Source organism: Pithys albifrons, chromosome 1 (genome assembly GCF_047495875.1).
Source record: "Pithys albifrons albifrons isolate INPA30051 chromosome 1, PitAlb_v1, whole genome shotgun sequence".
Lineage (NCBI taxonomy): Eukaryota > Metazoa > Chordata > Aves > Passeriformes > Thamnophilidae > Pithys > Pithys albifrons.
In genome coordinates, this window is record NC_092458.1 from 6,608,872 (window position 1) to 6,661,104 (window position 52,233).

The following is a 52,233-nucleotide window of genomic DNA, read 5'->3' on the forward strand; positions in this document are numbered from 1 at the left end:
CTCAACTGTTACTGTGATAAACTGGTAAATAAAGGAAAGTAAAGTTATTATTAATTTTAGGAGGTGGTCAGATACTGAAAAGGACAGCATACCTTAGCATGCCTTGTCAGTACTCAGAGAGAGAATATGATTACAGATGAAGAGAACAAGAATATAGGGCAGGATATGGCAATTGGCACAAATAAGGAATTATGTCACTCTACCTTATTTTTAAAAACAGATTTAAGAACATTAACTATCAAACAATGAATTTATTTGCAGGATACATTTATCATACACAGAAAACAATACTTATTGTTTGGTTGATTAAATAGACAAAAAAAGCAAAACAAAACCACAATACATTATTCAGTGTTCCATATACTTGTTAGCTGACATTTTAGAAATGAAGCTTTCTTTTTTTTCCCCCCTTTTTTTAATAAAAACATGATCATGAACAATGCATAGTGGGAACAAAGGGTCTAGAAATCTAACATTCCACAGCTGTGAGTCAGTGTGAAAAAAAAGGCTATGTAGACGAAAAAAAACCTCAGTGAATTTCAAAACAATACGTATTCCATTGACAGGCTTCAGATAAGATCATCTGAGTATAAGAAATCTAAAAGCAAAGTTATGTAAGGAAAAGAGGAATTTAAAATATTAACAACTTGGAAGGAAACAGATTTTTCTAGTGATGGCTTTGAAATAGCCTCCAACCTTTCAAACTAGTATCAATGAAGGTCAATTACACCATCATGCTGCAAAAAACATGCCAAGATGACCATCTAGAGGTGAGAAATATCCAAGTCCGTTTTACAAAATGAGCTACAACTACCCATACTACTTATTCAACACATATGTATTGATGAAAAGACAAAACGTTAAAAAGTTTGATCATCAGACACTGAAGGATTCAGTGAAGGGCTAGAAAACGAAACTTCGTGCTCTGAAATGGTAATTACAAGTTCTTTTCAGGTTTCATGGCAATGTAAATGGAATGAATGGAATTGCAGTGTCATATCCTGCTCTTTGTTCCCGTCCTTTCACACTGGGTCAGCAGTGGGAAAGTTTCATAAAGCTGCCATAAACTGAAGTTCTTCACTGCCCTTAATCGCTGCCATCTGCTCTTCACATATTGGTAGTGGTGATGTCCAAGGAACAGGAGTCACAGAACTGCTGTTTTCTGCTCCCCAAATGCTGCATTAATACAGGGAATGTACCCCAGGTAACTCAGTCACCTTAAATAACTAATCTATATGAAGAGTTACATGAAATTCAGAATAAAGAGGGTATAACAGACTTGATAATATAGGATCTTACCTATGTTAAGATTTAAATTCCTTATTCACAAGAACAAAGCTAAGGCAAGACTAGTTGTGGAAATTGATGCAGGTGTACAGAATGCACATTTTACAAATAATTATATCTAAAGTTAAACTCACATCTTTTAAAAACAATTAAATACAGACTGGGCTACATAAACCTTTATAAGCCTTCTTCATCTGTCATAAATAATATCCAGATACAAATTCAGATCTTTCATATAGAAGACATACTAATTTATTTTAAAAAACATTTCCTACAGGTCAGCCTTTACCATCATGTAAAATGTATAGGAAACAACTAGGAAAACTGGGATTGTTGATGTGTTAAACTGAACAAAAATATATCCTTATTAAAAGAAAGCTGAAATACCCTGACTGCTATGGGAAGGTCTGTCCTGAAAACTTTATTTTTTCAGTATACTCTACACAGTCTTGCTCATCCCAGTTATCATTCAGAACAGCATAAACAGCAGCATTGAGAGTGATGGATTCCAAGGTTGACCTCTTTTAGTTGCCCTGAAAAATCTGTGTTTACCATGCTTGTAGCTGAGGCTTCACAGAAACTAAGAAACATAAACATCAACTGAACAAAATTCATGCAGCTGTTACATCCCCACCACTTATCTTCTGTTAATAAAGTTAAGATCAGTCATGGGAGAACAACATAGTTTCTACTTTAAAATCCAGAGAAAGCCAGAGAGAGAATTCATGGAGAGAAGGAAAAACAAAAGCCTACATTGCACAACATGGAGTACTGCTGTAAGTTATCCCTAAAAAAGCACTAATACATTATGCAGCTGTATATGTATCTGTTATACAAATTTTTGTATATATATGCATACATATCCACAAATGCAGAACCACCACTGAAAAAAGTAATTGGTTGTTTCATTCTAAATTAAATAAAAAGAGTTAACAAATTTTCCCCTGTGGCTCATAATTTGTGCTACCTAATCTGCAAGTTTGTCTATACTTTTTCTAGTGAAGTGTCCTTTCATTGAACTTGTACAGAAGCAAGCTGGTTTTAATTTCCTAAGTTAGCAAAGAGCATGTCACATCCCCCAGGCTAAAAAGTTTGCCATTTGCATGTCATATTTTGCATTATCAGAACATGCTATGTAAATACTTGCTGATACAAAATAATTCTCATAAAAAAACCAAAGCAGAACAATTATAAGAATTATGGAATTCTTCTGGCCATTTTCAAGTAAAAGCTACATATAACATTTCTGAATATTAGATATTACTTTTTCCATCTGATACAGATTTAAAATGCATAGTATATACATAAATAGTAGCAGCCAACCAATCTGCAAGAGGGCTGTTTTTATATCCCAGTCAATATGCCCTATAATTATTACATTGATGCATTTTGTATTAAAGATTCTGAGAGGCTAATTAGAAGTGGAAAAGTTTAATTTTAAGGAAAGGCTTCGTCTCTATTTATACAAAACCAGAAGAAACATCACAAATACTTCAGACTACAAATCCAACAAGCAGAAATCACTGTGTCCTTTTGTGCTTTCTCTTGCTGAATAAACAACCAAATCCCCAGGAAAAATCCTCCCAATAACTGTATATATGGCACATGCTTATCAGAATGTAATCCATATGTTAGGATTATAGAATTATGAAATGGATCCACTGAACAACTTTTTCTTCAGAGGTTCAGTTTAAGTATTACCATAGTCCACAGGTAATCTAAGACATGCTGGGTCACCATTCACGCCCAGTTTGCTTAGAGTCTTGATTCAAAGCACCTGTATGTACCTAAACCAACCCTTACTCAGTAGAATTCCAGCATGTGGAGAAATCAACTCATTAATGATTTTTGAAGACCTCTAGTACTCTCTCTTCCATGTACAATATCTAGGGTCTTTACAATACACCACTGTGCCTGATTTGCTAAAACCATGACCAGTGTTCTCCACTCTCTTCTTGATTATGAAGTCAGACACAGACTGAAGTTCTACTTAGTATAACTGTGACTTTCAGTGATTGTGTAAAGTAAACTGGATTTACTTTTGTTTGATAAACTTCATGGTTTGGTAGCACACTAAATAACCAGGAACAATGTGCCAGCCTCATTATAGCAGATGTAATTTGTGTATGTTAATTCAGAAACTTTGGGCTTTTTTAAATGTTGCCTACATCTCCACGGAGAGGCACTATGCCAGAGGATTGTCACAGGCTGTTGTAGTCATACACATGAAGTATAAAACTTGACAGGTTTCAAAAGTAAATACTCTGTCTTACTAAATTACATTAAAACTCCTGAGTGCAAATTAATTGTTTGCACTGTAGCTTGGATGAGACACAGAGGAAGGTGGCACAGAGCCACTGCAAAGAAGATCTCAGATCAGTAAGCAGCCACTTACTGTGAGAACACAGGCTTCTGGAACAGAGCCTCAGGGCCAGGCTTTGTGCAAGGACCAGACTGCTCATACCCTCCTGTCCACTGAGAGACAGCAGAGTGGGCCCTCAGAACTGCTACCCTGAAACCTCTGCATTTTTCCAGGAGTGATTACAAGTTAAGACTTTCAGGGAGTAGTTTGTTTTTTCCTTTCTTGCACTTTATGTGACTTTTAACAGTCCCCCCAATGGGACCAACTCACACTGGACTGACTGGTGGATTTCCTCTCTGTTACCAGGATCTGTGATGATATGCCTGGTCTGAAACTATTCAAAGTGAGAGGCATGGGCCTGCCACCCCACAGAGGTGAACTTCAAGAGGTCCACCAAGCCTGTGACAGCACTGGAGAGGTAAGTAAAGTAGCCAGCAACAAATAAACACACAGGATCTCTTATTACTGCTTACATCTTAATTGTGAAAGGAACTGTGCAAAAATACACATTGGTGGGCAAATGCAAGTATAAGTTATGAATACATGCAGGAGCAGTGGGAATTGGGCTCAGCTCCACTTGTAAAATTACCCAGGCTTTTACCTCTGGTGCCAAAAGAATCTATTTGACCTGATCATGAATGTTTCAGTACTCCCTGCAGGCCAGTATCCATGAGCTTAGATTCATAGAATCATAGAATCACAGAATCGATTGGGTTGGAAAAGACCTCCGAGATCATCAAGTCCAACCCTCGGTCCACTCCAGTCCATTTACCAGATCATGGCACTCAGTGCCACGTCCAATCTCAGTTTAAAAACCTCCAGGGATGGGGAATCCACCACCTCTCTGGGCAGCCCATTCCAATGCCTGAGCACTCTCTCTGTAAAGAAGTTTTTTCTGATCTCCAACTTAAATTTCCCCTGGCAGAGCTTGAGCCCATCGTGCCCCCTTGTCCTATTGCTGAGTGCCTGGGAGAAGAGACCAGCCCCCACCTGGCCAGAACTTCCCTTCAGGTAGTTCTAGACAGTGATGAGGTCACCTCTGAGCCTCCTCTTCTCCAGGCTAAACAACCCCAGCTCCCTCAGCCTCTCCTCGTAGGACCTATGCTCCAGTCCCTTCACCAGCCTTGTTGCTCTTCTCTGGACCCACTCCAGGTTCCACTTCAGTTCCTGATGGGAAGGTCATTTCTGTAAAGGATGTTTGGGCTGCAGCACCTCCTACAGGGAGCACTGTAGGAGGCAGAAGTTGCAGTGTGTTTTTCAAAAATTTCATATTTCAAATATTTAGGCTCCAAACTGGAGTATTTTTGTTTAAATATCAGCCTATATTGACAAGGCTCTGATTGAAGCCAATTTATATACTACGCAATATATCATAGGAGGACATGACAATATATAATCCTACTGGATACAAAGTACTACAGACTTAAAGAGCTTCAAAGTGTGTCAGACATACTTCAGTCAGCAAAACACTGACTGTTCTTCCACTGTTCATTTAAGAACGATATGAAATAATTTCAGAAAGAAAAGCAGAATGTTTAAATTATTCAGTTCACAATTATATTCTTCCTCTGAATAATTCTGATCCAAGACCAGCTTCAGCTAAATATCTTTGTTAGCTATCTTTGAAGAGAATGAATCCTGGCAAAGGAAAACAACCCTCCAAAATACAGAAAACCATCAGTGAGTTACTGTACATATTACATGCATAGCATCAGAAGATGGACACCATAAAAACAATAGGTTTCACTTTTAACTGTAAACAGGTAGAATACAGCATTTTTTCTGAGTAAAACAACACAAACATTACATATTACTTAGGAAAAAATTGTGCACAGCATACTTCAGCACTCAGAAACTAAATTTCAGTTATCTTGTAGCTGTTGCTTACAAATATTGCCTTTAAAAAAATTTCAGCTGTGTATGCTTATATACAACTGAATGTGTTAAGAAACACGGACATGTGGGCTTTGTTATCCTCCCACATGCTTCATTTTTAAGCTATTGGCACTTCTCATCTGCACCCCGAGGACAATATTCCTTCAGTCCTTTTGGCCAGCTGAAAAGGACAGCCACTAACCCCTATTGCCACTGTCTCCCCATTACCACATGGTTAAGAATTTGCTTATTAGCATTTCACCATTTTGAGATCAAACTTTATGGCTTCTTAGAATCTAGTCTAGTAGCATACCAGATTCAAAAAACCAAACCAAGACACTCTATATTATGCTGACTGACAAATGATCAGAGCCAACACAGATTTTCTGAAACAATTATTCAAATTATAAAATAATACTGAAATGTTTTTTCTCCCACTTTACAGTTGCTTGAGGCCAAATAATTCCCTTGTTTTGAGATCTAAATTAATGAAGTTTGACTTTTTCCTCTGAAACTTTACAATACAATTTTTCCACAAATGATACAGTGTTTAAAGAGTAAATAAAAAGATTCTTACTTCTATTAGATTTCTCATGACCACAGGCACCATGTTGTACAGTTTTAAACTAAAACAGCAGCCACCAGTGATTGTTTTTTCAGTGTCATTTTAAGGGAGTTATTTCAATCTCAGCACTGGACAAATTTTAAAAGGCAACAGATTCATTATTTGTGTGTACTTTGAGAACTGATGGAAGTGCACCCAATGTTCTACCGTGCTGTCACCATCCAAAGTCCCAGTGCAACATTGGCAGCCAAAAGTGCACTACCAGCAAGCAAAATTAAAAAGCCAACAAGTTCTCTGTTTTGTTTTTCTACAATCAGGGAGCTCAGTGTGGCTTCCAGGAATGAATTTAATATCCACTGACCATCCAAAGCAAAGCAGGGCACAGCATTTATAACTGCCAGTGCTCCTGATAGTGAGATCAGGTACCTGGTTGACTTTAGTTAAGGTTCATGAATAACATCCATGTAAAAAATAACATATATACAAAGCATAAATAATTAGATTATTTCTAGATTTCTAGTATGCAGAGAGAAACATATGAGGGTTATTTTTTTAGCGGGCATTCTGTTTCACAGAAATTATGTGAGTACAATGAGTTTTACACCATAATTTACCTGCTCAGAGAATTGCCTTTGTAGACTTTTATTTTTGAACCACTAGATTTGGATACTTAAACAACCTGTTTGGATACTTTTCACAACTTAAATGAAAGCAGGAGACAGTAAAATCACATTTGATGCTGCCCATCTTCTTCCCTTGCTTTGTGTGGTTTTGGAGGAAGGTTACAGCTCTGACACCATGCCTGAAGTAAGAATGTATTCTAGACCTATGACCCAACTATGAAATCATGACTGTTAATATTTTCCAAAACACTCCCTAATAAATGACTAGAATATAATTGGATATCTGGCCTATCTCTCCTACTTAACTGTTAGCCAGAAAAGTTTCTGTATTTCTGTATTTCTATACATGTGTGTGCATGTGAGAATGAGGCATGGGTAGATAATTTTTATTGCTGGTAAAGGCTTGCTAACTGCAATACCTACCTCCATCTTAAATGGCCAGACAAGAAGACATCTGACTCAGAAAGCAGCTGGGGCAGCGTGAACCTTGCTGTGTTCCCAGGAAAGGGGAGCTTATCTTTATTCTAGTTCTATGGACTACACTGAACTACAGTTTAATTGTTCTACAGACACATATAAACATTTCAGTTTCTAAGGCTAAGGGTTCTTAGATTAGCCATAATCAATCTATTAATCCTTATGTATGCAAATATATATAATCTTGTTCATTAATAAGCATGTGTTAACTGAATTACCGTTTTGTGAATATGCTGTTTTCTTTTCTATTAAAGAAAAAAATAAACAGAACAACTGTATCCTGTTACTTAGTTCAGTATGACACAAAAATGATAAAACTCTGACATACCAAAGTTAGCAAGAACATCTTATTTGTCCTACTGTAGATTCACACTTAAGACTTTCTCACCACAATTGCTAAGGCTCACCCTCATGAGTTAAAAAAAGCACTGACCAAAAATGTATTTTTAAGCACAAGAAAGTGAGAGATTTCTTACTGAGCTTGGCATATGGACAATAATCAATGCACAGATGGGATAAAGAAGTCAAAACTCTACAGAAATATTTCAGATCATCCTGTATGAAATGACAGCCAATTGAAATTTTGCTAGTTTGCTAAATTCTGAACAGTTCCCTTCTTGCCTTAAAAGAACAAACTTCAAAGGATACTTGCAAAATGTTTCTATCACCACAGGCAGATCGATGCTGAGAAAGTTCTGTCGCGGCACAAAACTGCTGAGACTTACTGAAATGAAAATATAAAGATACACAAAGCATGAAAAGTCATTCCAGGGTTATAGCATTACAGATTTTAGATTATAATTTTGCAGACACATCAGATGTGAAAGGACCTTCTTCAACGAGGAATAACCAATCTAAATACGGGTTTACTTGGATTTTTTGTTTTCACAAGAACACAGCCATTACATCTTTCTTAAACATGGCCACTATCATAGTAAAGTCATTCTACAAAATACAACGAGCATTTCAGTAAAACTAGATCTAAAATACATATTTTCAGCAGAAACTAGGCATCTATAGTCATAAAGACCCCGCTGTGTAATTTCAGTTCTTTTCAAAGAAAAGGGATTATAGTTACCAGACTTTTTCAACATGTGCAGTCCACATGCATACTGTGGGTGCACACATGCATTTTCTCTGAAGGCCACAAAATTCTTCTCTTGCATTACTTGCAGAAGCTCTCCCTGACCTGAGGCTGAGTTCCTGGTGTACAGGAGTGAGGCAGATGGGGAGCAGAATTCTGGAGTTCCTCTGAGAAAGCAAAGGCTATGAGGTGATGCACAGCTGCATTGCACAACACCAGTCAGGCCAGTAGCTAAGTAGCTATAGTAAAAAAAAAAAGCTGATCCACAAAAAAACCCAACCCAAAAATATTTTTCCTTGACATCTATTCTACACAGAAATTTACTCAACTAAATGCAAGATTTTATTAAAATACTCATTTAACCTTATTTTAAAAGTTACATTAGTTAACCAAGAAGATACTATAACCTTCTGCATACTGAGGATTGCCCTGAAGCAGATACAGGACTTTATACTTGGTCTTACTGAACCTCATGAGGTTCCCATGAGTTGTCCTTCTTGAAGTTGTCCAGGTCCCTCTAGCTGGCTTCCCATCCTTCAGGTGTGTCAACTGCACCGCTCAGCTTGGCATTATCTGAAAACTTGTTGAAGGTGTAATTGATCCTGCTGGGGGGGGCTGTGTCCCGGCACTTGGACAGAGCTGCCTCTGTCTGGGAGGGCAGCTCCCCACACAGCCCTGCCCCAGCTCTGTGGTCATTTCAGGGCCATGAGGTCACAGAGCCCCACAGTGCTGCCCTGGCCCAAAGAACCAACTGCTCAGCCCTCTTCCCTGACTGCAGCAGCAGTGACAGCAACAGCAGTAGCAGTGCGGTGTGAGCAGGACCATGGTCCTTGTTCACCACCTCTTCCTCATCCTCCTGACAGCCTTGCATGCCAGGGCTGTCCAGGCTGCTCCAGGACAAGTGCAGGAAGTAGGTAAGCTGGCAGCACCAGTGCAGCCTTTCATGGGCCAGTGGGGTCTTCTCACTGAGAAGCATGGGTGATGGGTTCTTCCTCCCATGCTTTAGTGAGGGTTTCCTCTGTGCGAGTGCTCTCACAGAGAGCCCCAAGGGTCCATCTGCTTCTCCAAGGTGTTGCACATCGCCTTAAAGAGTGTTGCGCTGCTGGCTTAGAGGTGCCCAGACCCTCCCCTGCAGCTTTGGCAATCCACTGACATCTGGCTCCCCCAATGCTAACTGACCCCCTTCCAGTGCTTCTGTTCCTGAAGGCAGAAGATCCCAACATGCAATGGGTACATTTCTCTCTGCTTGTTTCTAGCTGATTCTCTAAAAGAGTCTCTGGCAGCTTGGCAGAAAGATGGTTTGGAGCCCTTGGGTCAGCCTGCAGGTAAATTCTCAATGTCCCTTTCTTTGAAAGAATAATGATCAACAATGTGTCAAGAGTTCACTAATGAGCAATTTTCCTTAAGATCTCCATGCTGGGGGCTTGCTGAAATCTTTGCCAGTTCGAATCCTCAAGCAAAAGCGTGAGCCCACAGGTAAGTTAGTTAGACAAAGTAGCATTTACTTTTTAGTCTTCCTTCCAAGTGAAATGCAAGTTGCTCCTTCCATGGCCAATGCCAGCGTCCAGTGGTCAGCCCTGAGTTCCCAGAGACCAAAGGTGCAACAGTAGCCCAGAGAGGAGTTTCTCATGAGTTTTGACTCCCACACTGGGCAGCAAACCTAAAGGGAATCTCCCCATCCTCCTGCCCCTGTGCCTGAGCTATGCTGAGGCTTTACCTGTCTCTGCTTTTTGGCAGTGCTGCCAAAGCCTGGAGAAAAACACAATGGAAATGCCAACAAACCTCCTCAAATGGACTCAAAGCACTCAGGTACTGAGCAATTCTGCTGGGGTCCCTAAGTGCAAGACACATCCTGAAACCTGGGAGCAGTTGTGACAGGTGCCCATACAGGAGGAAAGGCAGATGGGGATCCGTGCTGCAGGGATGGGTTTTGTCCATGTCCCTTGAAAGAATGACTGATCAAGCAGTGGTGCTCCTCTCTGTGCTCTCCTCCTTACCATCTGAGTTTAGTTCAGAGGGACTCCCAAAGGGTGAGAGTGTGTCTTCAGGCACCACCACAGGGGCGGGGAGGGGGGGGACCAGAATGTCCTGGTGGTATCAACCATGCTGGAAGATTACCAGTGGTGCAGAGGATGGGTTAACGTTTTGAATTGCTCCTGCAGACGTGGCTGGAGAGATGCCCACACATGTTTCCAAACCCAAGGACATCGAAAGTATTTTCTGTCAAGGAGCAGGCTGTATGATAGGCATAGTGATTGTCCTGGTTGCCGTGCCAGTTGGGATACTGTTGTGTACTGTTGCAATCTGCTGGTGGTGTGAGCGAAAACGGTGAGTCATCGATTCCCCCATGCCCCCTGGTTTCTTCAAAGACTGTTCATAGCCAGGAAGCATTTTTAGCCAGGCTGCTGTGCAGCAGTGTGTTAGTGGTTGCCCAAAAAACTCTGCTGAGGTTTCTGCTGCTGTCAGCCGCTTTAACTGGCCTTTTAACTCCTGGGTCTTCTCCTGGGGAGCCTGCTTGGACTGGAGCCAGTGTTTGGTCAAACAGCCTGCCTGGACAAGAGTAGCCCCCATGAGCAATAGGTCAGGAAAGAGTGGGGGACAATAGTGCTATAAAAGCAAGACATGCGCTGGCACCTGCTGCTGACCAGTGAACCTGCCTGAAGGAATCCCCCTGTATGATGGCACCTTAAAGGGCAGGTGTTCACCTTGGCCAAAGTGTGCCAGCAGCTCTGCCCATGGTGGTGAGTCTTGCCAGCTCTGGGCCCTGTTGCTGTGTCCCAACAACAACTCAGCTGCCTCCTCTCTCCACAGACGTCTCTCTAGAGACCGGCAGGAACGTGTTGGCCTGATCTCACGCCCAGACAGCCAGACAAGTATCTGAACTGCAGCAGCCCTAACAAACTGGCCCATCTGATCCCTGAGCTGTCCCTGTTCCCCAGCTCCTGCAGCAGCATCAGAAACTGTCCAGCCCCAGTCACAACAGAAACAGCCCCACCCACCCCCAAACCCACCAGACCAGCCCTCCAGACAGAGCTGAAGGTGGGCCTGCCAGGGAAGGGGTTGGGCTGACAGAAACCTGACCCACAGCTTCAGGGATTAGCTCTTTTTGTCTGAATAAAAGGAATAGAATGATCACACAAGTGTCTTGGTAGTAACAGAATATCCCAAGTTGGAAGGGACTGACAGGGATCATTGAGTCCAACAGCTGGCCCTACACAGGACCACCCAAGAATTACATCACGGGCCTGAGTATCATCCAAGCACTTCTTGAACTCTGTCAGGCTTGGTGCTGTGACCACTTCCCTGGGGAACATTTCCAGTGCCCAACCACCCTCTAGAACCTGATATCCACCCTAAAACTCCCCAGATACAACTTTAGGCCATTCCCTTGGGTCCTGTCACTGCTCACCACAGAGAAGAGATCAGTGCCTCCCACTCCTCTTCCCCTCACGAGGAAGTTGTACATTATGATGAAGTCTCCTCCAGGCTCAACAGACTGAGGGACCTCAGTCGCTCCTCAAATGGTTTCCCCTCAAGGCCCTTCACCATCTTTGTTGCTCTCCTCTGGACACTCTCCAAGAGCTCAGTATCTTTCTTACATTGTGGTACCAAAACCTGCACACAATATTCAAGGTAGGGCTGCCCCTGTGCAGAGCAGAGCGGGACAATCCCCTCCCCCGACCGGCTGGTGATGCTGTGCCTGGTGCTCCCAGGACATGATTGGCCCTCCTGGCTGCCAGAGCACTGCTGACTCATATTCAACTTGCTGTTGACCAAGACACTCAGATCTCTTTCTGCGGGGCTGCTCTCCAGCCTCTCATTACCCAGTTTGTACGTATATCCAGGTCAATGGATAGCCAAAGCAAAAAACTCGTCACACTGAAGGCTGATCTGACCTCTTGTTCTTGAGCCAAAACAGCAAAATGGCTGAGGCATCCAGTGTATTCAAAGTGTATACACACTGCAATATACTGTAATTTCAAAACTTGACTGCCTCTTGACTAACACCTAATGGCCACTAAGTCACCAACCTGAACCTGAAGTTGTGGTGACACTGACAATAGATCACTAATCTTCCCTCTTTGTTACACCAAATTGTTGTCACCAACAGCCACTAGACAAGGATCTAAACTCCAAAACTTGCTACTGAAGCAAATTCCAAACACAAAGAAAGTCTTCGGGAAGTTGGTAGACTGAGCTCTACACTGTAATAGCAATGAATTTAGTGGTTGTAATGGATGACTTAATCTAATGGCAGGAGGCAAATTTGTCCTCTGACAAATAACAAAGGAAATACAGAAATTATGTTCTCCAGGCTTGTCTTCAAAAAGATACTGCTGGGGAAGAGGTGAACAGCAATGATCTCGGGTGAGAGAAAACAGTCATTGTTTTCCCACTCCAATTAAACAATTCTTTGACCTGGAAATAATATTTCTTTTGTTGGCTAATGCTAGATGGTGTTGGCAAATATTGAGAAGAATGCACAACAGACACAATTTTAATCAGAAGTGACTGGGAGCCTAGGTTGACCAAAGAGCTTTTCAAAACTTCTTCACAGGGAAAAGGGCATGTATGCTATGGAGGAGACAGACAGCATGGCATGAGATATTTCTGTGTGGTCTCCAGAAGAACTATACATGTAATCCTTTAAACATGGGTTAAAAGCAAAGAAGGACCATCCTCCACGAAAAGAATAAACAAGCATGGAAATACTGAGAAAGACCTTCATCATGGATTCTGGCTGTAGATGATAATAAGCATCCCCAAAGTCAGGGAGTGGCTTTTTTAATTCTGGTTTTCTTTCTTTCTTTCTTTCTTTCTTTCTTTCTTTCTTTCTTTCTTTCTTTCTTTCTTTCTTTCTTTCTTTCTTTCTTTCTTTCTTTCTTTCTTTCTTTCTTTCTTTCTTTCTTTCTTTCTTTCTTTCTTTCTTTCTTTCTTTCTTTCTTTCTTTCTTTCTTTCTTTCTTTCTTTCTTTCTTTCTTTCTTTCTTCCTTCCTTCCTTCCTTTCTTCCTTCCTTTCTTCCTTTCTTCCTTTCTTCCTTTCTTCCCTTTCTTTCCTTTCTTTTCTTTCTTTTCTTTCTTTTCTTTCTTTCTTTAAGACTCAGATACAACAGAAGTAGGACACTAGTTCAGTTCAGGGAAATTATCTTCAAGGTAAGTTCCATCTTCTTTTTATGAAGAAAGTTTTGCAGGTTTTGTAACATTCAGGGATATGATGTTTCCTCAAGTACTGTTAATTCCAAACATGAATCTTAGTCACCAGATTCTTTCCAACCAACATGGGCCAGAGAAAGAGAAAAACTTTTGCAGTATCAGACATGACACAAGGGAATAAAAACCTTCACACATAACACAGAAGAAACAGTGCAAAGGTGCATGGCACTACTGACAGGACTCTGCATTTCAACTTTACATATCCTCTGTCCAACATAAGGGAGAGCCTCTAGAGAATAACTGGCCTGCAATAAGAAAAATTTAGAAGTCTTGAGTAATACCACATGTATTAAACTGACACTATGAATTTATATTGGATTACATTAGATACTTTTTACAGAAGGAATGCTAATTGTAGTGGTTTTAGCTAGGCCTCAAATTGGCAGGCTCAGAGAATCTATGTGGATTGGGAGACAGCTCTCACCTGACTGGGTAACCACGGAAGTATTTCATACCAGATGATGCAAACTTAAGATATGGGGCAGCAGTGGGAGGTGTTTGGTCAGTTCTGCCATGGCCGAGGTACAAGCCGGACGTGATCCAGCTTCTGCCTTGGAGTAGGCCTTGCTGCTGCCCCTGCTGCCTCAGCTTGTATTTTGTTTGAATTCAGGGAAGTAGAAACATTTTTGTTGTTACTCTTTCTGTTTCTTGCTAGGTGTCTTTTAGAATAATTATAGATTTAGAGTGATACACTTTGTGTTAATTGGGCAGTGGGAAGTTATTTCTTGTTATATATATGTAACTTGTGTAAGTGTGTGTTATATTGTAGTCTTCTCTTAATTCTCTCTTTTCTGTATAAATACATATCGTTAGTTTCAGCATAAACCTGGTTTAGAGGGGGTTTTTTTCCCTCTCCCTCTTCTTTTTCCCTTGGCTGGTTGGAGGGAGGAGGAACCCTTTCTCTCTGTCTTGGACACTTGGCGTTTTGCCAGCTCAACCCAAGACACTAATGAAAAGGATTAATCAATGTGTCTGTCCCAAATTACATGCATTCCTAATCATTCTTTCTGGTTTTTAGTTTTGGCCAAATCTCTGGCACTGAAAGTTTAACTACAACTATGATTCTTACAAGGTTTTTTTTTTAAATACTTGGGAAAAGTGTTATATGCATCCATATTAGCAAATAATATTTTTGCTAGGAAATTTTAGTTTGAGGAAACAGGAGCATTTAATAGAAAAAAGCTGTAGAGACTATTTCTTCTATGTAGCTATTATGGACATAGATTTAAAAAAATATGTTATCTGGAAGTTATCTTCAAATGGAAATATGAAAAAATTACTGCTTCACCATAAATCAGGACTATGGCAACAACACAAACCTAAGCAGAAAATAATACATGCATAATCTTAGAAGGTTATTCAAACATTACTTTAGTGACATTTCCAGAGAAAGTAAAGTCATAGTACATCCTAGTGAAATTCTCGTATAACTTTGTGTGTTAAATGTAGCACCACTCTAAAAACTAATGTTTCCTGCAGACAGAAAGATCACACTGAAGAATAAGGCAATACTCTAAAACATATTCCAATTTCAAAACACACACAGTAGAGGAAGAAAATATTTTCCTTTCTTAACTGTAAAGAAATGGTTATCACATGCTGGTTTGTCCCATTTAGAAAAAAACAAAACCACACCAAGCCTGTTGGCCCAGCCAGCATTGTACAGTACAAAGTTAAGTCTGACATATTTAAAAGTTGTTTCATTGGAATGTATGAAACTCTACGATGGTACAGTAGATTACCTGCTGCCCAAGCTAGGATCCTATAATTTCAGCTCTGATGTTTTTCCAAAACAACAAGCACAGGTTGTATTTGCAGGAAAGCTTGTAATAAAGTCAAACTTTTAGCTTTCAAGTCAATACATTCAATGCACAGTTCCAAGATACAGTAAATCACTTTAGAATTATATTCCTACATATGTATGTAAACTATTTTCACACAGTAACTTCTTAAGGTAGAACTACCTCTTAAGATACAGTAACATTCTTTTCTGACTTCTGACAGACTGACAGGTTCAATTGTCTTGCACAAATACCGTTCAGTAGGAAACACTAAAACTCCATTGCTCCAAAATATTGGAAAGCAGAACAACAGCAATTGTTCTACAGTACTAACAGTTTGTGTTGTTAGAGACCAAGAAAAGGAATTCTATATAGTTGTAAAACTCTTATTATTAAAATATGTTGCTGCACTTGGAATAGATGTCATGAAATATGTTGATATCACAATGTTTTTCTTTTAAATGGCAAGAGGCCAAAAATTACAAATGAACAGATCATCTTTGGGGCTTAAATGATGGTATATTTTAAAAAAGTTGAAATAAATAATTCCTTACAGAGTATCAAATGACCAGTACAGAAAGATGAAGACTGACAGAGGAATTAAAAATAAATTATGCAAGAATGTTAATGGCTTTATACTATCAGATTTCATCACTGTTTATAAAGCTCTTTTGTACCTAATTCCAGTGCTTATTCAGAAAAGTACAATGCCTTCCCCTAAGGAGATACTTCCAAATGTCTGAAGTAAAATCACCCCAAGAGGTGCAGCTGACTAAGGAACAGGTACATTCCTGCCAGGAAGAAATAGTAGTTTAACACTTTAAACTTTTTAAAGCCCATCTGAAGCAGAATTTCACCATGCCACTCAAGCTACTAAGCAGGATGTTGGTAAGTTTGTTCATCCTTTCCATACTCTCTCCAGCAGCAGAATTAATGTTTACTTATATACCTGGCTCAAGTATAAAAGCTTGCCCAAAGATGAGACACAGTGAATTTCAAAGTAAAGAACTGTTACATGTTATTTAATTTAGGGCAGTAAAATATAAAAAAGATCAGGAAAAGACTATGTTGTGGTAATACTTGTGGCTCAATAGTCATGGGAATCTGTCAGTGATACTTGGGTATCAGGTGTGATGTAGGCAGTCATGCTAACATCCCAGGCAAGGTGACAGAGCAGGATGCCCTACAGATTTTACAGTGGCATTTTGAGCAGTTTACGTGTTAGCAAAATGCAGGTATCTGGTTTCTATGACTAACCTGAGTAAGACATGGTCTACAAATAGCCCTTTCACACTTCTCTGAAAAAACAACCATCTCATATCACACATGGCTTCTATTACCTTCATAACTCATTGCACTGTGCTCATTTCATTTTAGGCCTGAGTAGTCCATGTCTCTCCACTGGCTGTAACAAGAAATGGATTCTACATTAAACAAGTTAACTGACAAGCATTCCAAGACCTTGTTCAAGCAGCCAGGCAAAGGAAACCATAGTGAAGATTGTTTTTGCTAAACTGTTTCAATAAATAATACCAACCTGTGTACTGAAGATGCAAGGGGTGTCCTACATATAGCATGTCAATATGGGGTGGATGTTTTACCCTGATTAGCCTTGTTTGGTTCTCCAAAGAAGGAATCACACAAAAGCTTGGCACCAAGTCCTTCTGGCAATCCGTGTTTGTTCGACAAACTTTGCTGGATTCAATAACTTTTCGTGCTGGCAGACAGGCATACTGCAAAAAGCATTTGAAATTATTATGAGAGTTAAAGGTATTTTCCAGCACATTAGAATAAAAGGAACTAAATATTCCTTTCTAAAGCAAAGAAATGCCTCACTGGTATCAGCCCATGAAGAGCTGAAATCTGATTTTCCCCTTCAGGTTTTTTTGTCAAGTCCTGAAGAACCTCTACCTGGGACATATTCAACCTTTCATTCCGTATTTATTGGAACAAGGAAGAGAGGGTGTGCACATATACCAAAATAAAACAAAGTATTTTTAGAAAGGTACACACCTGCTTAACCTAAAAATCAAGGCACTGAAACATAAGTCAGTGATTTCTAATGGACAGAGCCTGCATCAACAGACTAGTGACTTACCTGTGTAAGAAGTGTTAGTCCTCATTGATCTAAAACCTCATTTGTCTGAACAAAAGCTTATGTTCAGTAAATAAACTGGCAAACCTACCAGGAGTGTAGTAGCTAAGAAACCATTCTGAACTAAGATGAGCACAGGACTTAATGCAGTGCTATGTCACTGTAACTCCCACCTATAACACTCTTCCACTCTGCAATCTGAAAGACCACATCTTTCTTGCTCCCCAAAGGCCAAACACAGTATAGCAGAAGGGAACAGGAAATTGGTCTCTTGTAAAAACTCAGTGACACTTTTCCTTTTGTTCTTAAAACACAAGCAAGGAAAGTTCTTAATCTACTGTTTGCCTTAGAAAAAAAATGCATGAGTGTCAGGCACTTTCCATTAACCTTGATACAAGCCCTTCCTCATCTAATGAGGAGAGAACACACTTTCCAATACTGCTGCATAGCACTGCAAAGACTATTTCAAATAATTGTTCAAAACCTCAGAGCCAGTCTAAGGACACTTGAAAGAAACAAGGTCATAGGCTTTCTGGATGGTTTTATTTCTTCTCTGTTCATAAGTACCAGCTATGAGTTTAAGAATGCCAAAGCTCAGTGGGATAGTGATTTATCAGATCTTGCTGAACGCCAGGATGTTACCAGCTACTGCCATATTTCAAATGAACTGCTGGAATGTGCTCAATCCTTAGTGTTTACATACCACAAAAACATCCTGGAGTGGGAAGTTTACCATCACAGAAACTCTAAACAAAGCAATTTTGGAACAGACTTACTTGAATTTCTTCAAGTGTTTATCACTAGAGGTCAGAACAATAACAAACAGGTTTGTGTAGAAGAGTTTACACAGTTGATACTTGTGCTCTTTTCATTGTAAAGAGAACCAACAGAAATATTCTGTCACTGCCAATATGGAACATATATTTTAACAAGTATCTCTGTATTTTCATAGAATGACAGAACTGGGTTGGAAGGGACCATAAAGATCATCCCATTCCAATCCCACTGCCATGGGCAGGGACACCTTCCATGAGACCAGGTTGCTCAGAGCTCCATCCAACCTGGCCTTGAACACCTCCAGGGATGGGGCACCCACAGCTTCTCTGGGCAACCTGTGCCAGTGTCCTACTACCCTCACTGTAAAGAATTTCTTTCTTATATCTAATCTAAACCTGCCCTCTTTCAGTTTAAAGTCATTCCTCCATGTCTTATCACTACATGTCCTTGTAAAAAGTCTCTCTCCAGCTCTCTTGTAGCCCCTTTAGCCACTGGAAGGCTGCTATATTCTCTTTTGAAGGAAGTAAGTCAAAACCATCTGAGAAACTTTACCTTTTCACATGACAAGAAAATGAACACGGCAGAAAAGGAAACAAGTAGTGGCCCTCATTCTGAGAAACTGGGCATTCTCTAGGACTTTCTCCTGCCTGTTTTCAGTTTAACTTAGGGAGCAGCGCTATTAGCTTCAGACAAAGTCACTGAACAGACAGTCCAGTGCTTTGCTTTGCCTGTAGTGCTCAATACCTTTAAAGACTGAAGCATAAAAATAAGCCAATTTCACCACCTTCTCAAAAGTTTTTTTTTCTCACCAATATCCTGCATCCAGAAAATCAATGAGGTATTTTTTTTGCCTGAAAGAATGAGGACTGTAAGATTTTTTTATGATTCTTCCAGAGACTTTCTGATTGATCACGGGAAAAACCCTAACTAATATTTTATGGGTTTCTAAGCTATAAATGGGGAGAATGACATAGATATATACCTTTATTACAAACTGTAGATATTCTTAAACCCATGAGTATGCTGTGTAAAAGTTGGTAAATATTACTAATTAACTAAAATAATTTTAGACATACCAAAGAAAACTAGCAGTTTAAGTAACTTACCAGATGGCTGTCCAACTTATTGCTATATGAAAAGCAAATGTCTGTGAGGCTGTTGTTACTACAACATTCCACTGTGCCATCCAGTCTTCTGTAGACTAAAAAACACAGAAATAGAGCAAATAATTGGTATTATAGTAACTTCCCGAAAAAAATTAGTCTCTGAATAAAATAAAACAGTCATCTTGCAGCCTTCAAGAATGATAGTAATTCACACAGTGTAGCTGTGGTTCAGTCACAACTAAAAATAAAATTCATCACGAATGTGTGTGAATGTCACGTGATTTCAGTTATGAGACACAATGATTTTTTCATCTTAATGCATCTCCTTAAGATACTGGAGGTCTACACTGCAATGTTTTGGGCATTGTGAGTTACAAAACACTTTATCCATCGCACTCAGCTTGTATCAAGGTTTGGTATAGAACTTTGTTAGTCACCACTTTATTGATTTCACTGTCTGGCCATGGAAATAACCAAGGCTCAAAACATTCTTTAAAATGTGAAAGTCTTTACAAGATTTAAATCCTTAAAGCTTTCCAAGCCTTGAGGGTTGCAGCAGTGAATAGATTATGCTTTAACCCTTGATTTAACTAGCCTGTTACAGAATCTTTGTACAGATGCTCCTTAGATGAATTAAACCTAACTTACTGTGCAACAACAGCTTAAAAACACACACAGAGAAAAGAATGGTCACTGTAAGAGCCTGTATCACAGCAACTGCAGTACCTTCTTTAGGCAGATCAAGCCTGTGATACTGGTTGCTGATTTATCACTGCATAACCTGCAGTCCACTAACATGGAGCTTTATGCCTGGGGCTTGCAGGTGCAAGCACTGTACCATACCAACCTTTTTTCAAGTACCCTCAGGCTAAGGAACCACATGTATTTTTGAACAGTGAATGATGATGATGAAATTAGTTTCCTTATAAACTACATTGGAAACACTTTTTTTAATTTCAAGGTCCTTGGGGCATTGTTTTCTGTCCAGCTTCATACTCAAATAGTTTACTCTCCATTTGTTTTATGCTCAAGTAGATGGGGTCCATTTGCTATATATATTTTTATTGATACTCTGTATTTATGTCAAGTTGTGAATTGTCAAGATTTTGACAAATGACAGCTGCTAGAGACCAAACAGAGTTCATTTCATTTCAGAGGAATATTTCTCACTGCTGGAGGCTCATGACTCCAAAAATGCAGACAGACTGGTCTGATTAGAAGGCAGCAGTGGGGACAAAGGGCTGCTAACACGATACAGCAACCAAGCTTGGAAGCAATACTGAGTCTCCAGTGTTAAGCCTCAGTATTTCAATCTAAATAGGACTGGTTCAACTACAGAATATGCAGTTTTATTATCCATGACTCTGAAATTGCATTTCAGAGAACAGAAGAACCTCAGCACACATATACCTACAGCATCTGAGAATTGGTTCTTACCATCCCTGGCCAGATGAAAGCATGTGCCAAAGTTGCCCTCCTCTTCAGAGGCATAATCCAAACTGTCAGGTCTCTAAAAGCAGGTTCTTACCCATACTCCACTAGTTTCCAGTTTAAATATTTATCTTAGCTCCAGCTGTAAGATTACTTTCCTCACATACTAAAAAAAAATAAATTACCTTTTCAGTCTCACAAAAGTACTATAATGCATCAAAAAACAAGGGTAGTCAAGTTGCCTGACCTCCTGTTTATATTCCAGAATGATGGAAAAATGCAGTGACAATTTTAAAGCTCTGAACAGCATCATAGAGGTTTTGCTCAGCAGCAGCCCCTTACCTTTGGAATTCAGTTTCCATGAATGCTTGCATGTAAGAAACTCTAGAGAGCTTTAGGGCATGCCACAAGACATTCAGCCCATTTAACTTGACTGTTCTTTTTTGATCTACTTAGTTTTTGTTTATAGTTCTGGTTTAGTTGAGCTCACATTTTTGTTTTTGTTTCTCAGGGGTAAGCCCTTACAGCAACAAGCACTCTAAGGTGTAAGTGGAAACAGAAGGAAATAGACTGACTTTCAGAAGCTGTGTGTGCAATCCAGACAAAACTGAGTTCATGGGCAATGACATAAACCCAGCACAGTGAGACACACCAGAAGAGGTGACCATAATAATGCACATCATTGGGCTAAGCCATACAATTTGCAATGCCATGCTGATCAAAGCTGTAAGGTAATATGTGGAGTTTCCATCTGCAAAAGATCACTGAGTTGATCATTTTAACGGAACTTATAACAGAGGAGATAACTGTATTACCACTAATAACAAAGTTCTGCAATATCCTGAAGAAGTACATTTTATTATTCAGATGGTACAGGGTATTTGTACATGATGATTGGAAGACAAATGAGATTCTTCTACCTCTTCCTCACTTTCAGATTTCCTAAAACAGCATTGGTAACTGCTTAAGAGAGGATAGCAGACTTGACTTATGAGAAATCTGACTCCAACAACAAATTCTAAATCCATCAAAGATGATAAAATTAAAATATAAATTAATATATAAAATAATGAGGAGAGCACCTAAAATCATACCTCTAGCTGGAAAGCTTAATTGCTGTAGGGTGGCTGCACTTACACAGTAGCCGACCTGTGACTTTTCTGAAATGTCTCCCAGACAGAAATTCCAGTCTTCCACATTATAAACGGGGCAGTCTTGCAGGTTAGTGACAAGGTCTCCCACAAAAAGACCTCTTGGTCCATTGGCAGGAGAATCCTGAGAAGGACAATGAAGTCAGTCATATTATTATAGTTAAAACTACAAGGATTACTTTACAGTTCTACTGAATAGTTATGAAATCTTTAGGTTAAGACACTACTTCCACAGAAACAAAATCTCAGACTCCACTAGAGCTGATTATTTCATATGATAAAGCATTACAAAATCCCCCATCCTCTACAAATAATAACTTAGTGCAAAGATGGAAAATGGAGAAAGGGAAGCAAAAGAAGAGAGGGGGAAAAGCAGGGCCTCCAAGTGTCCCAAAGACCTCTTCAAATTTGAGTATTTTCATACAAGTTAAAATGGTAAGAAAACCCACAACATACTAAGTTCGAGTTACTTAAATTAATACCGTGAACCTTTCAAGAAAGCAGGGGGTACCTGGACTTTAAAAGGTAATAGAGCATAATGAATGTCACTCTCTCCTGAGTTATATCAGTTGACTTTCAGATCCAAGAAAGACTGAATCATTTCAGCTCTGCTGCTCAACTGTGCTGTGTTTGATTAAGTCAGAAAAAAATCAGTCCTTTCCAGAATCTCAGAAGTCTATCTCTACTTTGCTTCCAGCTGGCCAAACAAGGAAATCAGCTCAAAATAATCTCTAACATTAAAACCAGATATCAGTAACCAGAGCGATAATGCAGTTTCCAGTAGATTTGCTTTGTGCCAATAATGAAAGAAGTTAAACCACCTCCCCCCAAAATAAGCCTGCAAACTCATCTCAAATGTCTAAACCGTTTTATATTAAGCTGAATAGTCTACAAGTATTCACACCATGTTCCTTTATTTACTAATACTAAAATACACGAGACTAAGAAGAAAACTTTAGGCAAAAAGTCCAGTATATTCCATTCTGCACAGTGCTGCAAATCTGACTGTGATAATAAGAGACATGGGTACGTTTCAGATCACAAAGCATAAAATATGAAAACAGCAAAGATCTTTTCTTACCTCTGCAACCTCAGTGACAAGTGCCCCAACACCCGTGTAATAGAAAGGGAAAAGAATGGCTGGCAGCAGAAACAAAACCATGAAACTTGCAACACCAAGAACAAAATTATGCCACACCCCTAAAAAGAATGGAAAAAAAATTAAGTTTCTAAATAAAAACTAACAACAAAGCTGGTTTTGAAATGATTCTACACCTACCTTCTAATTAACTTCCTGAAATTATTACTGTAAGAATGTTAATTTGTGAACTCAGGCATAAAAGAATACAAATATTACTTTACAAACTTTAGTTTCTATGATGCCACTTTGTAAGGGAGTTTTAGACAAACCTCTGAGCCCCTGAGAATTATACTATCAGAAAAGGCAGGGAAGCAGTAAGTCATTTCTAAGGTGCCATTCTACCATCCAGAGACTTCATCGTGGACCACTACTTTTCTAAGTATGTAGTGGGCAGACCACCCAAAAGAAAATTTTGGCTTTCGAATAAATTATTAAAATTCAGTTTCTACCTACAGAGTTGTCTTCAATAATAAATATTTTAAAAAAGGTGAAATGAAATGCATTAATTGTCGCCTGAACAGACACGAGTGCAATAAATCCAAAAGTAATAACTTTATTCTTTTAACATTTTAATCTTAAAAATATTTTTTCAGCTTAACAGCTTAACAAAAGATAAACATGGAAAATGGAAACAAAATTCCTTCACAACAATGTGGCTGCTACAGAGAGTAAACTGAAAAAAAAACCCTAAATGCTTAAAATAAAAAAAAAAAGACATGATAGAGTTGGTAGAGGATAACAAGGAATACTTTCCAACACCTGGGAAACATGAGCCTTACTACCATATTTGACACAGTTTGCTGTGTGCAATAGAGTAGAAAAGTCTCAAATAGAAAGCTTTTGAACCCATCTCAGGTGATCCACAGAAAAATAAACATGCTCAAAATGAGAATAACCTGTAAAGGCAACACTGCTCAGCATGTGTCCTAGTTCAGCACCTTTAAACCAGCACAGTATGTCTTCAACTTCATCTTGCTACAACAGCCTCATCCTTGGACATCTAATTCCCTATATTTTAAAAGGGACACTTTATACAATTCTTAAAACATCTTAAAATAATTTATGAATTATTAATTATTTTTAACAAATTAAATGAAAAAATATTAAACTCCTGTTAAGGACAAGAGAAAATGTATTCAAAATTATCTTAAAAAGTAATACAAACATTTGAAGTAATTACAAGAAAGTTCTTCACAGAAGCACTTTCCATCTGGTAGGCATGGAATTATGCTATAAATAGCACAAGTCTTAGAGGAACACTCATGTCCTACTCTTGAACTCACGATGCCATCTGCTGTACAACAAATATACTTTTTAACTCCATAGTACAGATGGACTACAAAAAGAGTACTTGGTGTGTCCTCTACTCCAGCTCTGTTACTTGGCTGCCATACAGAAATATGAAAACATGTCTTTGTAAACTCAAATCTTCTGAACACTGAGAGTAGGTTCATTCAACTGTTCTGACAATTAAAACAAATGAGTCATTTATTAACACATTTTATCATTATCAAACATCCTAGTTTTGAAACATACCTGTAAAAAATGCATGTATTTGTTATACTTAACTGAAAACAAGCTGTTCATGCTAACCAATCTTGCAACATTCTTGCTTCCTACCTTGTATTCCCATAATTCAGATTTCCTGGGAAACATTAAAAACTATTGTAGGTGTTTGCTTGCCATCAAAACATGCAAACATTTATTTCCTATTACAGCTTCAAATCTAATTTTTTTGAGAATTTCTTAGGAATCTGTGTAAGCAACCCATGGTAAAAATCAGTTCTGTTCACAGCAGCTGGAAATGGAAATTGATTAATTTCAGAAATGGGGCCTCATAAAAATTAGCCTATTGCAGCAAATAATTTTTGTTGATGAAGGCATTTGAAATATATTTACTTACCTAACATTTGTAATTACTTGATTTATGAAAGCTTGCAAACATTTTTGCTAAAGGCAAATGTATGTCCACCCTCTATATGATGCTTTAGATACAATATTCAAGAAACAATGTTAGAAATTAAATGTTACAACAGGCTGGCTTATAGCCTACCATCTCCTGAAACAGAAAATCTTCAGCATCAAGGACTAAACCAAGATGATGACTTTTCTATCTTTACTTCAGTTGCTTGGGAACCACCTTTGTTTATAGAAATATTCATACAAGTGGTTCAGGCAGCATAAGACAGTCTTAGTCTGACTTTTCCCAGTAGCCAGAAACTTCAAAAAACATCAAGTCAAAAACATCTGGAGGTTATTTGGAGCCAAAAGCTATGATTCTCTTTGGATGTTTTTGTTTTAACCTTTATTTTCTCCTGATGGCAACATCAAAACACAGTGACCTGTATAATAACCTAACTCACAGGTCAGTGAAACTCACTCATCATAGTATTGAAAAATAGATTGCTCCTATTGCAGAAAATGGCACTGAATTGCCCAAGGATGTTCACTGTGACAGCAAATCATGTTATCATACCACATCTTCTGACTATTTTCCAGCTTGTGTGCTCCAAGATTTTACTACTTAGGCCATGTAATATGCAAAAAAGTCCCAAACAACAAACATGAAAGACAAAGGAACTTCTGCACCTGAGCTGGTGTAAGAGCTTTCTAATGAGAGGAAGGTAAGAGCAACATTTTGTTCTCCAACCACACAACTGGACTTTGTTATGCACAGGTATTCTGAATCAGATCTAGAAGATAATAACGCTATTCATGACAGGAGATTGGTACTCATTTATGACCCTTGAACTGACATCTCTAGCCCAGAAAGCAGCACAACTTGGACAGTAATGATCAAATGATTTTCTGAAATTACAACATAGGCTCAGAACAGAAGGATCATCTTTAGGTAAAGAGCAGCTTAAGTATTTCTTCATTTTAAACCTTAAATCCTCTATCTAAGATTCAGAAATGATGCCTGTAGAATATGTAATTGTGATAAGCAAATATGTAACTAAAAAGCACAAACTATTACCTGCACAAAATATCCTTAACTGCTGGACAGGAGAGATCAGTTGCAAGTGAGTTGTGAAGAGGTCAACAAATGCTCCAGGATAGACAATGAAGATAAAAATGCCAAATCCATTAAATCGTACTTGTTCTCTTAAAAAGAAGGGAAAAAAATGAAGTGGTGTTACTGCAAACAAACAAAAGAAAATCCAAGAAATTCTACACAGCACACATATTTTTGACAACAAGGATAACTAAAATTCTAATTCTAAACGAACTTATTTTTCATAATACAAATAACAGAAAGATAATTAAACTAAAGGATATTTTCTGCAGTAGTTGCCACTTTGAAGCAGCTCACATTTGTGGGTGTGGTAGAAAATAAAGTTCAACTTCTTTTCCCTCTTCTGGTAACAGTAACACATAAAATGCTGTTAAAAAAAACTCCATCCACTTTAAAGTTAAAGCATATTTTAACATTTGGGATATTTTTTCTTTTGAGTAAAAATGGCAGCCTGTAGGAAGAAGTTTCAAGCTCATATATGAAAAATTATCTGCAAGAAGCAGTAACTTTTCTTTGAAAGAAACATTTACAGATTTCTGGAATTTATAAATTTCTTTGTTTCTCCTAAATGAAATTTAGACTAAATTGAAAACTAACAAAAATGAGGCAAATGCCATCTGAAAAAATGGAAACAAGTCAAGAGGTTAAAAGGACAAATGCTAATGCCCTTCCAACCCTTAACATTGTATTTAAATATGTTAGTAGCTGACACTATCATACAGATAATATTTTTTTCCAGAGGCTTTACAATGCTTTTAAGTGGAACGTTTTGGAACAAATACATTAAGTTTTTCAGAAGCCAGGTATTTTGTGAGGTACTCAGAGAGGCATAAGACAATCTTGTAACATGAGACACCAGGCACAGATCAGACAATTCCATATCTTTACTGAGACAGTGTACAGGGTGTAACACTTTATTTATTCACGTGTTTGTTTACTGTGTATATAACAGAAGACATAGGGTTACAAAACATTGTTCAAAATCAAGTCATACACTAATTCTGTGGAGTCAAATCATCAGACCTACCCATGCTACCAACTACTAATAGGCAGTCTAATATCTATACATGATTTCCTGACTTGGGTAGGAGGTACAGAGGAAAGAAGACGACAACTTTTTTGGTAAAAGCCTTGACTAAGCTGAGGCTCAAGTATTTCAAGCTCTTGTAGTTCACTGCTAGTGCTATGTTGCCCTGAAGTTGGCAAAAGTGTACTAGATTTCAGGAAGTCTAAGTGATTTGCCAAAATAAAAAAATTTGCTCACAGCACAGCTATTTAATAAAGTCTGAACCCTGAGGATTTGCATTAACAGCATTATAGACCAAATCTGTGCTGGAAGGAAAATAAAAAAGTGAAAAACTACAGCAGCAACATTGGATGCCAACCTATGCACCCAGCAAACTAACTTCTCTCCTGGAAACAGCTGGGAAACAATTTTTTGACAAAAACATAACCCAAAATTTAATATTCAGAACCTTTGCTCTAGATCTTGAACAAAGAAATCAAACCACTGAGATATAAGAATTATTCTTTCTGCTTAAAAGGAGCTCTGTGATTACTCCTCACTTCTCTGCAGTCAGCCAGCAAAGAAAATCGTGTTGTTTCTTCCTCTGGTGGGATAAGCAAGAGCAAGAGTTTTATCTTCCATGAAAAAAATCCCTGTACCTATTTGGGTAAAAAAAGCTGAAAGACAAACAGAGCATATGAAACACAGAGGGTTCCAAGCCACTCCTTTAATTAAGAATCTTTGGAGTTATAAACAAAGGTAGCAATTGGTTAAAATGAAATTGTGACTCTCTTCACTCATTAAAATCAGAGAAATGACTTAGGCCTTAATGGTCATAGGACCAAAAATAATGCTGTCCAGAAGAAATGAGGAGGACACCTGAATATCAGTCCCAGTAATCACCACTTAACCTTCTTATGCTAAAGTGGCATTTAAGAGTAATGACTAAACTTGTCAAGTAAGTTCTGTTAAGTAATCATCATAGTTAAGGACATTAAAAATATAATCTTTGATCAAAACTAATACATCACAGAGGTTAACAGAGGCAAATCATATTTGACTGAGTTACTGCTTCAACCTGTTCATACACTACTTCACAAACAGTGTTTAAACAAACGAATTTAGGATCTATTTTGAAGTATCATTGTGCAGTAGCACATGGGTCCTCTTCAGCTGTCACAGGTGCAGAAATTAAATTACTCAGTAGAAAACAGGACCACTTAAAAGAAATATTATTTTAAACCTGATTGTATATTTGCAAAGCAGAAGTCCTTTCTCATGATCAGTGTCACTGTATTAAAACTCTACCCTTAATTGTACACCCTTCCAAACTTAACATCTAAGGGAACTATGAAATACAGACTAAACAGACCCTCTAGATAAACTGAAACAGTGTGAACAACGTTCACAGGTAAGTAACTGCTCTGGAATATTAAGCTTTGTTGGCAGAGGAGAAAAGCAACTTGTATTACCGAATAGCTGCCACCCCATGGCCGACTTCATGTATCACACCGCTGATGAGGATTGCAGAGAAGAAATAGGTCAGCTGGCTGACAGGCAAATTGACACCAGGCACCTGTTGATGTGGGCACGACAACAAAACAAAACACAGGAGGAAACCAAGAAGTACAGACAGGAATCATTCTGCCCCTAAACTTCCTCCTCTCACTCAGCTTCCTCAGACCCACAACAAAACAGGAGCTGTTCTCATGCAGCACTATCAGTTTGTACCTCTTTTCCCAACTTATTCAATGTATTGTAGCACATATTAAATATATGCCCTTTTGGTGAACATTAAATAGCCCTCCAGGCACAAAAGACCTTCTTCCTTCCCTATTTACTCCCCGTGGCCCTGAACAAATGTGTCCTACTCTATATTAAAGCTTGAGAAGTTTATAAAAATGTACACAGACTTCCACTGAAATGAATCAGGCTTGGCAATTCTGAGCATTAGTTTATAATTTCCTGCAGCCAGTCATGTAGCTATAGAGAAGATCCACAGTTCAAAAGAAAATAATAAAAACTGTATGGCACTTAAAACACTGTGAGCCTTCAAAGTTCAGAAAATGAGCCTACAACTGAACAGTCAGTCTCCCTACTCTCTCCCTATACAAATCACAAGATTATCCCAGATTTACTGGGTCAAAAAAGGGTAATTTTCATCTATTGTTTGAGTTTTGGTTGTCCACATATGGCAATTTAACCTTAAAAATACCCATATGAAATGAGTACAATATTTTAATTTAGATAAAACATAATATACTGGCCCCTCATATTCCTGCTATTGGTGGATTCCCACCATTCACCAGGTCCTTCATCACCATTCATTGTCATGAGACATCAGGTGCTTCCAGACAGGCTTCAGAGTGGTCACTAGTCAAAGAATTAGGAACCATCCCCTCTTGCCTCCTGGTGGACCTTCAGTGCTGCTCAGTTCCATCCCCACTCAGAGCCACGCTGCAGTGGGATAATAAGGCACCTTCTGCTGCTTGTTCTGGGACAGCTCTCCTGTCTCCTCCACAGCTTTTCCCACTGGAGGCAGCGTGCACTTCACTACACTCACTAACAGCTGATGTGAACACAAAGTAAATTGCAAACCAGCAACACAAAAGAGATGCTGTAGTCAAAATTTTCTGGTCTGTGTATTGGACTCTATCAAAACCACCTGTGTGGAAACCAAAAGGCTGCAGATCTAGAGCAGGTTTGATTCTACTGCCCTTCAGCCCTGCACATTTCTCACTTAAATGCATTCACCTACCCAGGCAGCAGAACTCTACAATAGGTCAAAATAGCTAAAATAAATCCTTCAAAAGACTGTTTTTATGAATGTTAATAATTTCACAAATTCTGTCCAGAGTGTGATCATGACCAAGGTAATTATCTTAACTGGCATGACTGTGGTACCTCACTGTATGAAGAGACCTCTCTTCATTCTTTGAGCATCTATTGCTTGTATTGCAGCACCAGCTGGTGGCACTAAAGCATCACTCAGGTGGTGCTGCCTGTGGCCCTCTGCAATGGGAGGATAGATGGCCATAGCAAGAGCTGCCATCTCAATACCACCATGACTATGGCCTGCTAGAACACAGCACCAGATGTTTTCAGGATTCACATCAAAGCAGCTGGTTTTAGATTCACCTAAAACAGAAGCTACCTCTCATGAAGGGTTCTGAAACCAATGACAGTATTTGGTTAAAAAGCATGTAATCTTATGGTCCTCTGGAAATGCCTTTAGTAAAAGAAGATACTTTGCTAGTGACTGATGTGCCTCTTTCCTACTTTTGTCAATAGGCAACCAACACAGAAGGCAGCTAAAGAAAACCAATCCTGTTACCTATAAATAGGTATTTTAAATAAAGAACACAACTGAACAAAAGAGAAAGGGTATAAAAATCTTAATAAAACATAAGCAGAACTGTTTCTCCCTCTCCCCATAGCCACAGGCTAAAGGCTAAACAGATTTACAGGCTAAAGCTAAGTTAAGAAAGTAGTGGGTTTTGGTTTTTTTTCTTTTTATCTAATTCACTCTCTTCTGAGCAGTCAAATACAAGTAAATAATTTAAATGAGAAGGTCCTCCCAAGCTGTTCTTCACCTCTTTGCAAGCACACGTGGGTCACTTTTTTGTGTCAACTTATGCTAGCTCATCCTCTCTAAAAAGAATACTAAAACTTGTTACTGGCAGAATTATATAACTGTGACCATTAAGAAATGAAAGAATGAGTTAGGAAAGGAAGAGTCAACTTTAGGAGAAGTAACCATATCCCCATACATGACATTACATTATCCCTATGTAGTAAATCGGTCTCAGTACCAGTCAATCCTCAACTTGAATGCAGTGATATTGCCAGCAGGCATTCACTGAGGAATCAATTCCACATTGACATTGTGAATATTGTCCTACTTTTCTGCTCTCATTGTTCCAATTTACACCAGTTTAATTCCAAAGGCTCATCTTTACTTTGGTTGCTTCTATATTATTTTCTACAAAGAGCCATATACTGCCAATGACTACTTCACTCTGGTGTCACAGAAGTGGATAGATCCATACAATGATCTCAGAAAACGAAGATGTAGGGAGCTTTTTTTACTCCAGAAAGTAATAGACATACATGGTTAGGATAGATCCTGTTGGCATGTAAAGTAAAAATTTTCTGTCTCATGTTTGGCTTGTGCTCTATGGGATGCACTGACTGCCCATTCCTGTCTGTTACTGGAAATAATTCAGGAGCAGGCTGTGTGGACTGGATGATGGCAGTGACAGCAGTTCTCTCTCAGACCTCACTGCCTGCTTTTGTCAACACATTCTGCATTCGCCATATTCACCTGCATGTGTGAAACAGACCCAGCCTCCCAAAGGCACCAAGTTTATGGCACATGCTAATACATGCTTCCTGCACTTGTGCACTTTCTTAAGTCTAGTTCCATGCAGTTGTTTTAACATCTACAGGTTAAATGAAGGCCTGTTGTGACTGCACAAAAACCTCAACTTCTGTTCACTAGAAAAACTGAGTATGTAAATAGAGTAAAATGATTGGGCACCCGTGCTCTAAGACATGTAGCAGAAGGCAGAGAAATCTCATAGGATTTTCTGCAATTCTGGAAAATGACCACATGTTTTGGCCAGATAGCACTCTTGGGGTAAAAGGTGGGTAGGAACCCTTGCAGATGAAAACTGTTGTAAGGCAATGTCAGTTCTTCCATTACTGCCTTGTGTAGAGATAAGAAAGACAGTATTTGCAATCTCTCTTATTCTGTGAAATACATTCCATTCTAAAACCATACAATATATTGCTCAGCACCAGAAATCCATAAAAAATTAAATACCTTCTTATTAGGCCTTTAACTAGATACTGCCAGAAACAGCACTGTAAATTTCACTGTAAATTAACTCCTAAGTCCTTGAACAATTAAAAAAAAAGCCACCTCCTCACTAATGAATCTTTCCTTCTACTGTGACATAAAGCTCTTTACATTTCCTTCCTTCTCCACTGATGTTTCATATTGTAATAACTGAAACAAAACTTGTCTCTTCTTGTGAGCTCTACACTGCACAGCTCACAGGAGGCAAATTCTTAGCTGTTTTAAATTATTTGTAATACAATTTAGAGTCAAAATTACTAGCCAATTCCCACTCCTGAGAATTTTTAATATAAACTCTTCCACATGTCTGCCTTCATTTGCTGTCTGTTACTATACCCACTCCCCACTTTGAAGGCTGATAACAAACCAGCATGTTTTCATGTAGATGAGTATCAGGAATTTGGTTATCCTTGCATGGGAACATTTAAGCATCACACCCCCCATTAACAAGCTGCTTTAGACCACAACTCTCAGATAAAGACCTGAGGAGAGCACACTTACCACAACCTGCAGCATCCGATCATTCGGGGCTTTCGGTGCCTCCGTGAGCATCTGGGTCAGGGTTTGCATCAGCGTCTTTCCCAGAAGAATAACAGAGCCAAACATGGCAACTATTCCAAACACCATTCCCACGCTGAACCTACAAGGAGAAGCAAATAGTTTATCCACAGCCACAAGAAGATGTAACTGCTTTATAGCACACTTCAGCACACAAAACAGGAGAACACTTATCTTATCCAACTTACCAATCATGTAAAAACAATCCAAAACAAAAATATTAACTAAAGGAAACAACAATAATAGACACTAATAACACTGACTAATAACATAAAATATTTTCCTTGGTTAATAAATGACTTCCATCCAAAGCACATCCCGACCAATTTGCAAATATTTTTATTCTGCTCTTACACATTCTAAATTTTACTCAGTTACCCAATACATGTAACTTGCCTTTAGCTATGAATATAGAAACATAACTAACAATGTATAATTGACCATTTTGCACCACACCATCACATATTTAGAGACCTGGATCAAATGCTGAGGTAGCTTATGTACTCATAAATATAAATTTTTTCCATACATTTTGCATCTTTCTCAGAAACATTAAAAAATTAAAAGAATAACTAAAAGGCAAAACTGCAAGACCAGAATAACATCAATTATTTTAAAAATATTATTTTTCTCAAATTTAGTTTCCATTAAAATCAAAGTAGAAAATAATTTCAATTCATGTCACTCCATCTAGTGGCAAATTTTATTCAGTATTATTATTTTACACTGTCCCATAGTTGAAGGATGTGATACCTTTTATTTTTTAACTTAATCACTTCCCTGCCATTCCTCTTTTCTCTCACAACAGCATAACTGTTCTCTTACCATCCTTAATGAAGCTCACTGGGAATTAGTAGATTTATTTTAAGCAACATGTACTTGTAATGTTAATTAAAGAGACTAGGGGAAACATTATACTGTAATAACTTATACACATTAAAAATTGTAATTGATATAAAACTATTTCAGACTGATTATTACAAAATCATTACATACCAGAGAAACCAATATGAAGCAGACCTCTCTTTTATTAGTATCTCACTGAGAGTAGCAATAACGGAAATGAAAAGAAATTTAAACCTTACTCCTTTTATATTTTCAGAGCAGATACAAATGAATGCTAGGAAGGTAACTGAGCAATAGCTTTCTAAACCAGCCCAGGAGCATTCATACTAAACCACTCCACTTATCTACCCATTCCCAGCACTGTGAAACCTCAGCAGCGAAAGGTGAAGGCAGATCAAAGACAGAAGGTGGCAATGTTCTTCTAAGCAGGTGAGTATGTGAGCAATGATTGACTACAGAGACACCACTGAATCCTTTGTAAACTCTAGAGATCAGGAGAGTGCAGTGTACAGTCATGGAAGTGATGGACAGATCCAAGATATTAGAAGCTGCTTTCAGATCTACTTCTATATGCAGTATTGAACATAATTGCTGTACAATTAAGAACTATGTATAGTTCAAACCACAGATTTCTAGATCTCTAGTTTTATAGCATCTCAATATGCAACTTGTATTATAATCATGTATTTTTGTAGCAGAGGAGAAAGACTTACATAGATAATTATAGAATCATAGAATGGATTGGGTTGGAAAAGACCTCGATCATCAAGTCCAACCCTCGGTCCAACTCCAGTCCCTTTACCAGATCATGGCATTCAGTGCCACGGCCAATCTCAGTTTAAAAACCTCCAGGGATGGTGAATCCACCCCCTCTCTGGGCAGCCCATTCCAATGCCTGATTACTCTCTCTGCAAAGAAGTTTTTTCTGATCTCCAACTTAAATTTCCCCTGGCAGAGCTTAAGCTCGTGCCCCCTTGTCCTATTGCTGAGTGCCTGGGAGAAGAGACCAACCCCCACCTGGCTAGAACTTCCCTTCAGGTAGTTATAGACAGTGATGAGGTCACCTCTGAGCCTCCTCTTCTCCAGGCTAAACAACCCCAGCTCCCTCAGCCTCTCCCCATAGGACTTGTGCTCCAGTCCCTTCACCAGCCTTGTTGCTCTTCTCTAGACCTGCTCCAACCTCTCAATATCTTTCCTGAACTGAGGGGCCCAGAACTGAACACAATACTCAAGGTGTGGCCTCACCAATGCAGAGTACAGGGGAAGGGTCACTGCCCTGGTCCTGCTGGCCACGCTATTTTTGATACACGACAGGACCCCGTTGGCAACCACTTTAATTTGGTTTTATCATCAGTCTATTGAAACAACTATGTTTATCCATTGCACTTTTAAGGCTGAAAGACACAGAAGCGGTTCAGTTGTTGACTGTGTATTTGACAGAAGAAAACACATTGTGAATTTATACCATAAATACAGAAATCTGGGTTTCCATCTCCCCCAGCTGTAGAACTGGCGGTTGAACAGAGCCGTTTGCCATCGCATGTGAAAGGGAGAGACGCTCAGGCCATACGTCAGCAGCCAGTCCTCATATGATGCCTTCAGAGAACTGGATGACTGCAAAACAAAGGAAAACCAGTTTGACAAAAAAATTCCAGGGAGATCTTGTAATATGACCAAGCAATAAACGAGATCCGTTTATATAAAAACATATATGTAACTTCAGGTAAATGTCTGACACATTCTTTATATTTTGACGTACAGGTAGGTATGACACATGTCCTAGTTCAGCAGGAGGGACCAGTTGACACTGTGGGGGTGATCAAAGCTGTGTATTCTACCCCCTCTATTCATTCCCCAAGGACAATGGGCCATTAGCAGCAGCTGCCCAGGGAGTCATTATCACCTTCACACCCAGCCTGAGGGGGGCGGAGCTGCTAATGGGCCATCAACAGTTCAATACCCCCTGGCTCCCAGAGTTAATCACCCATTGTGTGAGTCCTCGCCCAGGGGGAGGGACTGGGTGCTCCCTGAGGGTACATAAGTGGTGGGTAAGAAGACTTTGGTAACTTCTCATCAGATCCAGAGGAGCAGCAGGACCTCGACAGGAGGAGATCACCGCTCTTGCCCAGACCACAGCCCTCGCCTGCACCAACAGGTTTTTCATTTCCTTTTGCTCTGGACTTGGGGGAACCACAGGGGTCTCAGCACAAGGGCAAACAACCCCCCTTGGGTTTGTGCCCCAGGACACTGGGTTATACTGCTGGGGTTTTGTGAGTTGAAAGCAATTTCCCTTTTGTGTCAGTGTTTTTATTGTAATATTATTATTAAATTTTAGGTCTGACTTATAATCTCTCTCGTAGTGAATTCATTTCTCCTGTTGGTTCACCTTTAAACCAGCACACACATAACATGAAAAAGTTATGCCACTGTTTTGATGTAATTTGTAACAGTTTTAGGTCTGCCACAGCGATTGAGTACCCAGTGTTGTTTGACAAACAACATCTTAAACCATCTTTCCTAGTGTTAAATCACTTTTAGTTCTACTGTCGGATTAGAAGGCTGAAGACTGTTGATGGTATTCTTTCAACGTGCAATTATATAGCAATAAACAGTTTAATAACTACAATAATGAAAAACACTTCTTTTGTCTTCAGCTGAAAAAACTGTTTCTCATACTGGTGAGATCTGGCTCTGTATTGCAGATACCCATTAGAAAAGGTGTTATGGGTTCACCCAGGTGGGCCTAGATTTGGGCTCTGAAGTCTGGACTAGGCCGAAGCTGTCAGCTGACTTGAGCTGGGCTGAGCTAACAGCTGACCTCTTCTAGCCAGTAATTTTGTATTCCATACCACATTATGACATCATCTCCAGGGAAGGAGGAACCAGTGTGGGAGTGGTTAAGGCAGTCGCTTCTCAGCCCTCCTCTTGGGAGGACGCACGATGCTGTCCCAGGGGGGATGGAGAGGACCAGGCCCACCACTGGCTCACAGGGTACCTCAGGAAAGTAAACTGTGTTGTTCTGGGTCTCTCCTTTCTGCTTGAGTTTGTCTCCCTGGGGAATAAGTTTCGTCTTAAGTAATGTGTAGTTAGGACAGCAGAATTTGTGTGTTCGTTAAGAAGTGCGAGATTTTTTATTGCAGACTTGTGTGAGTGTATATTTGTACTCTCTTCTAATTGTCTCTTTCTTTCTGTGAAAAATATATGTAGTTTTAGTATAAACGTGGTTCAAAGTGTTTTTTTTCCTTTCCCCTCTCTTTTCCTCCCTTTCCCTGGTGTTAGGAGGGAGGCTTTTCTCTCTGTGCTTGGAGGGGTTGGCAGTTGCCTATCTCAAACCAAGACAAAGGGTACAAGAGAGGCCCACTTGTGAAACACAAAGACTATGCCTAGGGAGGCTCTGAAATATTTGAACATGCTAACAAAAAAGCATAAGGAATTTAAAATTATCAACCTGTATTGCAATGCTGATTTCCCAGGATTTCAAGATACTTCTAGTTGTTGCAAAGATATCTCATGATGAGAAATGTGACCTATAAATTGTATGATTAATGCTAATCTGCAGCATTATCTGGTATTACAGACCAATAGACTTTTTTTGCAACTGCTGCTTTATACTGCATGACACTTGAACTCTCAACAGGTTCAGTCACCTGCTTCATGGAAGATACTATCAGAAATCCAGCTGAGGGAATGCTTTCCTTGGAGATGAAAGAGAAATTCATAGCTCAGGAAAAGCTCACAAGAGCCGTGAGCCTTCTGACTTTGGCCAGTTCCCAAGGTAGGAGTGTCCCTGACATAATCCAGACAAATCCTGGGAGCTGTCTGAACTGGAGCATTGTTCCCAAGGTTCCCTACAAGCAGCAGCACCTACTGAAGACATCTGGAATGTGTAGTTCACAACAGGATCCCTTCTCCTCTCCCAGGAGGAACTTCCCAACTTTCTGGCTGTTGTCTGTGGTTCTTTGAACAAATTTAGAACTTGCCAAGTTCCTTGTTTTCCTCCTGCCCTGCCACAGTGGTGGTGGGGTTGAAGATCTCATACTGCACAACTGTATTAACAGTTCTTCTCATTCTGTCAAATTAGTTAAAACTTGAATATTTAACATTTATGTCAAGCAACAAATTTCCTAAGATGTGAGATCCATTTCCTTGGGTTATTGTTCATGTATCACCTACTACACCACTTATCCTTTCTGCTATGTATTTCTGTGTTATTTCCTTCCTCTTCATCCTACTGATTTCAGCCACATATTAGTTTAGTCAGCTGAGGGCACTGACAGAAATTTTTGTTGTGATGTATCCCCCAATAACGCTGCTCACTCCCTATGACACCATTAATTTCAGTGTCCACAATCACATCAGCACTTTCTAACCCACCTTTGCTGATTTTAACAGATGAGATCACAAAGATGATCACACTTGTACTACATAAGTTAAGGAAACAAAGAAAAAGTCTTAATTATCTGGTTAGTAGATTATGTAAGGGGGTCTTTTTGCTCCCTCTGTCCTGATCCAGCAGGACCACCACATTCCACACACACTCCAATGCCCTGGTGTGTTTCATTTCCAGCTGCCCTCACACAGGCCTTGGCTCTGCTTCTCCAGGTTGAGATCTAAGTGATCTTTGTTATACCAATTTTACTATAAAAGCAATACCTTTTCTATTTATTCAAGCCTTCCAAGTAATGAATGTCTGCTAAATACTCCAGGAGCTCCATAAATACTGGCCAGCAAGGAGTCCTTAACATTCTTTTTGGCAGACAAAATCCACTCAAGAGCTCTGAATCATTTCAGCTTCCTGACCTTAAAAGCTGAGAGCAAACCTTGGCTGAGTGCATCTAATGCATCCTTCACTTCTCATAGCAGAAGGAGGGGAACCTTCTACCCTTTACTCATTCCTGATCTTTCAGGCAGAATGAAATATGGTCATTTAGGATGTTGAGGAGAAGGAATTTAGGAGTCTGTCTGATTTCCTTCTATAAGATCCAAGCTTCATCAAAAACTTTGATGGCAAAGGTCCAACGAGGAGAAACAAGAGGGACTTAACATTCCAAATCCCAGCCTGATTTCCACGGCTTTAGTTTGCTAAGACAAATGTAACTTGTAACATAACTTCAGCAATAAGATAATGTGAATTTATTTGTGCAAAAATACGTTTATACACAGTTATACTTTCTATACTGTACTGTTTCTAAGAGACACAGAGCCCAATAAAATGATTGAAATCTGAACCAAACCAGGAAGGGAAGAGAGGAAAAGGCACTGCATGTGGAACAAGCTTACAGAGCAAACATTAACTGCAAGTTACAGCACACATCCCTCTCTTGTCAAAAATACCCACAGGACCACGCATAGAAGAGTGCTCTTGTATTATTTTTCACTCATGCTCTGTATGTCCTCTTGGTGTAATTAAAGTGTAAGTGATTTGAGGGTTAAGCAGCTTTTGCTACAGTTGCTGCCAGCCTTGGGTTGTGAATGTGGTAGATTTACAGTACCAGCAGTAAAACAAGCAAGCCTGACCTTCCTAATTATATAAATCTGGTTATTTAATCCAAATTCTACTTTGGCTGTGGTGCTCACAGGGAAGCTTATTGAGATGTACACACATGTGATCTTGCAGCAGGTTCACTAAAACCCAACAGCTCCCACGTACTTCCTGACCACTAAAATCCTTTGTCAACCTTTAGTTAAAAGATCAGAGTTAAAATTTAACCCCTGGACTCTCATGCTGACTGTAGAATTCCAGGCATTCCACCTTTTTCAATATAAATCAGGCACTAAGCTGGCCCCAAGTGTGCTTTTTTATCTCCCTTTACCAGAAGCTGCAACCAGAAAAGCAGCAGGTCTCCCTACTTACAAAAAAGAATGATTTTATGGTCCAGTGCAGGAGGAGATCTTCAGAACTTGGGGATGCAAATGGTCTCAGCATCACAGCACTGCAAGTCTGCTACCTGAGCTCAGTTCTTGCTTCATAGAATCATAGAATGGAGTGGGTTGGAAAAGACCTCCGAGATCATCGAGTCCAACCCTTGGTCCAACTCCAGTCCCTTTACCAGATCAGGGCACTCAGTGCCACGTCCAATCTCAGGTTAAAAATCTCCAGGGATGGGGAATCCACCCCCTCTCTGGGCAGCCCATTCCAATGCCTGATTACTCTCTCTGTATGTAAAGAATTTTTTTCTGATATCCAACTTCAATTTCCCCTGGCAGAGCCTAAGCCCATGCCCCCTTGTCCTATTGCTGAGTGCCTGGGAGAAGAGACCAACCCCCACCTGGCCAGAACTTCCCTTCAGGCAGTTCCAGACAGTGCTGAGGTCACCTCTGAGCCTCCTCTTCTCCAGGCTAAACACCCCCAGCTCCCTCAGCCTCTCCCCACAGCACTTGTGCTCCAGTCCCTTCACCAGCCTTGCTGCTCTTCTCTGGACTCCCTCCAGCCCCTCAATATCCTTTCTGAACTGAGGGGCCCAGAACTGAACACAACACTCAAGGTGTGGCCTCCCCAAGGCAGAGTCCAGGGGAAGGGTCACTGCCCTGGGCCTGCTGGCCACGCTATTTTTGATACAGGCCAGGATCCCATTGGCCTTCTTGGCCACCTGGGCACACTGTTGATTCCCTGAGATCTTCCCTGTTCACACCCTGAGCTTCTTCACCAGCCACAAAGCTGCTGCCAAGAGCAAAGCAGCCTCCTGGCTGATCTTCCTGCTCTGTCTCGGAGTTCATTCTTCTGGTACCTGGCTGCTCTCCTATAAAGTGTTTCAAAACAATGCCACTTATTTTTTTTTAAATACTTAATATAGACTTGCTGTAATATAATTTGAAAAATCTTCAGGTAAATGACTGTATTTGTTATTGCCATTATGTACAGACTAATATTTTGCAATTAAACAGATCTCATTTACTGAGCAACACTTGCTTTCCAATTAGCTGCAGGGGGAGCCACTTTCTCAAAGTTTGGTCAGCACCTAAAATTTCTTGCATTTCTACCCATATTTCACAGGAGTGGCAAGACTATTTTGTACTTGGCTATCACCAGGCCATATCTGCCTTAGGAGAAAGGGCTGCAGCTCCTGGACTGAGAATTACAGATCATTTATTTTCATTTTCCCTCATATTTAACCAGCATCCAGCCTACTCTGCAGGCACACTGTAATTTTAAACATCTCTTAAAAATCATACTTCAGGAGCTTAAAATAAAACACCCCAAACACTTCATGAAACTTGTGCAATGCACAAATGCATCCTAGATAAAATGAATTATGTCTTGCTGGTGTATTTTCTTTTCAAGTCTTCAAGGATAAGGCTTGTAATAGTCTCTGAAGATAAAGCTTATTTATTTAAAAAGTATTTGTATCGAGCTCTGCCTCAACTTGTTCTTTTTCTCAATAAAATCACGGCCATTCAAAAGGAAAAAGAGATGCATTAATTTGTAGGTTTTTTAGAAAAATCATCATAAAACACACAGTCTACACACATAAAGCACATAATCTACACACATAGAGCACATTCTTTACAGAGCAAACTTACAAATTAAGTTTGTATTTCTACTAATGCTTTAAACTCCAGGGCAGGCAGTTAAATGCCTCCCTGACATCCGATCCCGTCAGATCTCGGAAGCTCAGCAGGGTCAGCCCCGGATTAGTACTTGGATGGGAGACCTCCTGGGAAATGCCGGGTGCTGTAGGTTCTAGTCCTGAGGACTTCACTGGCACTGTCCAAGCTCGCTCGGCCGTGGCAGATGAACCTCAGGACTGAAACGGTGGGGCCAGTTCTGCGCACGCTGAGCCTCACCTAAAATGCACTGCGCAGGCTGGAAGGGCACACCCACGTGGGGACAGCCCTGCCCAAATCTGCGTTCGCGAAGCCGAGCCACACACACACACACAAACTCCAGGACGCACACTGGAACGCCACGGCGCTGTTCCAGCAGCAGAATAAAGGGCACCTTCGCCAGTTTCCGCAGCTTTGGCCCTTTCTCCCCACGGGCCGGCGGAGCCCGCCTGGGGATGCGGATGGCCTGGGCAGCCCGAGGGATCGCGGCAGGCCCGGGCAGGGCCGCGGCTGCTCCGTGAGGGGAGCGGGGCCCGCGGGGTGTCGGAACGGGGCGAGGCGGGCCTGGCTACGCGCCTGGCGCGGCGTCCTCCCTCCCCAGTCCGGCTGTGCGCCCCCAGCCCTCACCTTGAGCAGCGTGTCCGCCAGGTACACGGCGCACCAGCCGCCCAGCACGCACACGACCACCGAGATCGGGATCATCGCCGCGGCCGCGCCTCATGCGGGCGGCCCCCGGAACCAAAGCTGCCCGGAACCTTTCTCCAATCGCCTGCGCTGCCCGGGCGGACGCTTCCGGGCAGCGCGTCGGGCGAGAGCAGGTGCCAGAGTGACGTCACGGCCCGGGGCACGGGGGGAACGGGGGGGGGGGGGAACTCGTTGGGGAAAGCGCGTGCGCAGTGAGGGGTAGGCGGGGCCTGGCAGCTAAAGGGGCGGGGCTTGGATTGAGGGGCGGGGTTTGTTGACGATGGGCGGGGCTTGTGACCCGGGTGAGGTTTGGGGCCGGGGCTTGCGGCGGGGCGGGGTTTGGGACGGGACTTGTAGGTGATTGGTGGAGGTCGGGATCGGGGGCGGGGCTTGGAGCGGTGGGCGGGGCTTGTAAGCCGGTAGGTGTTTGGGGCCGAGCCGCGGCTTGTGAGCGATGGGCGGGGCTTGTGAGCGATGGGCGGGGCTTGGGGCGGGGGCGGGGCCTGGGGCGGTACCTGCTCCGTGTGCTGAAATTCCCCCCGTGTCTCCTGCAGGGCGTTCCCTGGAGGGATCTACTCAAAGCCGTGCGGGAGAATAAAAGTAAAAAATAAAAGTGGTTTGCGGTGGCGAGATTAAAGCAGATTGTGTAAACGTTCCAGTGGCGAGGGAGCGATTGGATTCCCTTTAAGCGCTGCTGTTTCAGAAATGTAACCCTGCCCTCATGGCACGGCCAGAGCTCGCAGGCAAACACCCTCTGGCCGCAGCGTTTGCCTCCCTGTCCGCTGCTGCCAGAAGCGGGATATAGAATCATAGAATCGATTGGGTTGGAAAAGACCCCCAAGATTATCGAGTCCAACCCTTGGTCCAACTCCAGTCCATTTACCAGATCATGGCACTCAGTGCCACGGCCAAGCTCAGTTTAAAAATCTCCAGGGATGGTGAATCCACCCCCTCTCTGGGCAGCCCATTCCAATGCCTGAGCACTCTCTCTGTATGTAAAGAATTTTTTTTCTGATATCCAACTTCAATTTCCCCTGGCAGAGCTTGAGCCCATCGTGCCCCCTTGTCCTATTGCTGAGTGCCTGGGAGAAGAGACCAACCCCCACCTGGCTAGAACTTGCCTTCAGGTAGTTCTAGACAGTGCTGAGGTCACCTCTGAGCCTCCTCTTCTCCAGGCTAAACAACCCCAGCTCCCTCAGCCTCTCCCCACAGGGCTTGTGCTCCAGTCCCTTCACCAGCCTTGTTGCTCTTCTCTGGACCCGCTCCAGCCCCTCAATATCCTTTCTGAACTGAGGGGCCCAGAACTGAACACAACACTCAAGGTGTGGCCTCCCCAAGGCAGAGTACAGGGGAAGGGTCACTGCCCTGGGCCTGCTGGCCACGCTATTTTTGATACAGGACAGGATCCCATTGGCCTTCTTGGCCACCTGGGCACACTGTTGGCTCATGTTGAGCTTCCTGTCAATTAGTACTCCAGGGTCCCTTTCTGCCATGAGGTCACTCATGCTTAGTTTAAAAACTTCCACTCAAAGCTTGAACACTGAAAGCAAGTACAAGGTCTAGCAAAGGTTAAGGGAAAGTATTAATTTGCCTACACAAACGATGCAAATTGAGCTGCCTCTTTCCCCTCCCCTCCCGTTCCCTTCCCCCTGGGGAAAAGATACACTGCAAAACGTCCTCAGTTTTCTCGTAATTTCAAAAGATTCTTTAGGAATCAAGACAGCAGCAGTGGGAGGGAGACCTCTCTACAGCTTGAATCATGACAACACTGGGAGAGCCCTGTGCAGTTCGTGGCTTCCAGTCCACCCTTTCGTAGGCACTGTATACACTTACTTTCTTCTTTTCTTGATTTGTGAGAAGTTACTCAGAAAGTCACCTCTCTCCTAAAAATCAATCCTTTCTCTCTGATTAGTCCATAGGTTCTTGGACCATTCTGTGGAAGAGCTGGGACTGTCAATAGAAGGGTTCATAAAACCAACCACAGCCTTTCTTTTCTGCACTTAAACCTTTGTAGTAGTTGTGTTTTTAAAGGAGATGTTCCACTGTCCCTTAAATAAAACCCCTCATCAGTACTTCCCTTCCCTAGAATTTGACGGTTTTAATGCTGTTTTTCAGCCACCTTTACAGATTTGTCAGCAATTTCTTTATTCCATATGTTTCTTCATCCTGTCCTTCCCAGAATGGGCGCTGTGAGCTCCACCTTATGCTACCAGCAGGAAGAACTTCTCAGCTCTGAACTCAGTGCCTCTTTCCAGCTCCCTCTCTGCTCACTGACCACATGGCATTGCTGAGGGGGAACAAGGGGCTGTACCCCAGGGTAGATCAGCAAGTGAGGGGAGACAACCCTGGCCAGTCTCTCACCATTGGAACTTGTGGACGCAGAATGGGAAGTGAACTGGTAATGCACACTGGGCTGGATTTCACATGTTCTCTGTTTGCTTCATTCCTTTGTCTCATCTCAGCTCAGGGGTTGTTTACCCCCCCCCATGTTTAGATTTTGTATCATCCTTACACCCCTACCCTTTGATGGGAGCTGTTCATGTTGCTTAATGCCTTTTTAGAATTTTGGAAATAATTTAATTCTGACATAAAAGCTAAAGAATTAGAGGAAGTGTATCCAGCCCTGCATGCAGCCAAATTTGAGCTTGTGAACAGACATACACAACTTTGAGATGGTCCCAGCATTATGATTAAAAATGATCATAAACAAAGTCTCAGAATAATCAGATCTGATAATGATTTTTGTGCAGTGGTTCCCAATCTAGCAAGTTCAATTGCAAATCATTGAGAAATTATGCACATGTGGCTTTTTCTGTACTTTTTGGGTTGAAAACTCATGTTGTTCGATAGACCAACATGCATTTAATATAAATATGCAGAATCAAACTAGTGATGGTCTTTGGAAGCAATGGATAGGAATTGTTTTCAAACAGTTGAGAACACAAATAATTCTACGGGTGGTGTAGCCTCACTGGAATAAAGCAAATTAAAATGGACATATTTAAATGAACCAGTTATTAAACAGGTTTAGCAACATTACTGTATTTTTACTTCTATATTCACTTAGTATACCATAAAAATACAACTTTGAATTTTATTGAGTTGTCATAGAAATTGGAAATGTAACTAAAAGGAATGAAAATGAAATACACAGCCTGTACTTTATTGCTGGAAAGCTTATCACAAGAAAACAAACAAAAATAAGGGTTTTCTAGAATGCAGAAGATAGATATTCTGAGTGAACTGCCAGCCCCACTGTTCTGACTTGTGTAACTTGAGCAGGTGTTTTGCCCCTGGCAGAAAGGCAAAGTTTATCCTTGTTCCCATGGAATTAAACTGTTGTGGACTACGAACTATTGCAGGGAGTGATTGCATTTTGAAAGTTAAGTTATTCAGGATTAAAGATTTCCAGTTTAAAATGCTCCATGAGGCAGTACAGATGCTGATACACACCTGTCATTGGTTGGTTTTACTTGCAGACAGATATTAAGCCAAAGCAGTGACCAAAGGAAAATGCCATGCAGTAATCGGGTTAGTGCACAGGATCCACACGCTGTTGCAGATCAGTGTAACTATCAGAGTTTGGGGAATTGCAGCTCAGGTGTGCCTTAAGGGGAGGGCATGGGTGGGCCTCAAAAGGGCAAGGATCAAAGAATGTTAGAAAAGAATAATCAGTCATACAAGAGTCTCTAAGTCCATGACAAAAGTTTAGATGGAAAAAAAATGCTGTCACAAACGTAATGCTACCAATTAAGTGTAATTTATCAAGTAAATACCAGGCAAAATCTGTTAATGCATTAATTAATGTATTAATTCAATTAGTGATTGAATATCATAGGAATCTTCTTCTAGACAAATATATTTATCTTAATTATCAGATGTCTAATAATTCATCTCTTCAACTTTGATCTATTATTGAATTAGATACATGAATATTCAGATACTACCACAGAATACACATTGCAAAATAAAAGTAAAACTAGTCTTAGCAACACTTTCAAAAGCTCTGATGTTGGAGGGCTTTGCGGGGCTTCAGGGAAATTGTATCTGATTGCAGTTCATCACAGACACAGACCCAAAATCAGCTAAGATATTGATTGTGTTGGGGACAGGTTGTAAATTTTGCCAGTTCAAAGACACTACAATCAGAACATGACTTGATTGAACAAGTGTTTGAGCCCTGGGAAAAGCAAATGGCTTTTCAGATGTATTCTGAGTAGTCTTCATCACTAGATTGCTGGACATGGAGATGAGCTAAGCAGAGGAAAGGAGGGCTGGGATAAAACGTGATTCTGCAAATATTCTTGTGCCAGTGTAACTTAAAGTGGTGCTTTCACAGAGTATGTGAATATTTACAGAATGAGCCTTCAAGCCTAGCTGAGAATTTAAAGTACAGACAAGGATGCATGAAAGAAGAAATTGATGAGTAAAGATGAAATAGATGGTCCATTAAGCACTTCTGCAGGTTAGGAGATTGCTTCTGGAGGGAATAAAAACATCAGAGTAGAGAAGAAATCAGGAAACAAGAGGAGACATACAGAGACTGACACACTACAAAAATGTATGTAGCATTTATTGTAAAGGTATTAAGAACAAATATGTTTTTATTACTTTATTAATATTACTATGTCAGTCCAGCAGTTCACCTATCTGGGAAGTATCATTTCCTCAGATGGTAAGATTGACAAAGAGATACACAACAGGCCAGCAAAGGCATAGAGAGCCTTTGGAAAACTGGTCCAATAAACACCTGAAGAAAAGTACAAAGATGAGTGTCTACAGAGCCATTGTACTGTCTACTCTTTTATATGGGTCTGAATCCTGGGTCATCTACCGCCACCACCTGCGGCTCCTTGAACGCTTCCATCAGCGCTGCCTCCGTTCAATCCTAAACATCCACTGGTCTGATTACGTGACCAATGTGTCTGTTCTGAACAGGCAGGGGTCAGCAGTATCGAGGCCATGCTGATGAGAACGCAGCTGCGCTGGGCAGGGCACGTCTCCAGGATGGAGGATCACCCACTGCCTCCCAAAGATTGTGCTCTATGGTGAACTCGCCACCGGCTGCTACAAGAGAGAAACCCCGAAGAAGAGATACAAGGACTCCCTGAAACAACACCTCAGCCTTGGCCATATTGACTGCCACCAATGGTCCACTCTGCCCTCCAAATGGGATTCATGGAGACACACCATTCACGACGCTGCTGCTTCCTTTGAGAATGCACGGAGAGTCAGTCTTGAGGAGAAAAGACAACACAGAAAGAACCGTTCCTTGCCAATGTCACCCAGGGAGACGTTCCGCTGTGCCTTTTGTGACCGGACCTGCTTATCCCGTATCGGCCTTTTTAGCCACCAGCAGCTTGCAGCAAGTGTGGGTAGTGCCCTTCTCAAATCTTCCTTCGTGAAGCCTGGCCAGGATGATATGATAATATTACTATGTCAAAAATCTCAGTATAGGGGAGAAATTCAGGTAATGGGAATTATGGAGGCATGTACTATGTGTATCATTTAAAAAGAAACCCAACAAGAAAATAAAAAAAACTTTCATTCTTGCTATGCCTAAAAAAGAAGAGGGCAGAATGTGACAAAATTTTGTTGTTTGGGGGCTTTTTATGTTCCAATTACAGCAGAAAACAGTCTTGCTTTATTTAAACAGAAATGAGGTCAAAATATTCTGCTAAGGTTCAGGATTTGTTTGCAGTATTTAACCTGGTTACCAAAAATACTTGCTGGAAAGGTGGGATTTTGTCTCTTAAAACAAATAAAATTTGTTCTAAAGTCACTGCTCATTTGAAAATGTAACTAATGGAAAAGCACAAGTGTTCATAAAAACATGCCTTTACTAGATTATTCTGCAACAAATAGTAGTTGTACATGCTTTTTCACCAATTGTTTCATAGCTTTGATCTATAACAAAACAAATTACAGGTTTTTCTTAATTGCTATCAATTTGCAGCATTTACCCATCTGTCATAATTCTGGTAGGCACATCACAACTGGAATTATAATTAAAAGAAGGTCCTCCAAAGCTGGAGCACTCCAAGGAGAATTGAGTGGCAGACTTTAAAGAAAAACAAAGGAAATGGAGAAATTTGATACATGTGGCTTGATTATTATTCAAGAATGCAGTTCCATAAGAATATTATTTTCGGGCTTCAGATACTGAGGTGATAGTCTGGCTTGCTTATCTGTTGGACTTGAGCTAAAACATGGAATATCTACTGCAGAACAGCTATTAAGCATTATTTCCTGTCTTGGGATTCCTTTATAGCATTAAAAGTCTGTCCATGCAAATGAGTTTACCTAAACTCCAGGAAAAAAAGGGCTCAATCAGTGAAGGAGGAGAGCAAACAAGGGAAGCTAATGCTGAGCAATTATTTTGCTGGTTTGTTTTTTGTTTGTTTTTTTTACTTTAAATTACCTGTGAAGTTCATATATACATATATATATACACACATACATATACATACATACATATACATACATATATATATATATATGTGTGTGATATCTTATTCTACTGCAGAATGCAAGATAAGCATAGAATAGTTTAAGTCTAACAGGTGTTGTTTCATGCTTACTGTAGCCTGAGGTGAATGCACATGATAGCATTAGGCCTATCAAGTTTGACCCCAAAAACTGTAAGGCAGCCTTGAACCCTAGGGAAAGAAGTGCACTTAACTTGAGTAAGGCAAAGGGAGGTAGGGGTTTGAAGGAGGAGGCAAAGTAGTTGGTAGTTCATAATTTAATGGCTATTAAAGCCCAAAGCATTTCTATTCATAGAATCATAGAATGGTTTGTCTTGGAGAAGACCTTAAAGATAATCTAGTTCCAATATCCTGCTGTGGGCGTGGACCCTTCCACTAGACCAGGTTGCTCAGGGCCCCTTCCAGCCTGGATTACCTGTGTGTCTGTGATATTTGGCTGTTCTGAGCAATTGGAATGTCTTGCACAGGATGAACTGATGAGGATATCACTGTAACTGTCCACCTGGACTGTACAGATGGCTGAAGTAGCTCTTGAATTGCTTCATCATGCAACATAGCACTCAGATAAACCAACACTGGTTTTATTTTGTCTCAAGAACAAGGGGGAGCAGCTTCATGATTACAAAGCCCCTCCATGCAGTGGATAAACTAATTTTAACTGGTGTCCCAGTACTACAAATCCCCTCTGCCCCTTGTCAGCCAGTGCAGCTGTGAGCTATCCATGACAAAACAGCAGTTTTGCCTTACATAGATCACTTTATGTTAGGAGCCTGAGCTAAGAACATTTCCTTTCCTCCTAATAAAAATCAATAGTTTGAGAGTTGGCTGCAATAAAGCTGTGAACATCTTCATGGATACTGTAGTCAGAGTATAAAACTAATGACCAACACCTCACTGATATTGGTGGGCACAGGAAACACAGCACAGCCTTCAGTTCTCAAAAGTAATTTCCAAGACAGATGATTTTCAAGAACTCCTTTTAACTCCAGCTCTCAAGAACTGAACTGTGCTTCAAAGCTGTGTTGCACAGCCAGAGATGGAGTGAAACAGCTTAATAGTTTCTTTTTCTAGACTTGTTATTATCCTTGTATAGAAGATACTGCCTGTCCACAACCCTAATTCATATGGGTGTGAAGTAAGATGTGAAGATTTTAAAAACTACTTTGTACAATTTTCTAAGAGAAACTGTTCATGCAGTTTTTGATCCTTGAGGTTTGATATTGTATTGGAAAACATCATTTCCTAATGGAGCAGCTGAAGGATTTTACTGGTTTTTCTGTGCCAACACTGAATTCTTTTGGCAATTTCTCTCTGAACATCTACAATATTTGTGTGGCAGGAAACCACAGATGACTGAAAAATGTTCCTGTTGCAGAACTGATTCACTAAAAATAAGGTTTGACATAGATCATGTTTGACTACTTGACAGGGAGGTTTGACTAGTAGATTTATTCATATCTTCATCATAGAAAGCATTCATTCTTAATAGTCTTATTTTACACAACATTGGAGATATGAGAAGGTAAAGATTTTTTTTCCTTTTCACTCATGGGAACAAAGGTAAGTGTCTTGATATTGATTCAGTTTTTAAAAATCTCCACACCAACAGTTTAACCATCTTAATCTTTTATTTTTTTTTCAGCAGACACAAACCAAAGATAGCTGTTCAGTCACAAATGATTCAGTGGGTTGGTGCACCTGTCCTTGAGTTTGGTCATTTTTTATCCTAAGGTATTAATTTCTTTATATAATGTCCTTGAAATTGTGCTTCCTCCATTGCCTCATTTCCCATGTTCTGGGTGCATTTTTCTACCACAAATCCTTCATGTCTAGCCATGTGTTTCTTTCCTGTTAATACGCCACTTAGATGAGAAATCACCTGAATTTAGTCATTGTTCTCTTTATTAGAGGTCAGATGATCATGTTCACTGAAGGACCGTAGTTGCATGTGAGCTGATTACCTGCACAGCTGCAATTTTGTTTCTTGCTTTACTGCAAGGGAGAAGTAAATTGCATTCCATGGTGCTGAGTTCCCAAGTCCTCTGGTATATCTGTACCTAGTTCTCCTACATCTTTGGGTCAGATTGGTAGAACAGCAAAGTTCTTTATTGATTGTCAAGTAAGATCTTAATCTGACCATTGAAGACAAAAGCTATTACTGCATACCTGATGTGACCAACTGATGGGGATGGCCACCATCAAAATAAATGTGGTGGGATTGAAAAAGGTAGCAGATGCCTATTTGATGTATCCTGATATGTGAAAAGTGAGTAGTCTTTCAGTTTGAAATTTCACCAATGATTTAATCAGTTCCTATTTTCTCAAACTTGTTTGCCAAGAACAATATCAGATGATACAGTGTCATGTAGTTTATATCTTTTCCAAACAATGCTGAATCATAATTATAGCAGACAGGATGTTTACAGAAATCAGCATGTCATTTAAATTCAGTATTCTCTTCAAAGTCTGCCACTACCCTTGGTCTTTCTTATAGTATCAGCTTTGCCAGGTATACTGGTTAAAATTGACAAGGAAAAAAGAAACAAACTTGTTGCTTGTACAACATCATCATATTTCAGTTACCCAAACCAATTTGGTAGCTAAGAATTTTTCCCAATGCAAAGCAACAGAGAATATGGCTTTTGGGTAGTAGTGGTCAAAGCTGTGGTGTTCTAGCATTTGTGTGGATTATATTCACAATGCAGTTTCCAGAACTTAATACGAATTCTTAGATAATGCTAACAACACTCTTAATGATGCTGTAACTCTGAAATTTAGAACAAGGTCACTGGCAGCCTCTAATGAGACCATCTCCTTAATACAAGGCTAATTATTTCTCTATGGAACAGTGTGTGATAATAATCATCATGCTTTTCTATGGAAAAGAAAGAGAGCATGCAGGAAATGAATTAATATTTAGCAGCCCAGAAATGTCACAGAAACAAAATCAGCCAATTTAGATACTTTTGTTTATTTCCTGTCCACTAGATAAGACCAAATATCTGCATGCTATTTTATGTCATTCATTATTTAAATAGCTTGATGTTATTGTTGTTGGCATAACTGTACAAGTAGAAACTCAAGAGAAAGTCCTTGGTTTTTTTTCTTGATTTTAAGAAATGAAAGTTGGGCAAAATGGGGAGAAAAAATTGAACACTAAATGATGCTTCCTCAAACAATTTTTCTTTTGACAAAATTGCTGAAGTTTGGTATTCTTTCTGGAGTCTAAGATTCAAAGCTATTTTCAGTTTAAAACAAGAGTAAGAATGCACTGTGATGCCTGGTAAGACTGATAGCTTCACTGTATTTGAAATTTCTGTAGTTCTGTCTAAGCTTATGTGACTGGGTACCATTGCTGCAAGTCTCTGCCTTTCATCAAGCCTGTGTGCCAAGTCATTGTTACATGGAGTAGATACATCTTTACTAAAAGAAAAAGCCCAACAGTACAAATAAAACCTGAGCAAGCTAGAAAATGGATGGTGGCTTTTTTTCAGGATCCTCTGCATTAGTACTCTGATACATCTGTCTGATAACAGGTTTCTTATTTTTAAATCTTAGTCAATAATTTAAGTGTGTTGAATGAAAATAATAGTTACACTCACAGCATTTCAACTTAAGCATTCATGTTCTTCATTAAAAAATACAGATGAAGGTAGAAATAGGAAATAATTACTCAAATAATATTATAGGCCCACTATTCTTACCTTGTAATAAACTATAATTTATAGAGCTAAAATTAAGGGAGGGAAGCAAAATTTTGCACTGCTACATATATATAACATGTTACTACTCCTTGGTAATTTAAAGCAAAACTCCAGAAAAGTAATTTTAAACTTTTTACTTCAAAGAAGTCTTATTTCAACTGAGCTGAGGTTGTGACTGCTTCTGTGTTAAGTTGCATTTTCAGTTGTTTGCATTACACAAAACCATTTTGGACTATAATAGAAAGAAATATTTTCCTTTTGGAATCCTCAGGAAAGTTTGACTCGCACTCACGAGGTTTCTCACAAAGCAAAACATTTAAGTAAGCATATTAAGTAGTGACAACTTTAAAAAAACAATTCTGACATTATGCAGTGAAATATCTCAGTCCAGAAGTAAGACACATACACATTTCTGTTAACCATCAACTTCACTTTCAAAACTAATAAGCTGTTCCAGGAAGCTTGTTAATTAGACACGCTTCTGGGACTGCAAAAAAGGTCTATTTTTTAACTATATTGGAATATTGTACTTCAAATAAATACATTGTTACTCTGT

At 40.1% G+C, this 52,233-nt stretch overlaps 1 protein-coding gene across 2 annotated transcripts; it reads right to left on the minus strand.

The window, feature by feature from the left end:
• Positions 1 to 231: 231 nt before the first annotated feature.
• Positions 232 to 41,600, minus strand: MBTPS2 (membrane bound transcription factor peptidase, site 2). 2 transcript variants are annotated; one of them, XM_071551509.1, is made up of 11 exons: positions 41,429 to 41,600; positions 34,722 to 34,870; positions 32,354 to 32,492; positions 28,464 to 28,567; positions 25,947 to 26,074; positions 22,910 to 23,028; positions 21,772 to 21,952; positions 19,247 to 19,341; positions 16,806 to 17,001; positions 7,838 to 7,913; positions 232 to 6,515 (listed from the first exon to the last, which is right to left on the minus strand). In XM_071551509.1, exons 1-11 carry the CDS (start codon positions 41,501 to 41,503, stop codon positions 6,293 to 6,295), a joined length of 1,485 nt encoding a protein of 494 aa, XP_071407610.1. In that variant the 5' UTR covers positions 41,504 to 41,600; the 3' UTR covers positions 232 to 6,292. The 2 variants fall into 2 exon arrangements, with proteins under 2 accessions (XP_071407610.1, XP_071407699.1); XM_071551598.1 differs by lacking the exon at positions 232 to 6,515 and adding an exon at positions 16,609 to 16,673 and having other exon boundaries at positions 7,847 to 7,913.
• Between the last annotated feature and the right edge of the window lie 10,633 nt (positions 41,601 to 52,233).

What these genes read in the sequence shown, in the direction of transcription:
- MBTPS2 (XM_071551509.1), bottom strand. Translation starts at nt 41,503, where the DNA reads ATGATCCCGATCTCGGTGGTCGTGTGCGTGCTGGGCGGCTGGTGCGCC. An exon ending in ATTAAGCTTTCCAGCTAGAG is followed by an intron (nt 19,342 to 21,771) that starts GTATGATTTTAG and finishes TGTGTTTTTTAG; the next exon opens with TCTACAGAAGACTGGATGGC. An exon ending in CTTGCATCTTCAGTACACAG is followed by an intron (nt 7,914 to 16,805) that starts GTTGGTATTATT and finishes TTTTCATTTCAG; the next exon opens with TAAGTCTCAGCAGTTTTGTG.